This window comes from Bos javanicus, chromosome 1, assembly GCF_032452875.1.
Source record: "Bos javanicus breed banteng chromosome 1, ARS-OSU_banteng_1.0, whole genome shotgun sequence".
NCBI classification, from domain to species: domain Eukaryota; kingdom Metazoa; phylum Chordata; class Mammalia; order Artiodactyla; family Bovidae; genus Bos; species Bos javanicus.
In genome coordinates, this window is record NC_083868.1 from 102,858,106 (window position 1) to 102,930,194 (window position 72,089).

Here is a 72,089-nt window from a genome sequence, read left to right on the forward strand (position 1 = left end):
CAGATTCTTAACCCTCTGAGCCACCAGGGAAGCCCAAATATGCAGATGATACCATTCTAATGGCAGAAAGCAAAGAGAAACTAAAGAGCCTCTTGATGAGCATCAAGGAGAGTGAGAGAGCTGGCTTAAAACTAAATATTAAAAAAATTAAGATGGCATCCAGCACCATTCAGTTCAGTTCAGTCATTCAGTCGTGTCCAACTCTTGGCGACCCATGGACCACAGCACGTCGGGCTTCCTTGTCCATCACCAACTCCTGGAGCCTGCTCAAACTCATGTCCATTGCGTTGGTGATGCCATCCAACCATCTTATCCTCTGTCATCCCCTTCTCCTCCCACCTTCAATCTTTCCCAGCATCAGGGTCTTTTCAAATGAGTTGGTTCTTCACATCAGGTGGACAAAATATTTGAGTTTCAGCTTCAACATCAGTCCTTCCAATGAATATTCAAGACTGATTTTCTTTAGGATTGACAGGTTGGATCTCCTTGAAATCCAAGGGACTCTCAAGAGTCTTCTCCAACACCACAGTTCAAAAGCATCAATTCTTTGGCTCTCAACAACTGCTGGATCATCAAAAAAGCAAGAGAGTTCCAGAAAAATATCTATTTTTGCTTTATTGACTATGCCAAAGCCTTTGACTGTGTGGATCACAATAAACTGTGGAAAATTATGAAAGAGATGGGAATACCAGACCACCTGACCTGCCTCTTGAGAAATCTGTATGCAGGTCAGGAAGCAACAGTTCGAACTGGACATGGAACAACAGACTGGTTCCAAACAGAAAAAGGAGTATGTCAAAGCTGTATATTGTCACCCTGTTAATTTAACTTATATGCAGAGTACATCATGAGAAATGCTAGACTGGAAGAAGTACAAGCTGGAATCAAGATTGCCAGGAGAAATATCAATAACCTCATATATACAGATGATACCACCCTTATGGCAGAAAGTGAAGAGGAACTAAAAAGCCTCTTGATGAAAATGAGAGAGTGAAAAAGTTGACTTAAAGCTCAACATTCAGAAAACTAAGATCATGGCTTCTGGTCCCATCACTTCGTGGGAAATAGATGGGGAAACAGTGGAAACAGTGTCAGACTTTATTTTTCTGGGCTCCAAAATCACTGCAGATGGTGACTGCAGCCATGAAATTAAAAGACGCTTACTCCTTGGAAGGAAAGTTATGACCAACCTAGATAGCATATTCAAAAGCAGAGACATTTCTTTGCCAAGAAAGGTCCATCTAGTCAAGACTATGGTTTTTCATGTGGTCATTTATGGATGTGAGAGTTGGACTGTGAAGAAGGCTGAGTGCCGAAGAATTGATGCTTTTGAACTGTGGTGTTGGAGAAGACTCTTCAGAGTCCCTTGGATTGCAAGGAGATCCACCCAGTCCATTCTGAAGGAGATCAGCCCTGGGATTTCTTTGGAAGGAATGATGCTAAAGCTGAAACTCCAGTACTTTGGCCACCTCATGCGAAGAGTTGACTCATTGGAAAAGACTCTGATGCTGGGAGGGATTGGGGGCAGGATGAGAAGGGGACGACAGTGGATGAGATGGCTGGATGGCATCACTGACTCGATGGACATGAGTCTGAGTGAACTCCGAGAGTTGGTGATGGACAGGGAGGCCTGGCGTGCTGCAATTCATGGGGTCGCAAAGAGTCGGACATGACTGAGCGACTGAACTGAACTGAACTGAACAGCTTTCTTTATAGTCCAACTCTCACAACTATACACAACAACTGGAAGAACCATAGCTTTGACTAGACAGAACTTTGTTGGTAAAGTAATGTTTCTGCTTTTTAATATGCTGTCTTGGTAGGTCATAACTTTTCTTCAGCAAGCCTCTTTTAATTTCATCTTTGCAATCACCATCTGCAGTGATTTTGGAGCCCAAAAACATAAAGTCTGCCACTGTTTCCATTGTTTCTCCATCTATTTGCCTTGAAGTGATGGGACCAGATTCCATGATCTTCATTTTCTGAATGTTGAGTTTTAAGCCAACATTTTAACTCTTTCCTTTCACTTTCATCATGAGGCTCTTTAGTTCTTCACTTTCTGTCATAATGGTGGTGTTATCTGCATATCTGAGGTTATTGATATTTCACCTGGCAATTTTTTATTCCAGCTTGTGCTTCATCCAGCCCAGCACTTCTCATGATGTACTCTACAAAATATGCAGTGTGACAGTATACAGCCTTGACATACTCCTTTCCCTACTTGAACCAGTCTGTTGTTCCATGTCCAGATCTAACTGTTGCTTCTTGACCTGAATACAGATTTCTTAGGAGGCAATTTAGGTGGTCTGGTATTTCCATCTCTTTAAGATTTTTCCACAGTTTGATGTGATCCAGACAGTCAAAGGCTTTGGCATAGTCAATAAAGCAAAAGTAGATGTGTTTCTGGAACTCTCTTTCTTTTTTGATGAACCAGTGGATGTTGCCAATTTGATCTCTGGTTCCTCCAGCCCCCATTACTTCATGGCAAATAGAGGGGGAAAAGTAGTGCAAATAGTGACAAATTTACTCTTCTTGGGCTCTAAAATCACTGTGGATGGGAACTGCAGTCATGAAATCAGAAGACATTTGCTTCTTGGAAAGAAATCTATGGCAATCCTAGACAGTGTGTTGAAAAGCAAAGACATCATTCTGCTGACAAATGTCCCTATAGTCAAGGCTATGGTCATCCCAGTAGCCATGTACTGTTGTGAGAGCAAGACCCTAAAGAAGGCCGAGTGCCAAAGAATTGATGCCTTTGAACTGTGGTGCTGGAGAAGACTCTGAAGAGCCCCTTGGACAGCAAGATTAAATAAGTCACTCTTAAGGGAAACCAACCCTGAGTACTCGTTGGAAGGACAGATGCTAAAGCTGAAACTCCAGTATTTTGGTCATCTGATATGAACAGCTGGCTGATAGGAAAAGTTCCTGATGCTAGGAATGATTGAGGGTGGAAGGAGAAGAGGGTGTCAGAGGATTAGTTTGAGTTTGCAGCTAATGGAGGTATTGAAATATAAATTTTTTAAAATGGAGAAACTTTGGGATATCATATTGTTCTATTAATTCAGAGGATAAAGAGAGTCAAAGATCTGAGAAAAATTTTCAGTTCCTAATTCCAGTTTCTTCCAGAAATCTGGCTGCACTGGCAAGCTTGAGGTCTGAGAAGACATAAGCATCTTTCTATTCAGTTCTTCTTTTGCTTCAATTACTTAATTGATTTACATTGTTTGCAAAATAATAATAATTTAAAATTATTCAACTGAGTAATGAAAATTATGATTTCAGTACAAAATATAGTGGCATAATGTAGTAGTAGGTTAGAGGGAAGAAAAACAGGCTAAGTGCAATTAAAATTAAATAAAGATCTAATAAACTCTGTTTTTGAAATGCCTAGTCACTCTCTTTTTGTAGATTCCCATTGTTAGGTAGTTAGAATAGGAAACAGGAATCCAGAATGCACTCTCTCTCTCTCTCTTTTTTTCTTCTCGTCTTTTAGGTTGGCATGCCCCTACGCCTTGAGGATGTATTTTCCTTTATTTTCTAAATAAAACTGAGGGAGCTATAACACTCTCCAAGAGCTGTGATGCACCTAGTGCTTTAATATCCATAGCTTCAAATTTTTGTTGAGAAGAGACAGAACCAAGGAGATTACACTCCCCTGACACCACCACAAATAAGAGTCTATGACTGTACTCAATTTGAGTATGGCAGGTGTTTGTGTGAGTATGGCATGTGTTTATATTTCTTTAAATTAATTTTAAGGGGCTTCTCTGGTGACTCAGATGGTAAAGAATCTGACTGCAAGCAATTTTTAATAGCAAACAATAATGAAGCATATTTATATCAGAAACAAGACTAGGTTCAATTTCTATCTCTTTTTATTACTTGGAAGTTGTAAAACTTTAGAAAGCTATTTAAATAATCTAGGTATCATGTCTCCTAACTCTAAAATGAAATATTTGTTCAAAAAATGTATGAGTGATTTAGGAGATACAGAGTTATTATTTGCAAATTAGAATAAAGCCAAAGCTAATTACTAATGTAGTTATTTGGGGAAATTATTTCACAGTTGTTAGGCAAGTGTAATCTCTCAGTTCTGTCTCTTCACAACAAAGATTTGAAGAGAAATTAAAGCCCTCGGCAAGTCACAATTCTTGGACAGACCGTTTTATAGCTCTCGGGTCTTGAACAGACCATGTTATAGCTCTTAGATCAGTGTTACAGCTCCGTGTTACAGCTTAGTTTTATTTAGAAAAAAGCAGGAAAATACATCCTCGAGGCATAGGGCATGCCAACCAAAAGACATGAAGAGGAGAGAGAGAGAGAGAGAGAGCGCGCGTGCATGGGAGCGAGAGAGAGACCTGACCCTTTGGCTCTTCTTTTTATATGTTTTTTCCTCCCCCCTGGGCCTGCCCTATATAAATTGGGCTAGCCAGGAGTGCTGTTTGTTTCACCTGAGGTCCTCACTCAGGTCCTCGGACCTTCCTTGTCTTTTAGCCACTGCCATTTTGGATTCTTCTTTTCTATTCTAATGACCTAACAACAATGATAGGGTAACAGACAGAAAGGCCAAGGGTCTCCAAACGGAGGAAATAGGCTGCAAGTGTCAGACATTTTTTATCTTTCTCTTAAACAGCAAGAGTAAACAAACTAGTGTTATATTTTTTTCCCTTCTCTATACAAATTTAAAAAGAGGTTTCTCTTAAAATTCTGTGTTGCCATAATCACAACTGGTTCCACACGAACTTAACTTTTCTCAAACCTTGAGCTAACCAATGCATTTTTCTTATGGAAATGTTTGCATTAAGCTATGTTAATGTACTATGTATTTACCCTAGACTCTGTCTTCAAGTCAGTTCCACCTAAAGGTTCAGAACCAACTTGACAAACCAATATGTTACACTCATACATTGTTCTCTTAATCTGTGTTAATGAAACTATATATTTTTATGGAAATCTGCCTTTCTTCAAGATTCATGTCAATCATTTTATGGCCCAGGATAACTCACCTAGTATCAAGATTATCTCAAAATGCATGTTGTGGGTAAGGGGCCTGGTGCCATTCTCTGAATTTTGAGACATTTCCTTTCTTTAATTAGCAGACTGCTAGTAGCTATATAACATCCAGCTAAAGACTAACAACCAGTCCATTCTAAAGGAGATCAGCCCTGGGTGTTCTTTGGAAGGACTGATGCTAAAGCTGAAACTCCAGTACTTTGGCCACCTCATGTGAAGAGTTGACTCACTGGAAAAGACTCTGATGCTGGGAGAGATTGGGGGCAGGAGGAGAAGGGGACGACAGAGGATGAGATGGCTGGATGGCATCACTGACTCGATGGATGTGAGTCTGTGTAAACTCCAGGAGTTGGTGATGGACAGGGAGGCCTGGTGTGCTGCGATTCATGGGGTCGCAAAGAGTTGGACATGACTGAGTGACTGAACTGAACTGAACTGAACTGAAAGGCTAACAGGGGGGCACTCTTTCTGCCCCCTTCTGAAGTCTATGTTAGAAGTTTTCTCTGTCTCTTTTATACTTTAATAAAACTTTATTACACAAAAGCTCTGAGCCATCAAACCTGTCTCTGGCCTCAGACTGAATTCTTCTCCTCTGGAGGCCAAGAATCCAGGTGTCTTTCATGGTTGAGCAACAACCTTTCATCTTCTGATGCCTATATCAGAAACTTTCTCTATCTCTTTTATACTTTAATAAAACTTTATTACGCAAAAGCTCTGAGCCATCAAGCCTCATCATTGGCCCTGGATTGAATTCTTCCCCTCCAGAGACCAAGAATTCCGGCATCTTTTGTGGTTCAGCAACAACCTTTCAACAATATTTTTTAAAATTAAGTGTTTCCCTGGTGGCTCAGAGGTTAAAGCGTCTGCCTGCAATGCGGGAGACCTGGGTTCAATCCCTGGGTAGGGAAGATTCCCTGGAGAAGGAAATAGCAACCCACTCCAGTATTCTTCTTGCCTGGAGAATCCCATGGATGGAGGAGCCTGGTGGGCTACAGTCCACTGGATTGCAAAGAGTGGGACACGACTGAGCAACTTCACTTTCACTGTTTAAAATTAATTAAATTTTTAAAAGGAATTTTTAGTTTGCAGAAAAAATGAGCAGAAATTACAGACAGTTCCTCTATACTCAATCTCCTGCCTTCACACATTTCCTATTATTTAGTTTTATTTATTATCACCCTGCATTAGTGTGTTACACATTACAATTGATGAACGAATGATACATTATTGTTAATGAAAACTCAAAATGTTTATTAAGATTCATTTCTTGTGTTGTACAGTCTATGGTTTTTAAACTTTCAGATGACAACATTGGCTGAAGGTAAATTCTTAATATACCAGACTTATTTTTAAAAACTAACATCTGTTGAAAGTTTCAATTTCTCTTGTCTTTTACTGTAGTTTGAATTGTTCATAATGAAAAATGTTCATAATGTGTATTGGAAGGCTCTTGACACATTTTTCTGTGTGTTTTTGTAATTCATTATGAGGGAAAAACTTTCCATACCTACACTTATCTTTGTCTTACATAATTTCTATAAATATAATTTTTCTCCATGTTGATTCTTGAACCAATAGAGATATTTTTAATAGTGATGTTTTTAAATCCCAATGAGTAAGAAAATAATATAATGAGCTCTTGGAAATGAAAAATGACAATGGATAGCAAAATCTTGTTGGATTCTCCCAATGTTCCATTTATTTTCAGCCTGGATAATGTAACAGATAATGCAACTCTTCAGAACAAAAACAAAATACAGCAAGAAAATCTTTGGTATTTTGAATTCAGTTATTTTCTGTCACCCTGGGACTTTCTAATGACCCTTGACATTGCAGCTTAAATTCTAAATATCATTATTATTGAATCTTTTGTGAACTATTTAATCTGTTTGAAAGCTGAGACAAATGAGGCCATCAATACTTAAATGATTTCTATTCCACATGGTGATTTCAAAATGAATCTGAGCTTACATTTGAGGATCTGAACAAAGAAACATTTGACATTACAGACTCAGCATATCAACAGGGGAGAATGCATTGTTGCATATGTAGATATACTTGAAATGAGGAACACAAGATAGTGACTCTGGCAAAGAAAGAGGAAACTCAGATTTTAAAGAGTAGTAATTGTTCTGGCTTGTTTTTGTTAACACAGAAGCAGAAAGTACCTTGGCAATTCAGTTTATGGCAATTGAGGACAATACTTTCAAGGTGTGCTTATTTAATGCTGAGCTGATTTAAAACCTTTTTGCCCTGAAAGGTGTGATTACATATCCTTCTCTATGTGTCCCTCAGTATTTGACATTGAAAATAGCTTTTGTTCTTCAGTTAGAAACTACTAACAATATACTTATATTTCACAGTCTTTCAAGAAATCCATATATTGGATGATGCTGTTAGAATCCACATACTTTCAACTTTTTCTATTCCCACCTTTGCTTAATATCTGTGATTTACCTTTAGTAACCTACATTATCACTTTTATTGTTGCCAAGTTATTAATGCTTATGCCCTCTCCTACTACTAAGTCTTCTGCATTTTTCCTCTGGGTTGATTCTAAATGTTGAAAGAGTAATGAATGGCAAAAATCTTATATGTTAATGTGATTTTTTAATTACTGGATCAAATAGATATCTGGGGTTTTATTTTTTTCTCTAAGGATATGTCTAGATTTCTGGGGCACTCATAGGATAATTTTTCTAGAATCAAAATCAGACTAGTTCTCTTTCTCTCTCTCTCTCTTATTTTTAATTTAAAAAATTGTTTACTTCAGATCATGTTATAATTAGCTTGATATTTAAATTGTGAACTTCTTTAAAATATTTGTTTCACCTGAATTTCACATTTTTTGTTAAATATTAGCTTTGTATTCTTTTTTTTTTTTTTCAATGTTTCTATCTTTTAAATCAGGACACTTCTGAGAACACCATCCTCACATTTCAGAAACTTTATGCTCTCCAGGACAAGGCTGCCATTTTCTAGATCTCTTACTTTCCTTTTTTTTTTCTTTTTTTATTTACTCATTATGTGGAGATGATCTATAGTAACTTCTTCAGAAAGTGTATGGAGAAAATATTTTGAGAACTTTTCTGTTTGATAATGTCGATGTTGAAGCTGGTTTTAGAAAAGGCAGAGGAACCAGAGATCCAATTGCCAACATCTGCTGGATCATTGAAAAAGCAAGAGAGTTCCAGAAAAACATCTATTTCTGCTTTATTGACTATGCCAAAGCATTTGACTGTGTGGATCACAATAAACTGTGGGAAATTCTGAAAGAAATGGGAATACCAGACCACCTGACCTGCCTCTTGAGAAACCTGTATGCAGGCCAGGAAGCAGCAGTTAGAACTAGACATGGAACAACAGACTGGTTCCAAATAGGAAAAGGCTGTATATTGTCACCCTGTTTATTTAACTTATATGCAGAGTACATCATGAGAAATGCTGGGTTGGAGGAAGCACAAGCTGGAATCAAGATTGCTGGAAGAGCTATCGATAACCTCAGACATGTACATGACACCACTTTTATGGCAGAAAGTGAAGAAGAACTAAAGAGCTTCTTGATGAAAGTGAAAGAGGAGAGTGAAAAAGTTGGCTTAAAGCTAGACATTCAGAAAACTAAGATCATGGCATCTGGTCCCATCACTTTATGGGAAATAGATGGGGAAACAGTGGAAACAGTGTCAGACTTTATGTTTTTGGGCTCCAAAATCACTGCAGATGGTGACTGCAGCCATGAAATTAAAAGACTTTTACTCCTTGGAAGAAAAGTTATGACCAACCTAGATAACATATTGAGAAGCAGAGACATTACTTTGCCAACAAAGGTCCGTCTAGTCAAGGCTATGGTTTTTCCAGTGGTCATGTATGGATTCGAGAGTTGGACTGTGAAGAAAGCTGAGTGCTGAAGAATTGATGCCTTTGAACTGTGGTGTTGGAGAAGACTCTTGAGAGTCCCTTGGACTGCAAGGAGATCCAACCAGTCCATTCTAATGGAGATCAGTCCTGGGTGTTCTTTGGAAGGAATGATGCTAAAGCTGAAACTCCAGTACTTTGGCTACCTCATGTGAAGAGTTGACTCATTGGAAAAGACTCTGATGCTGGTAGGGATTGGGGGCAGGAGAAGAAGGGGACAACAGAGGATGAGATGGCTGGATGGCATCATCAACTCGATGGACGTGAGTTTGAGTGAACTCTGGGAGATGGTGATGGACAGGGAGGCCTGGCGTGCTGTGATTCATGGGGTCACAAAGAGTCGGACATATTTGAGTGACTGAACTGAACTGAACTGAACTGAATGGTTTTGCTCTTTTATATAATTATATTGTATATAGTGTTTATATAAGATATTTAATATATTATATTTTTGTAAGACTTTACCTGGATATACAGTTCTAAGTTGTAACTATTTCTCACAGACTTAAAGACAGTACTTTCTTGCCTAACTTTTAATTTCCAAGAGGCCTCTAGAGTTTTCTGTTCATTTTTCACAGCATAAAATTGTCATTTTAAGAATATCATATTTTCTCAATATGTTGAGTATATCTATTAAAAAATTTTTAAGTTCTTTGCTAAACTGTGTATCTTTTTCTTACACTCTATCTTTTTATGATCATTTGATTTTAGCTTTGCTTTTTCCTAACATACTGGTCTGGTCATGTTTTTTATCCTGATTTTTTCTTTCATAGTTATGAAATATGAAGAAAATTGTTAGTAGCTGTTTTATGGTATATTGTACATAAGACTTTTATACTACATTTTGTTGAAGTGGAAAAATCTTCCCTTCTTCCCTCCTAGGTTCTTTGGGTGCCCAAATAATCAAACTGACATTGACATTGAGAGGAGTAAAACTAATTTAACTTTGTTAGGTAGTTAGAATAGGGAAAAGGAGTCCAGAATGGCGGTGGCTAAAAGACAAGGAAGGGAAAAGCCTGCAAAAATAGAACAAAGGAAGGTCCCTGGAGGACCTCAGGTAGAACAAACAACACTCCTGGCTGGCCCAATTTACATAGGGCAGGCCCAGGGGAAGGAAAAAAACATATGAAAAGAGGAGCCAAAGGTCCAGAGGTCTTTGTCCCACCCCCCCCGCCCCCCTCCCCCCCGCCGTGCGTGCTCTCTGTCTCTCAGTTTCTCTCTCTCCTGTGCAGGCACATTCTCTTTCTCTCTCTCTCTTCTCTTCACGTCTTTGAGTCAGCGTGCCCCCAGGCCTCAAGGATGTAGTTCCCCTTATTTTCTAAATAAAACTGATCTGCCCAAGAATTATAACACGGACTATCTGAGAGCTGTGACACGCCAAGGGCTTTAATGCCCATCACTTCAAATTTTTGTTGAGACAAGACAGATCTGAGGAGATTACACTCCACTGACAACTTCATATGTACAGGTGCATATAAAAGTATAAAACTATGAGACTGAAAGTCAGTCAGGCAAATGAGACTTATCCTCTACCCTGAACAGAATAAAAGGGATGGAGTCTAGGGCTTCAAAGGAAAGGATAGTAATTTACAGGAAGAGCAGATGTTTGATAATTAGATATTTGCCCTGCCATGAAGATGAGTCTTTCAGATAGAAGGCTATCTTTAGTAATAACTTTTCTCTGATATGGGCCTCCAATCCAAATTCTTTTAGGCAGTTAAGAGATGTGGGGCAGACAGAAAGGTTCTTCTGTTGCTGGGTCTTGATTGCCTTCATTTCAAATTAATCCACCTGTGACAGTTTGGGGTGGCATATACTGCTCACCTTCAATAGTTTGGAGCAATTGTTACTGTGAGAAGAATATATTTTGTCAGGACAAATTTTACACTAAGTAAAGCTGGCAAATTATGAATTGCCTAAGATTCTTTTGACACTTGAATACGAGTTTTTTGTTTTGTTTTGTTTTTTCTTTGGCAGAGCCAACTTCTACACTGAAAGATTTACCTTTACCCAGAATTTGGTTGGGGGCAGGGAGTGGCTGAGGGGTGAGGGAGGGATTTTGCTTAGGGGTTAAAATACAGGAGGCACTGTATTTTGCTTAGGGGTTAGAAATAGGCTGCCTGTATTTTCAGTTGACTCCCTCTGTGCTTGTTACACATTCACTAAACCTATATGAAATTCTGTACTATGCAGACATCAGTAAACAGCTCTCTTACTCTTTGCTTTTGAAAAATTAGTTGCAATATATTAACGTCTGCAGAAGCCTTCATTGCCTTAATTACTTTTTCATTTATGAGATTCACTTTTTGCTCATTTACTTTTATATTTCTTTTTACAATAATTTGTGAGCTTTATTTTTATTTATTTATTTTTGGATGTGCCAGTTTTTCATTCCTGTGTGTGAGCTTTCTCTAGTTGCAGAGAGTAGGGCCTACCCTCTAGTTGCAATGTGTGAGATTCTCATTATGATGGGTTCTCTTATTGTGGAACACAGTTTCAAGGGTTCACAGGCTTCGGTAGTTGCTGCACATGGGCTCAGTAGTTGTGAGTTTGTGGGTGCCAGAGTGCAGGCTCAGTAGTTGTGGTGCACAGGTTTAGTTGTCCCACAGCATGTGTAATCTTCCCAGACCAGGGATCAAACTGGTGTCCCTTGCATTGCAAAGTGGATTCTTAACCACTGGACCACCAGGGAAGCCCTACTTTTGTATTTCAAACAGATTTTCAGTGAGGCATGGGGTAGAGCTTTGGAGTGTGCACTGCTTTGGAGTCACTTATTGATTAAAAAATAATACTACTTAATGGAAAATTTTACTATGAGATTTCACATATTTTGATTCATTCAACATACCATATAAAGTTTGTTTATAGAAAATTCTATTATTTGTTCTATATTCATGTTTTCTGTTTTTACTATATTTAACTATGCTTCCAGAAATTCTTATTTTAATATATCTATAGCTAAAATTTCCCTACTGATTATGAGACTCTTAAGCATAGCAATCAGGTTTTATGTTTGTTTTTATTTTTACTTAGTCATACACAATATCTCAGATACTGCATTAAATACTGACTTAATGAATAAATTGAATTACAGTAGCAAGAGCTTATTGCTAGTTCTAAAACTATTATTAGGTGGTTCCCTAATGAACATTTCCTATTTTGCTCTACATGTAGGGGAGGAAAAAATAGTTTCCCTCCATGTTTTTGGTTGAGAAATCCCTGTAATAAAAGACAGATTAATATAGGAAAAGAAACAATTGTGGCTTATATTGAGGTAAGGAAAGGGATAGATAAGGGACTAGGGACTCAAAGGGGGGAAAGCAGTTCATAGGATAAGAAGAAATGTTTGCAAACATGCAAGTAATTCTCTCAGTTGAAAAAGTCACCTAAAACGAAAATCAAAACTAGCATATGACCCAGCCATTCTACTTCTGGGTATATATTTAAAAAGTTAAAAAAAAATAATACTTCAAAAAGATATATGTACCTCAATGTTTATAGCAGCATTATTTACAATGGCCAATTTATGGAAAAACCTGAGTATCCAACAACAAATGAATGGAATATTACTCAGCGGTTAAAAGAACCAAATTTTGTTATTTGCAGCAAGCAACATGGATGAAATTGGAGGGCATTATGCTAAATGAAATGTCAGAGAAAGACAAATATACTGTATATCAGTTATATGTGAAATTTAAAAAAATACATCAACCAGTGAATATAATAAAAAAGAAGGAGACTCACAAATATAGAGATGAAGCTAGTAATTACCACTAGGGAGAGAGGCAAACATAGGAGTGGAGAGTGAGAGGTACAACTATTGGCTTTAAAATAGGATCGAGGATAGATTGTTGAACACAAGGGATATAGCCAATATTTCATAGGAACTATACAGGAAAGTAACCCTTATAATAGTATAAAAATAAAGATGTTATTGAAAAAACTAAAAATCAAACAAACTTATCTCTGGTAACAGCTGTTTTCTTGGTAACACAGCATATTATCTACTCTGTTTTTAAGCTTCTTCTGTGTTTGCAATTTCTCAAAATAATCACCTCAAAATAATGCTCATGCCAGAGACGTATTTTGGAGTGGAATTCTGTTAACCTTTATAAGAATGCAAATAAGTAATATATAATTAAATATATAAACATCAATAATAGATTATAACTAGATATTCTATATCGAATTGTCTAGACCAACCTAGATAACATATTCAAAAGCAGAGACATTACTTTGCCAACAAAGGTTCGTCTAGTCAAGGCTATGGTTTTTCCATTGGTCATTTATGAATGTGAGAGTTGGACTGTGAAGAAGGCTGAGTGCCGAAGAATTGATGCTTTTGAACTGTGGTGTTGGAGAAGACTCTTGAGAGTCCCTTGGACTGCAAGGAGATCCAACCAGTCCATTCTGAAGGAGATCAGCCCTGGGATTTCTTTGGAAGGAATGATGCTAAAGCTGAAACTCCAATACTTTGGCCACCTCATACAAAGAGTTGACTCATTGGAAAAGACGCTGATGCTGAGAGGGATTGGGGGCAGGAGGAGAAGGCGATAACAGAGGATGAGATGGCTGGATGGCATCACCAACTCAATGGATATGAGTTTGAGTAAACTCTGGGAGTTGGTGATGGACAGGGAGGCCTGGCATGCTGCAATTCATGGGGTTGCAAAGAGTCAAACACGACTGAGTGACTGAACTGAACAGAACTGAATTGATGCATAGTATGGGGGAGAAAGAAAACATTTCTCTACCATTCCTAGATTCTTTTGGTAGTCTAAGAATTAAATTGTCATTAAACAGGTTAACAGGAGAAAAAGCACATTTTATTATGTACCTACAGGTTCTCCATTAAAATACGATGCCCAAGGAGAAGTTAGGTAATTGAGGTCTGTAACTATCTTGAGTATTGGCAACTAAGAGAAAGAGATTTTAGGCAGTTATTGGGAGGAATTAAAAGCTGTTTCTGAAAGTTTTGTTTCTTACAAACAAAAAAATAATCTTCAAGCCCAAGAGGCATACTTTGGTATGACAAGTTTGTTCCACTAAAACATCTATATCCATGTCTACCCTTATTTGTGGGTTCCCATGTGGTGCCGTGGAGAAGGCAATGGCGATCCCCTCCAGTGTTCTTGCCTGGAGAATCCCAGAGATGGGGGAGCCTGGTGGGCTGCCCTCTTTGGGGTCGCACAGAGTTGGACACAACTGAAGTGACTTAGCAGCAGCAGCAGCAGCAGGTGGTGCCGTGTTAAAGAATCCACCTGCCAGTGCAGGAGACAAAGGAGACATGGGTTTGAACCCCGGGTCAGAAAAATCCCCTGGAGAAGGAAGTGGCAACCCACTCCAGTATTCTTGCCAGTAAAATGCCATGGATAGACAAGCCTGGAGGGCTACACTCCATAGGGCTGCAAAGAGACACAACTGAGCAGCTGAGCACACCGACTACTATTTGTAGTTGCTTTTTCTCAGCTGTTATTTCTACATCTGATTCTGCTTCTTTCTTATATGCAAGGGAGTATGTATAGTGTTTGTTGTGTTGAATCAGAAGTCAGGAGATCCATGGACTATTTTTATTTCAACAGCAATCATGTCTGATGATTTATAATCTTCTAGTCCTTTTCTATCCACAACATATGGTTAAGAAACAAGATTTTATTCTAAAGATTTACTGAGACTATAGGTTTTAACTAACCTTTTATAAGAGTGTAAGAAGTAAAATGATTTTAGAAGCCTGATATAAATAAAATTTAATCTCATGCTTGTTACATTCTGGACATCCTGAAATATTATGAATATTAATTTTCTCTTTTAGGTTCACTGTTAAAACACATATTATATATATATATATATTTAAAATATGGTATCTTTTATAAATCTTAATATTTGTATGCTTAATCATTATAACCATGGTGTTTGAATATTCATCTTTCCTTGTTGTTGTCAAATCAACCATGTTTAGAGTAATTTGAAATACAGATGTGACTGAGACAGTTTTTCTTGCCACAAAACTTGAAAAAAAAATTTTGTTTGAGCCAATGCTTAAAGAAATCCCATAGATCTTTAGATATTCTAGAAGAGATTCGTAAAAGATTTATAATTCAGATAGGATGAGAAATGATGCTCTGAAAACAACCTTTGTGTTATATTTTAGGTCTTCTGCATTGCATTCATCTGCAACCTAGAATAATAAAATTTTCAGAAAGCAAACTGAGAATTTGTAATAACTTTTCTAATGTAAAATGGTGACTGAAAATTTAAGAGAATCAGAAAGGACAAGTTATCATTTAAGCTTAAAAATAATACATTGCTGCCTTATATCACTGGAATTAGTTATAGGGTGAATATAGCTACAAGGAATTATAAATTCTTTATAAATATTTTAACGAACATAATGCTTGTTTAAATAATAGCAAAAATACTCTGTAATACTTAAATGTTTCGATGTCTTTTTACAAGATCATACAGCTTGATAAGTGCCCACTGCCAAGATGAGTGCCCATTGCCATGCTATGATGACACATATAAATTAATTTATTGAAGAGCTAACCTCTGACTTAGTACAAAGGAGGACAAAATGACCAATTTTGAGTCCATTAAGAATGTGTATTCAAGGTCAAAGAAAGCTTTGGATACTAAAGTATAAACCAAAGTTGGAGACTCAGGCTTTTAAGAGTCATTAAGAATTTAACAGTGATTAGCCAAAAAAGCCTCTGGCAATTTTGTTTGCTACAAAGAACTTTGCTTCAGTGGCTCCACATAAAAACATTTTAGGAGTGCTGATTGATTTATTTAGGGTGACTTTGGTTTATTTAGGAAAAATGGTAACATAATATCTGTGTCTGGGTTATTGTTTGAATTTATCTGATGATTGTAAGGCCAGTGCAGAGAAAAAGAGAGTGACTCAGGCAGTCAGGCAAGAAAAGGAAATTTATTAGAGGGAAAATGTTAGAGGGTGACTAGCCCTTGAGAAGAACCAGCATCCTCCCTTTCTGACGGGGTCTTTCTTATACCCCTGGCTAACTTTTAGCCTGTAGTTGAGTCCTGTGGTCATGTAGCTGGAGTTCTGGAATTTGGTGGTCTTGTAGCATTGAGAAGGTAAGCACCAGTGGGAAAACAGAACGTCATTTGAGCAATTTGGTCAGTGTCAAGGGTCACTGTGATTTTATTCTTTGTTTGCAAGGTCAACACAAAGAAAGAGCCATCTTAACTGAGACCCCATGTGGGCCCTATCAATGATATTATGGCTTTAAGCAATCAAAAGTGTACAACTAAACACAAAGGACATAATCTAGGTAGAAACTATCTCTATTATGCAGGCATACTTTAGAGATATTGCAGGTTAAGTTCCAGACCACAGCAATAAAGCAAATATCACAATAAAGTGAGTTACATAATGTTTTTGGTTTCTCAGTGCATATAAAAGTCATCTTTACACTGTACCATAATCCTTCAAGTGTGCAATAGCATTATGTCTATGAAACAATGTATAGATCTTAATTTAAAAATACTTGATTGCTAAAAATGAGAATCATGGTCTGAACCTTCAGTGAGTTGTAATCTTTCTGCTGGCAGAGTCTTGCCTCAATGTTGATGGCTGCTGACTGATCAGGGTGATGATTGTTGAAGGCTGCGGTGGTTCTGGCAATTTCCTAAAATAAGACAGCAATGACATTTGCCACATCAATTGACTTTTTCACAAACAAATTCTCAGCAGCATTCTGAGAATAGCTTTGATAGCTTTTTATCCACAATACAGCTTCTTTCAAAATTGAAGTTCATTCTCTCAAAATCTGCCTCTGTTTTATCAACTAAATTTATGTAATAGTCTAATTTTTTTTAATCACTTCAACAGTCTTCACAGCATCTTCACTAGAAGAAGATTGCATTTCAAGAAACCACTGTCTTTGCTTATCCATAAGAAGCACTCCTCCTCTGTTAAAGTTTTATTGTGAGATTGTAGTAATTCAGTTACATCTTCAGATTCCACTTATAATTCTAGTTTTTGGCTATTTCTAACACAACTGCAGTTACTTCCCACACTAAGATCATGAACCCCTCAAAGTCATCCATTAGAGTTAGAATCAACTTTTTCCAGCACCTGTTAAATGTTGATATTTTGGCCTCTTTCCATAAACCATAATGTTCTTAATAGTATCTGGAATTGTGAATCCTTTTCAGAAGGTTTTCAACTTACTTTGCCCAAATCCATCAGAGGAGTCACTATCTATGGCAGCTATACCATTATATAATATATAACTTAAATAATAAAACTTGAAAGTTGAAATTACTTCTTAATCTATGGGATACAGAATGAATGTTGTATTAGCATCAGGAAAACAATATTAATCCCATTTGCACATCTCTGTCAGAGCTCTTGGGTGACCAGGTGTATTGTCAATGAGTGGTCATATTTTGAAGGTAATCTTTTTTTCTGAGCAGTAGATCTTAAAAATAAAAGTGAACATAAAAGTCATTCAGTCGTGTCCAACTCTTTGCCACCACATGAACTATATAGTCCATGGAATTCTCCAGGCCAGAATACTGGAGTGGTGGCATTTCCCTTCTCCAAGGGGTCTTCCCAACCCAGGATCAAACCCAGGTTTCCCTCACTGCAGTCGGATTCTTTACCAACCGAGCCATAAGGAAAGCCCAAGAATACTGGAGTGGATAGCCTATCCCTTCTCCAGCAATCTTTCTGACCCAGGAATCGTACTGGGGTCTCCTGCATTGCAGGTGGATTCTTTACCAACTGAGCTATCAAGGAAGCCTGGTCTTACCAAGAAGCCTAAAATATTCAGCAAACCATGTTGTAAACAGATATGCTTTGTCAGTCAGGCTTTGTTATTCTATTTGTAGAGCACAGGTAGAGTAGAAAAAGCATAATTCTTAAGCAGAATTTTCATATCAGTAAGTGAGCACTGGCTTCAACTTATTAAAGTCACCAATTGTGAATCAGCCTATCATTTGAAGCTTGGAAGCCAGGCACTGACTTCTCTCTAACTAAAGTCCTGGCTGGCATCTCCTTCTAAAAAAAGGCTATTTCATCTAGGTTGAAAATCTCTTGTTTGGTGTAGCCACCTTCATTAATATCTTAATGGATGTCTTCTGGATAATTTGTTGCAGCTTCCATATCAGCTTTTGCTACTTGACCTATGACTTTTATATTATGGAGTTGGCTTCTTTCCTTCAAACTCAGGAACAAGCCTCTACTAGTTTCAAATTTTTCTTCTCCGGATTCCTAACCTGTCTCTGCTTTCAAATAATTGAAGATTATTAGAGCCTTGGTCTGGATTAGATTTTGATTTAAGGGAGTATTGTGGCTGGTTTGATCTAACAAGACCACTAAAACTTTCTCTGCATAAGCAATAGGTTGTTTTGCTTTTACACCTTTGTGTGTTCCTTGCAGAAGCACTTTTAAACTCCTTCAAGAACTTGTCCTTTTTATGCACAGCTTGGCTAACTGGCACAAGAAGCCTAGCTTTCAGCCAACCTCAGCTTTCAACATGCCTTCCTCACTAAAAGGATAATTTCTAGGTTTTGATTTGAAGTGAGAGAAGGGCAACTCTTCCTTTCACTTGAACAATTAGAGGACATTATAGGATTATTGATTAGCTTAATTTCAATATTGTTATCTTTCAGTAGATAGGGAGCTCCTAGGAGAGAAAGAACAGCCTGTAGGTGGAGTAGTCAGAACACACACAATAGTTATTAAGTTCACTGTTTATATGAGCATGGTTTGCTGCACCCAAAACAATTATAATAGCAACAACAAGGATCCTTGATTACAGATCACCAAATCAAATATAATAACAATGAAAAAGTTTGAAACACTGCAATAATAACCAAAATGTGACAGAAAGAGAAAGTGAACAATTGCTGTTGGAAAAATAGTGCTGATGGACTTACTCAACACAGGGTTGCCACAGACCTTTAGATTGTAAAAAACACATCTGCTTAGCACAATAAAATAAAGCATAAGAAAATGAGGTATTCCTGTATTGCTTTATCACATCTCACCACTACATTATAAGTTTGATGTTAAAATGAATTAAAAGTACATATTTAAAATCTATATTTGAGGTAAAGTTAGCTTGTGAAGTATATAATCAAGTATGAATAAGAATTAGGATAATCATGCCCTTGATAATCCTACCCTTGGTATGATAATCTAACACCATGCTAAAGTGACACTAGTGAAATTAATTCAGACCAAACCAGATGGCCCTATTTAAATACTTGGAAATCTCTTCCACAATAGAAGATGTCAACAGAAACACAACTTACATTTTTCCAAAGTTGGTTGTATTCTGGGAAAAGTTTACTAACTATTATTTAGGACAGCAGTAGAAACTTTGTGAATTCTGCAGAATAACCATTGAATTATCCTCTGGGGATGATGACTTAAATATAAATAATATTTGTATACAATAAAAATCTGGGTGCGTCAGATTATGCATATAAATCACTATACTTAAATAATATCTATCAACCAACTTCAGATTAAAATTTTACTTTTACAAAATCATCTACATAGTTACTGTTCTTTGGAATTTTAAATTTCCACTGATTAAGCAGATGTACTGTAATTATATATTATATAAGTATATAATATAAATATATAACAAGCATGTGATACAATAATAACATATGTCACTTTATGATATATATAATATGTATTATAAGTTTATATTTTTAATTAAAATATGTTAATTGAATTCTTATTAAAGGAAAGCATTACTACATATTTAACTATAAAGACAATATCTATCAATGGTTGTTCTTTTTATTCTTTTCTTTTCATTAAACCCCACTATTTAAAAAATCTTATCTATAAATATCTTAATTTTGCTTTAAATTAGAATATTTTAATAATAGAATATACTAGTTTTTATTAAAAAGTATTAACACAAAATAATATGAGACACACAAGTCATAACCATGAACTTGCAAATAGATTGATTATAAGAATAAACATTTCAGGAGAGTTGCATATTGTTAATGAATAGATTATTTAATCCTTTCGAGCAGGACTTCACAGCCCCCAAGCCACTGACCAGTACCAGTCCATGAACTGTTAGGAACCAGGCCAAACAGCAGGATGGAAGAATTGTCTTCTACAAAACCTGGTGCCAAAAAGATTGAGGATTGCTGCCTTAGAGAAAATGACTGTCACCACAAACTTTCCTTTCTTTTATCTCTAATACTTGATGTTAACTTTGAGGATATGAGGCTTTAACAATCAATCAGGTCTAAATTGTAGCTAAAATGGCACTTTACTGATGCAAGTTTATTATGTACTCTATATCATATTCATACTAAAGGAAGACAGACTATGAAGCATTATCCAAAACAGAAGCTCTTTTCTCATTACTGATATTTATTCTTCTCAGAACTTAATGTGGATGTGTCCTGTGATCTTTGGTATCTTTCTTTTTAACATTAAAAAAGTTGCATAAGAAATTACTTGACTCCTTGGAGTGGAGTGAGGTCCACTTTTTTTTTTTTTCTTCAGGAGATGGCTACCTAAATGCTTTATATATGGCATAAATTTAACAAAAAACTTAAGATGTTTAGAATAAATACATATATTTAGGTATCTGATACACAATGCACCTCAAACTGAGCTAATTACACACTCCCAATTCCTACTATGTTGAGTTTTATCTCAAATTCTCTGGAATATCCAGTTAACAGAATTTTCTAATTTTGTCCAACAGATATAACCTCTCTGTGGACCTGTCAAAGGAAATCAAACATGGATTTGATTTTACAGAGGTAAAAGTAGTTACAATGGTAAAAATAGACTTACCACAGGAACTATTGCAATAAAAAAAAAAAAAAAAAAACCAGTATAGAACTGGGCTCAATTCTAAAAACAAGATGAAGTGTCAGTGTATAGCCAAAGAACAGTTTGGCTAAAATGATGTAACAGAATTTTTGCTGAAAGCAGGCCAGAGTGATTAGATATCACTTGGGAGAAGATAGAAGATGAGAAATTTAATTAAATATTGATCAAATATCCAGGTAGGAAATTTTGATTAAAAGGATTTATCAAGATTCTGCCTAAAATCAGGCAACGCAAAAACAAACACAAAGGTCTGAAGGTTGAGACCTAGTTGGAAAGAGGATTCAGAAAAGCCTCACTAGAAGTTGGTCAAAGAGAGAATTTTCATCAGAGCCAAAGCAGCTTATTAATTTGGTCTCAATTTTATTGTATGCTATGCTCCCCATCATGGTGAGAGGTTACTGTAGGTCAGTGGTTTTCAATAAGGGACAATTTCGTGCCCCAGTGAACATTTGGTAATATCTGGATTATTTTTGGATGTTGCAACTGAGAGAGTGCTACTGGCACCCAGTGGGTAGAAGCCAAGGATGCTGTTAAATGTCTCCTTCATTGCAGGCAGATTCTTTACCACTGAGCCACCAGCAAAGCCCTCAATGTGTAGAACAGCTCCTCACAATAAAGAATTCTCTATTTCAAAACATCTGAAAAACTTCACAGTAAATCAAGAATTGTGTCCTATTTTCATGTTCTTAAAACTTCTGTGTATGTTTTTTATGAACATCTTGCAAGTTTTAAACATCAGTGCTTGAGGAAACTGGACTTCCCTGATGGCTCAATGGTTGAGAATCCACCTGCCAATGCAGGAGACGCAGGAGATGCAGGTGGAATCCCTGGTCAGGAAGATCCCTTGGAGGAGGAAATGGCAACCCACTCCAATATTCTTGCCCGGAAAATCCAAAGAAGGCTAGTGGGTTACAGTCTATGGGGTTGCAAAGAATCTGATAGTTGAGCACACAGGCACATTTGAGGAAACTACAAGCTCAACAATCTTCTAAAGATAGCTCATGGCTTCTACATACTATAATGCATTTTACACAGTAAGATTAGTCATTTACTCACTTTACATACTTGGTTCTTTTATTATAAAATTATATGTTATTATTTCACATACTATATGCTATAATGGAAAGACTGAAAATATTGCGGCTTTAACATTTATTTTTCTCTCTTTAACAGTCCAGAGGTAAGAAATCAGTAAATAGGATGGCCCACGTTGTTAGTACGGCATTTCTTAAATCTAAGGAAGCTGCTCTAGATCTTTTCACTCCTAGTCAGTTTTACTCCCAAGGGAGAAAACTTTGATGAAACATGGGCTGACAATCTATTAGAAAAATTCAGAGCCAATTGATCACATTAAAGCTGAGAAATGTTTGTCTCTTGCTGGAAGGCAATACGGAGAGCTAAAACTCATACAGAAGTGATTAAAAAAAAAAAAAAAAGGTAGAATGGATACACAGTGTAACAAGCAATTGCCAAATGAATTAAGCTAAACTTTGAAAAATATAGAAAAAATATAAAATGACTCTTCTTTATTTTCACAGCACTGATTGGTAGTCTTTGTTTCCTATTTTAAAAAAATTCACTAGTAGTCTATCCACATATTGTTTACTATTTTATCACAGGCAATCCTTTACATAAGTGAAAGTGTTAGTCACTCAGTCCTGTCTGACTCTTTGCAACCCCATAAACTGTAACCTGCCAGGCTCCTCCATCCTTGGGATTTTCCAGGCAAGAATACTGGAGTGGGTTGCCATTTCCTTCTCCAGGGCATCTTCACAACCCAGGGATCAAACCCAGGTCTCCCACATTGCAGGCAAACTCCTTACCATCTGAGCCACCAGGGAAGTCCTATGTTAAGTGAATGCTCTTCCAAAAAAAAAATAATAATAATTAAAGGCTCTAGTGACTACAAAGTATTTCACTGTAATGTTATGTTATCATTTTCTGAACTGTTAGTTTTTTTTATAGATATATCAGTTGTTTCTTACAATTCACTGCACCCAAATTAATAATGAACATCCTCTTACACAGATATGTGTGTACCTCTATGATTACTTCCTAGACTACAATTCTTAGAAGTGGAATCTATGGGTCAACTATTATGAGTGTTTTATAAAAATCTTAAGGCACATTGCCAAATGCCTTTCAGAATAGTTTTACCAATTTACATTCCAGTAACAACATGAGAGGCTCCACACTTGACTAAATCTTTGCCAACAATTGTATTACTGCTAACATAAAAAATTGCAGATTTGACAAGAGAAAATATGTTGCCTTCTTTTCTTTTGAAATTACCCTTTAAAGCATTATGGCTAATATTTTAATGAATTTATTGATCTTAACTTTTATGCTTTTAAGTAATTATTCTTGTCTTTCCAGATAATATCTTTCTTTCTATATGTGTAAAAATATTACATTTGTATAAAAAGATTACAGTTTTCTTTAACTTGTCAATCAGTAAAACTGAAGACTGAGAATTCATCTCTAAATGAATTGTCATTTATATTTCTTTAATATTTTCCTTTTTGCCCCTAATTCCCAAACCTTTCCTGTAAAGGAAGGGACTTAAGTTGACAGTAGTTGCTCCAATTTTATTACTCTCTCATTCTGGTTTCTCACAACAGCCTACATCCTCACTTCCCACAAATAATTACCTAAACTGACCTACAATAGGGAAACTCTCCGGAGAAGCCTATAGAGTTAAGAGACAGAGAAACTAAATGAATTCAGTTCAAGAATGGATAATGATTGAGTGATGGGACCAAAACTGTGGAACCAAATTAAAGCAAGATCAAAGCAGCATGAATTTGAGAACAAATCACTAGAAAACCTTGTGGATATGATCAGATTTTGCATTCATGAAATGTTAGGTGGATGGGTTTGAATGTAATAAACTGACTTCAAAATTTTCAGAATAGAAAGAAAAACTGATAAGTTGTAACTACCAGAAGGTCTATGCTATACTTTAAATTATGATTATGTATGCTTGTTGTTCGGAGAAGGCAATGGCACCCCACTCCAGTAAGTACTCTTGCCTGGAAAATCCCATGGATGGAGGAGCCTGGTAGGCTGCAGTCCATAGGGTCGCTAAGAGTCGGACACGACTGAATGACTTCACTTTCACTTTTCACTTTCATGCATTGGAGAAGGAGGTGGCAACCCACTCCAGTATTCTGGCTTGGAGAATTCCGGGGAAGGTGGAGCCTGGTGTGTTGCCCTCTTTGGGGTCGCACAGAGTCAGACACGACTAAAGTGACTTAGCAGCAGCAGCAGATGCTTATTGTTTGTGCTAAATTTTTCTCATTGCTGGTATATAAGATGAACTGATTCTATTTTGAAGTTGATGTATAATAATACATTCTATATGCAACCTACATGTGGCAACAGAGTCACATGCTCATAATAAGAACAATTCCACAGCTGACAATGAATGCTATATACCACTCAATAGTTATTTCATTCATGCCCATTCATAATTTTTGACTTTTTAAGAAGTAAAGTTTGCTGGAACTCTTGATAATCTACTGACAAAGTGACATTTATGGAAATATTAATTCATGCAAATTCTGATTTAGTGCAAGAACATTCAGAATTTAAATATTCATGTTTAGGTGCATTACTTGCTAAAAGTTAGGAAAATAGTCTTTTAAAGGAAGTTAGCATCTCTTGCAGTAAAATGTCATTTTTATTTAGTGTATTATGAAAATAATAGTACTCATTAAAATATATCCATACTTCAGGTCACTTTCTCTCTTGAGAGAGAGAAACTGACTTTCCAATACCCTTTTATTTGCATTGGTACTTCTGCAGAAGATCAATATGTTTATGTTGCTTGTTGTCTGGATTCTCTATTCTCTTACTTTGATTTATCTGTCCCTTGTGAATGTCTCAACCTGTGTAGCATACCAGTAAATTCTGAGATCACATCATGCAGTGACTCCAATTTTGTTAATTCTTTTCCAAAGAAGTTTTGGAAGCTATTCTAAGTCCTTCATATTCCCATATAAAATTTTAAATTAGCTTGTGAAATGCTACCCCAAAATAAACCTGACAATTTTGACTGGGGTTGAGTTACTTTTACAGATTACTTTGAAGTGAACTGACATCTTAAGATACTGAGTCTGTCACATTTTATAGGAGAAGTAACACAGTTCAACTCAGTTCAGTTCAGTCCAGTCGCTCAGTCATGTCCAGCTCTTTGCAACCCGATGGACTGCAGCATGCTGGGCTTCCCTGTCCATCACCAACTCTGGAGACTGCTAAAATTCATGTCCATGTCAGTGTTGCCATCCAACTATCTTTTATTAAATGTATTTCTAAGTGTTTTACAGGTTTTGGTATTATAATTCTTTTTAAATGTCTGTTTTTGCTTTTATTTGGAAATATAGTTGATGTAAATTTAATTTTTATAATTCCAAATTTACAGAAAAGTTGCAATGATTATATAAATAATTCTTTATGCAGATTTATCAATTCTTTACATTTCCATTCATGTTTTATTATTTTTTTTCTAAATTATTTGAGGACAAACTGGAGATAACTTTGCCACTTTACCTTGAAATAATTTAACATGTACTCCCTTGGAACAAAGACATTCTTTTATATGACCACAGAGCAATTATCAACATTAGAAATTATATCATAGATACAATGTTATTATTAAATTCAGTTCATTCTCATATTTTGTCAATTGTACTATTAACGGTCCTAATGGCTGTTTTCTTTGTTTAGGATCCTGCATTGTATTTGGCTGCTACTTATTTTTAGTTTCATTTAACTTGGAATATTATCTCTCTCTCTTGTCCTTGACATTTTAACAATACAGACTGGTTTTTTAAAAAAATGTCTTTCAGGGTTTTTTTTTTTTCTGAAAATTCCTTATGATTGAACTCAGGTTATGCATTTTTGGCAGAAATACTACATAAATAATTTTATGTTCTTCTCAGAGTATCATATGAAGAAACACATGATGGCTTGTGTTGTCCCTGTATTGGTACATATAGAATTAGACCACTCTCTAAGATGTTGTCTGTCAAGTCTCTTCATTGTTAATATTATTTTTCCTGGCAAATGATATATTTTCTTGATATGCACTTTAAGACTATATAAATAGGAGAAATTTTTAGAGCATGTAAATATCTTATTCTTCATCAAATAGTCACTAACTAGTCTTTGGATCCACTAATAATTTCTTAATTCCATTATTTTTTCTACTATTATCAGTTGACATTCTACCTTAAGAAATAGTCCTTTCTTTTTTCCCTATTTGTGTATTATGTATATCCAATGGGCTCATTGATTTTTTTAATCTAGTGGATTATAATTTATTATAATCAGTCTTTATTTTGATGTTCAAATGTCCCTTATATAAGTAGCAGGAATCCTTCAAGCTGATTCTCATAATGTTTTGATATGACTCTTCATTCTTTAAGAACTCCTTTGTTTCTTTCTTACACTAAAATTCTTCAAGCTCATATCATACATTCCCTGACCTAGCTCTGGAATCAACCTTTTCTCTAAAAGTCCTGTTTTTTCTTAGTGAAAATAAAAAATTGGGTTCTCTTGTGTGCTCATTGTTAACAGCGTATGTTTACTTGCTAGTTCTGTGCTGTCAAATAAAATATCCATTATCAATATGTAGTTTTTTTAACATAAATATTAATTTTAATTACATAAAATTAAAAGTAAGTTTATCAGTCATACTAATTACATTTCAAGTATTTAAAACCCAATGTGGCTAGTTACATAATGGACAGCACAGACATAAAATATTTCCATCATAGGAAATTCTATTGGATAATGCTATTCTAAACCCACTCAGTGGAAAAAGCTTGAAGGTAAGTACACAACTGTATATAATACACACAATATACATAGCATTATATATGTATAACCATAATTTCAGAATTTCTACTAATATTCTAATTTGTCCCTTTCAAAGTTTAAATTCCCATCTTTAATAGTGAAAATCCTATCTCCTTGTGATCCTTGGCTTCTGGTCCCATCACTTCATGGCAAATAGATGGGAAAACAGTGGAAACAGTGACAGACTTTATTTTTGTGGGCTCCAAAATCACTGCAGATGGTGGCTGCAGCCATGGAATTACAAGACGCTTGCTCCTTGGGAGAAAAGTTATGACCAACCTAGACAGCATATTAAAAAGCAGAGACATTACTTTGCCAACAAAGGTCTGTCTACTCAAAGCTATGATTTTCCGGTAGTCATGCATGGATGTGAGAGTCGGACTATAAAGAAAGCTGAGCACCAAAGAATTGATGCTTTTGAACTGTGGTGTTGGAGAAGACTCTTGAGAGTCCCTTGGACTGCAAGGAGATCCAACCAGTCCATCCTAAAGGAGATCAGTCCTGGGTGTTCATTGGAATGACTGATGTTGAAGCTGAATTTGGTCACCTCATGTGAAGAGCTGACTCATTGGAAAAGACTCTGATGTTGGGAAAGATTGAAGTGGGAAGAAGAAGGGGACAACGGAAGATGAGATGGTTGGATGGCATCACTGACTCAATGGACATGAGTTTGAGTAAACTCTGGCAGTTGTTGATGGACAGGGAGGCCTGACGAGCTGCAGTCCATGGGGTTGCAAAGACTCAGACACAGCTGAGCGATGGAACTGAACTGAACTGAACTGTGATCCTTGATTCCTTATATTAAAATTTGCACATTTGAGTAATAAAAATTCCTTTTCTAGACATTATAGGTTTTCTTTGGCAGAAACAGCTCAGATTTGAGTTTCTGGGTATGTCTACAGGTAATGTGCTTGGGTAGGGAGGCTTTATGGACTTATGGACTACTTATGGGCAAGGCATCTGTAGTAGTTCTGAGATGAGGGAGTGTGCTAGAGGCTGGAAAAAAATTGGACAGGACTGCTGACTTGATTCCCTACCCAAGTGGGACTATAGGATGAGCTCCATGATTGTCTAACTTTTCTGGACAAGCTTACTAGATGGTTGAGTCTAGGTTCTCTACTCATTTGAAAATGTGGCCATGATTAAGATTCCCTGCTCTGGCAGGGCAGCAGATCCATGCCCAAACTCTGTACAGTTCTTTGTTTGGAGGCTGAAAGTAGGCTTGATGGTATACTGAACTTCCTGGTCAGGTGAGGCCACCAGGTTTGCTCTGCTCTATGGGCTGTGCAATCTGTTCAAGTGACACTTGGCACCATTGAATAGGTTACCCAGCTTCTCATGTGCTACATGGTTAGGTTCCCTGGTTAGACAGACTCAAGGCTGTATTCAGAGATGAGTAGAGATACAAGTTAAATTCCTTACTTGGGCATAGCTAAAGAAGCACTTCCAAAACTAGTAAAGCTCTTTGTTTGTTGTCTTAACTCAAGTTGATCCACATTCAAATTTTCCTGATCAAACAGCGTCACTGACTTTGCTATGTAAACTATCAGTTCAGTCTGCCCTCTCTCAGCTTGTCCCCTGCTGGGCCAGTGCAGCTTCCAAGAGTTGATAACAGCCCTTGTGGTCAGATGGGGTGGGAAGACTTTCCAGAGTGGGTAGAGCTATGACTCACCTTCCTTGCCTGAATTGAAAGGGGAGGGTCCACTCTAGGCTACTCTCAATTTTCCAACTAGCCTCTCTGGTTGGGATAGGTTGGGAGCTACCCTGAACCTAGGCTATGAATTAATCCCCTTGATTGTGTCTAACACAGGGAGCCTCCACTGGTATTGGTTTTGCTCTGGGAATGAATAACCTGCCTGCTCACTTCTCAAGAACCACTGAGTTGAACCAGAAGTGGTCACCAGCCCTTCTGGTCAGATGAGACCATAAGTCACTCTCCATAGTGGATGGAGCTATAACTCAACACATCTCCTGACATAGGCCAACCAGCCTCCAGGACCAGAAAAAATTTGTCTGAGGATCTAAATTAGGTAGATCTGGACCTGCCACATTTCCTGATGAGAGTGCAACCTTGACTTGGTTCTGAAGATGAGCAAAGCTGCTGGTCCTACTTGAGCACTACAGGTAGGAACTATGTGCTCCTTGTTGCAAGCCTTCTCACTTTCTTCACCACAGTAGGATTTCAACTGACTGGAACCCACAGATTCACCTGCAATTGCTGTGATTCAAGATCAGAGTAGAGGCTCCCACAAAGTAACTCACAATGATGAAAGAGTTGTTTCATCTGGGTACTTTTTTCCCACTGGAACCAGAGGCTCTGTGTTGTTTTGCACTCTCAGGGGGAGGGGCGATGTGGTCAAGTGTAGTAACTTCTCTTACCCTTCAAACACAGTCTGTTTAGGTCTTTATGATGCAGAGGTGCTTCAGTTTTACCCCTATTTTCAAAGATTCCCTCATTGGTTGAATACATATTCATTGTTGTGACGGGGCACAGTGTCAAGAATAACTTATGTCACCATTTGGTGATGTCACTCTACACTAATTTTTTGCTGTATTCCAGAAATAGTGTGGGCTTTCCTAGTAGTTCAGACAGGAAAGCATCTGCCTGCAATGTGGGAGAACTGGCTTCAATTCCTGGGTCAGGAAGGTCCCCTGGAGAAGAAAATGGCAACCCATTCCAGTATTCTTGCCTAGAGAATTCCATGGACAAAGGAGCCTGATGGACTACAGTCCATGGGGTACTAAAGAGTCAGACAGGACTGAGCAACTAACACACACACAGACATAGTATAGAAAAGAATAGTGGTGTCTGAAGTAAAATTCTGTTTGTTCTTTCTACATAGTGTAAATGCTCTCATTTTGGGGTAGTTGGCAAAAGCAAGGGCCCAACTGAGTTGGTTATAGTGAATACTCCTCTGGTTAAACTAACTCTCAGATATTTCCTTGAACCTTGACAGTGTTTATCCCTAGGTTGGGAAGATCCCCTGGAGAAGGAAATAGTAACCCACTCCAGTATTCTTGCCTGGAGAATCCCATGGATGGAGAAGCCTGGTAGGCTACAGTCCACAGGTCCCAAAGAGTCTGACACGACTGAGCAACCTCACTTTCACTTTGACAGTGTTTAGATTGGAAAGCAGGCAGTATTTCTCCATGCTTTTGCTTCATATTTAGCTTTATTTGGGAAAAATTTTTTCCTTCTCCCTTTTTAGGTTATTTAAATGGTCTAATTAAATTGACAAACATATTAATAGGAGAAAAAATTGAGTTATATATGTATAGTATATAATTTAATTTTATATATTTATATAAAGCGAACAAAGTGAAAGTGTTAGTCTCTTAGTTGTGTTGGACTCTTTGCAACCCCATGGACTGTAGCCCCCGGGCTCCTCTGTCCCTGGAATTCTCTAGGTAAGAACACAGGAGTGGGTAGCCATTCTCTTCTCCAGGTGATCTTCCTGACCCAGGGATTGAACCCTGGTCCCCTTCATTGCAGGCAGACTCTTTACTGTCTGACCTATCATGGAAGCCCATGTATATATGCTGCTGCTGCTGCTAAATAGCTTCAGTCGTGTCCGACTCTGTGCGACCCCATAGATGGCAGCCCACCAGGCTCCCCGTCCCTGGGATTCTCCAGGCATGAGATCCCCTTAAAATATTAAACTGAAGGGCAAGACAGGCAGCTGAGTTTTATATTCCATCCTGAGTTTAGGAGAGAGATAGGGGCCTGGGACTAGAAAGGGGAGGAGAGTAGTTCAAAGGACAATAAGAAGAGCAACTGTTGTTGTTCAGTCTCTAAGTTGTGTCCAGCTCTTTGCAACCCCATGGACTGCAGCAAACCAGGTTTCCCTATCCTTCACTATTTCTTGGAATTTGCTCAAATTCATGTCCATTGAATCAGTGATGCCATCCAATCATCTCATCCTCTGTTGCTTGGTTCTCCTTGCCCTCAATCTTTCCCAGAGCAAGTGTTTGGTATTTAGGTGTTTGTCCTTCAAATTAAATAGGTCATTTAGATGAAAATTATATTTGGTGATAGCTCTCTTTCTGAGCCAGGCCCCAGTCTAAATTTTTAAGAGAGAGGTAAATGTTTTTCTTTGAATCTGCTGTTTGCCTTCAACTTTATTTTTTGCCTTCAATTTTAAATAACACATAAGCTGAAGTGGCAAAGTTTAGCATCATGTAGTCTGATCCCTTTTGGCTGCTTCTCTGGAAGAGTCCAGGAATCCAAGCACAGTAATCAGCTGATAATGTGAAGATTGAATATATTATTCTATTTTTAACTCTTCCTTGAATTCTAATTATTTTGTAAGTTTCTGAGTTGTAAAGGATAAAAATATTTTGAATTTTAATGGCAGTTTCTTGTTCTCAAGGCACTATGAGATTTCAATTTTCCCTAACTGTCCAGTTATTAGACTCGTTTGATTTCTCTTTATCCAAATTCCCTTTCCAATTGTAGACACATTCCTCAACCTATTTACATCCTAAATATGTTTTTCCTCAGATGTTGCTACCCTAACTCTCCACTTAGGGAACTCTAACACTTTTCTGTAATCCGTTTCATCAAGGCTCCCTTACATTCACCAGTCTTCAGTGAAACTGTAGAAAATATGGTTGGATGGTGGTTTGTTTGTTTATTCCACAGAGGCAAACATCTACCACATTCTTTTGCATGCTAAACATCATTTGGAGTTTACAGTTACCTTTATAATTAAAACTGACAGCTCATTGTTAAACATTACACTAATGTTTAGCATAACCACAAAAATCTTACTTTTCTATTTTCTTCATCAAGTCATAAGACCTCTAAGTACAAGGATTGTTATGTGCATACATTGAAAACTCCACAAAATTGAAACAAAGGTAATCCAGTTTGCATAATGCTTATTTTCTTTGCAGAATTGAATCAATTAAAAAAAAAAAACTAAATTTATTTCATTAGCATCTAGAACAGTGTAAGTATTCTCATGAGTAACTACATTTTCTAAGACTGTAACTTAATCCTAGTAATTTTATTTAGTCTCAGTTCAAAAGCACTCCAACAAAATACCTTCAAAAGGTTTGATTTTTTTTTTTAATGCTTGCTTTTTGTGGACACAGATGAAAAATGTATTAGAAGTAAACAATCATGTTTTGAACACCTGATTCAGGAATACTGTCATAAATTCATAGAATTAAAAGACCAGTTTAGGTAATGAAGTTTACTATCCTATCTGAAGTCAGGAAGGTTCAAGTATTGAAATCAATTTCACCCACAAGACATAGAGATACTCTCTTGACTAATTCATTGTTCTAAATTATTCATTAATTCAATTTTAAACTGATAATTTTTACTCAAGAGATCATTTTAAATACAGAACTGGAAACAACTTCATCTACATCTTATTTTTTTTAGCTTTACAACTTAAAAATTAGTATTTGTCATGGTACTTTCAAAAAACAACAAACTATAATTTACAGTAAAAGTATACAATATAACTAGCTAGTGATTGAGAGTCCCTTGGACTGAAAGGATATCCAACCAGTTCATTCCGAAGGAGATCAGCCCTGGGATTTCTTTGGAAGGAATGATGCTGAAGCTGAAACTCCAGTACTTTGGCCACCTCATGAGAAGAGTTGACTCATTGGAAAAGACTCTGATGCTGGGAGGGATTGGGGGTAAGAGGAGAAGGGGACGATAGAGGATGAGATGACTGGATGGCATCACTGACTCGATGGACCTGAGTCTGAGTGAACTCCGGGAGTTGGTGATGGACAGGGAGGCCTGGCGTGCTGCGATTCATGGGGTCGCAGAGTCGGACACGACTGAGCGACTGATCTGATCTGATCTGATAGTGCATTAAGTGTCATTAAGCTTTCAGGACATTTCCTAAACTCAATTAAATTGGATTTAGTTAATGAACACTTACCTCTCTCTCATAAAGTTTTATTCATAAGTTCTCAGTATTATTTAATATGATATTTAACATACTCTTTGAGTTGATGAGTTATTCATGTAACAGTATTCCAAGTATTCACATTTTAGCAAATATAACAATATGAATATGTCTAATAAGAAAACTGGTCATTTTTGCACTGCTCTGCCATCTTCCCCCTCCCTTAAGACTTATATAACAAATATGAAGTTTTAACCATCTGGTACATACAGTTCCATGTATGTACACAGACTCATCTATTTATCCTAGCTCAAATATAACATTTAAGTTTTTTGTGTGTAGTTGGCTACATGACTTATTATTGGTTAAACATACTCTCACAAATTTGAAACTTGTTACTTTTATTTAAATATACACATTGAACATGTCTAAATAATGTCTACATGGATCTACTCATTTCTTTTATATTTCTAATTGGTATGCATATATATTACACATTGTTCATACTCAGTGCTCAGTCATGTTTGAACTTTGCAACCCCATGGACTAGTTCCTGCTGGATCCCTCTGTCCATGGAATTTCCCAGGCAACAATACTAGAGTGGGTTGCATTTCCTCCTCCAGGGGATCTTCCCAACGCAGGGATCGAATCTGTATCCTCTGTGTTTCTTGTATTGGCAGGTGGATTCTTTACCACTGAACTACCTGGGAAGTCCCATATTACACATACATGATATAGGTTAACATGTTCACTTAATTGTAAACACCTATAGAAAACATTCCATAGAAAATTACGTGTATGCACACAAATATACAAAATTTTTCTTGGTGCTCAAAAATTCTCCTGGTGTTTCCATTATGTATTTTACATTATAGTCTTAAGATGGTAGCTGAAGCTCCAGGCATAATATTGAAATTCTAAAACAAAGAACGGGAAGGCAAGGTACCAGCATATTGGTTCCTTTAATCAGGATGGGGAATAAAGGAATAAATGCTGCATATTTCTAATTTCCACCATTTAGAACTGTATCAGATGGTGGTCTACACATGTAAAGAAGGTAGACAAAGAGAACTCTTCCATCCTCCAGTCTTTATTGTAAAGAAAGCAAGGGACAAGGATGAGCATATTTGTTTGGTTAACCAAAGAAACTCATACTTGGAAAATGTGAATAGCTCTTGCTTATTAGTATTTTCTAGCATCTGTCTCAATTTTTATTTATGGTGGTGGTGTCAGTGACTTTCCTGAGTGTTTCTTTTAGGCCACCATGTGCTAAGAACAACTTACATGTCATCTAAACTATACTTGATCTTAATAACAAGATATTGGTATCCCCACTTTGGAGATGAAGTATACAAGGTCCAGACTTGTTAAATTCCTCACCTAATAGAGAGAAAATGAAAATAACTGTGATTTAATTACCAATCATCCTTAAAATTTTCAAAGACTAGTGTATAGAGATGGTGACTGCAGCCATGAAATTAAAAGATGCTTGCTCCTTGGAAGAAAAGCTATGATGAAACTAAAGAGCATATTAAAAAGCAGAGACATCACTTTCACAGCAAAAGTCCGTCTAGTCAAAGCTATGGTTTTCCATATATGAATGTGAGAGTTTCAATGTATGCAAATGAAAGTTGGACCATAAAGAATGGTGAAAGCCAAAGAATTGGTAGTTTAAAACTGTGGTGCTGGAGAAGACTCTTGAGAGTCCCTTGGACCACAAGGAGATCAAACCAGTCAATCCTAAAGAAAATCAATCCTGAATATTCATTGGAAGAACTGATGCTGAAGCTCCAATACTTTGGCCACCTGATACAAAGAGCCAACTCAGGGGAAAAGACCCTGATGCTGGGAAAGACTGAAGGCAGGAGAAGGAGGAAACAGTGGATGAGATGGTTGAATGGCATTATAGACTCAAAGGACATGAGTTTGCGCAAACTCTTGGAGATAGTGAAGGACAGGGAAGCCTGGCATGCTATGGTCTATGAGGTCACAAAGAGTGGGACACAACTGAGTGACTGAACAAGAGTATAGTGTACTGCTTTTATAGTAGTAATTCAATAACGTTTTTTTAAAAAAGAGACATAATATTTATAACCCAGACATGTTAAATACATCACCCAATTCATGGAAACTTTAAGTGAACATCTTTTGTGATTCATTTACCAGTTGATTTGACTGAAAAGACTAGGTATATGGAATACATAAAGTCAAACATATTACAGTATCTTTGACTTAATGCCATTGACAATACAATTAATCATTGACTTATTACAATTTCATCATTTATATCATCTTCATCAGCAGAATTGTCAGATATTGATATGTATTTGTTGTAATAATTTTAACAGAATGTGTGAATGCTGATGAAAATAGTTGTTAAGTCATTGTTCTTCAATATTAAAGGAAAAGCTAAGTCCAGTGTTGGATTTATTTTAATTTCTAAACATAAGTTTACTTTAGTGATAATAGATATTACCATCAATGGCAACAATTTATACCTCAGATATGACATCAAAAACAGAATGTCAATTAGAGTTTAGTTAAATAAAGGTTTTCAAATGCTTCCATCACTTCTATTTGTAATATTAATCACAGAGATAAGATTAAAGTATTGAAGCCTTAGTCATTCAGTCATGTCTGCCTCTTTGTTACCTCACGGTCTGTAGCCTGCCAAGCGCCTCGTCCATGAGATTTTCCAGGCAAGAGTACTGTAGTGGGTAGCCGTTACCTTCTCCAGAGGATCTTCCCAACCCAGTGATCCAACCCAGGTCTCCTGCATTGTAGACAGATTCTTTACCATCTGAGCCACCAGGGAAGCCTATAATAACATTAAGAGTACTCAATATTATTAGTAGTAGTGATAACATTACTAATAATATTGAGTTTCTTTGTTTGCTTTGATAATGATTCTAGTTTAAAATATATACAACAGGGAATTCCAATTTTAAATTTTAGCTCTTCCAAAATACATCATCTCTTCTTGTTATTGGAAGGATGCTGAATTTGAGAGCCCTCTTTATATCCATTTGCATTGATTATCGTCTCCAGAGACTCTCTAATGTGCAGCATAAGTGAATTTAGTTTACTCACACTGTGTAATCAAAACCCTATGGTGATATGAGCTCTTGTTGTTATACTCTTGTGGCAGTATACATGAACATTTCTCAAGGAAAATGTTTGTACCATCTCATATTCTTCTTTGAGATGATTCTCAGATCTATTTTTGTTGGAGTTCCTGCATTCTCATAAAAGGCATTTTGCTTGTGCAGTATAGGAACAATAAATGGTAAAAAAGTGTTAAAATTAATTTTCTTAAAGAAATTAATTTTCAAAGGTAATTCTTCAAGATTAAAAATTATTTTAAGAAAGCAATGATCAAAAACAAGAAAGAAAGAAAGCAATGATCATTTGCTTTCACACTGATGGTGTATTAAACCTTAATAGGTAGAGAAACAGAAAACAAACAACCCAAGTGTCCACACTTTTCAAATATGCATCTATAGCATGATTGGCAAACTTTCTTTGTTTGTGGCAAGATAGCAGATATTTTTGTCCATGTTGGCCCTATGGTCTCTGCCTTAATTAGTCAACTATGCCTTTGTGGTACAAAAGCAGCCACTGACAGTGGGTGAAATTGAGTTGTAATAAAACTTACTTAAAAAAAAAAAAAAAAAAACAAAGCACACACTGTGAACTGGCTTTGGTCCAGGGCCATAATTTGCCAGTCTCTGATGTAGATGGTCTGCTTCACTTTCCATCCATAGGAAAGTACTGGTTACACAGCAACTTGGACCAGAACACTGGGTAATCAATGTTTATTGATTCATTTAAGGCACATAGGCTCTCTCTTAAATGACTCAACTCATCTCTGTGCCTATTTTTCTTTACTATTGTTTTTCAAATCACCTTTTCAGAGGGAAATTTTCATTGAAAGAGAATGAAGTACAATGGCAGCTGGAATGACTTTCTTCCTCCAGACTGTTACATATCAATCTGGGTGTGGAAGCAAGCATATCCTTTTCCACACTGTTTCACACTGTTCTGAACAAGTTTGAAAGGGTCTTTGAAAAGTGAAAGTGTTAGTCAGTTAGTTGTGTCCAACTCTTTGCAACCCTATAGACTCTAGCCTGCCAGGCACCTCTGTCTATGGAATTTTTCAGGCAAGAATACTGGAGTAGGTTGCTATTTCCTTCTCTAGAAATCTTCCTGACCCAGGCATCGTACACATGTCTCCTGCTTGGCAGGTGAATTCTTTACCATTGAGCCATTTGGGAAGTCCATTTAAAATATTTACTTAAAACTAGTACCCTTTTTTTTTTTCTTCAACTAATTTCATCCTTTGACACAGTTTCAGAAAAATATTCTCCATTGTATTTTTAGATTTCAACTGTATCAATAAATAACATGTATGAATACCTATAATTTAAAATCAAGGACTACAAACAGTAAAGAATTTTTGACATTCATCTTTTCCATATTCTTATATTTGTTTAAAGAAAAGAACAAAACTCAATGAATTATTTCCATGAAGGCAGCAAAGAGTTAAAAATTATAGCCAAACATGTTGCCTATAAGCCAGTAATATTGCCAGATTTGCCAATTTAGTGATAATTTTTGCTATTTTAAAAATACAATTCCTCTCACATAAATATTTAAAACATCATGCATTAATACAGGAAAGAAAATGTATCTTAAAATACTGTTCAGTTTCAATTTATATTAGCAAAGGGTATTGTGTTTCTTATCCAATATTCAGGCAATTTGCTAAATTTTATCTGATTGTTCTCAAGACTAATATGGTTTTGACTTGTTGGTGATAATAGAGGTTAACTATGTATGACCCCTTGCTTCTAAGCCTTAATTTCTCATTTCAAAATCACTTCCTCTGAGGTTTCCATTTTAAAGGAGTGAAGAAATTTATTATCACAGAACAGACATTTTCAATGTCCTTAATCCTCCATATGACACATAACTTTGTTGATCTTGTAGGATTTTTTCAGAGAAATTACTTTAAAAAAAAAATGAGGAGTCAGACACAGTTAAAATTTCAGTGTCAGAAGTCCTCCTCAAGGCTTGAAGGATGCATGCAATTATGCTAATGGAACATCAAGTTCCTGTTCCTAAGAAAAAGTTTGAGAGATATCTCAAGCTGGAATAAAATGACCTCTCCAGAATAAAAACTGAGGAGTATTTTTATCATATTTCCCAAAGTAATTAGTAAGGTTGGCAAATCTTATGAATCTGATTTAAACCAAATGATACAGTGAATTCTACTCCAATAAATCTTCATATATTCTTTAACAGAATGGAATATATTGCTTGTATGCTCCAGTGTGTAATATAAAGGAGAGCACCATATGGTGCCTTGCTAGAAATAGTCTCCAGTGAGCTCCAATAATAGTCAACAGAGTGGGCAGAGTTTATTTATTGTAGTAGCAAGCATTTAGGGATTTTCCCATCTAGCCGGAAGGTAGCATTCAGAGGATTTGAAATCTGTCTAAGTGCCTCATTTTATTGCCTTCTTTATAAAACATTGTCAGTTTATTATGGTAACAGTGGTCAAGGTTTTTTGTTTTGTTTTCAAATAAGAATTAAGAATAAAGTCACTATGTAAATCACTGATTGATGGTGGAAAATGTATAAAATAAAAACATCTTTTCATTCTCATTTCACCAGACTGTCTTACCAGCTTACAAACAAATAATTAGAGAAAGGAGTTGGGGAGGTTTAGAAAGATTATCTATGATTCAGTTTCAAGTTAATAATTCAATCCTATGATTATCTATGAATCCATTTCAAATTGATTCTATCAATAGATATTCTATTTACATATAATTTCTATCAACTATGTTGTCCATATTCTATATGCAAGAAAAACTGAAAGTTACCAGGGTAGGCAATGGGTGTGGAGGAGTTTTATATATATATATATATATATATATATATATATATATATATATATATATATATATATATAATACACACACACACACACATATATGCGTGCTCAGTCATGTCCGACTCTTTCCACGGACTGTAGGCTCCACCAGGCTCTTCTGTTCATGGAATTGTCCAGGCAAGAATACTAGAGTGGGTTGCCATTTACTCCTCCAGGGGATCTTCCCAACCCAGGTACTGAACTTGTGTCTCCTGTATCTCCTGCATTAGCAGGTGAATTCTATCCCATTGAGTCACCTGGGAAGCCCAATATATATACACCTCCATGCAAATGCTTCAGCCACTCCCCTTGTAATCTTTCCATGTTTTCTTCTATAAATAACTGCTGCAAATAAATTCAGTTTATCCAGTAATATCCAACTTTATAAATATTCAGTAAAGGTCTTTGAGGGTTTGATTTGTTAATGAATTACATTATTACAATCACTGATGCACTAAACATTATTAAACATATTATCACTCACTCTTTCACCAATTGGTTTAAGGTGGAATGTAGAAGAGATGGGGAAAGGAGGCATTGAAATGTAAATGTGAAGAAAGTGAAAGAAAGTGAAGTCGCTCAGTCTTGTCCGACCCTCAGCGACCCCATGGACTGCAGCCTTCCAGGCTCCTCCGTCCATGGGATTTTCCAGGCAAGAGTATTGGAGTGGGGTGTGAAGAGACAAGACATAATTTCTTTATACCTAAAAATGTGTACTCACTTCAAATTGCCCCTATTATTTTAGATATCATTTATAAGGAAGACAATGAAAACATGGGATAAAGTATGTGAGAAATTGGGAAGCTGTGTTTTGCTTTAAGCAGGTAATATTATTGATTTATGTAAAGTGGTTGTAAGTTGCCTAAATAAGGAAGTTTGCAAAATGTACCTGACCTGTTAACATCTTCTCTAATCAACTGATCTCTATCATTCCAAAAATAGTTGTGAGTTGTTTAAAGAGATAACAGAATAAGAAGTCCTTAACAAAAGCAAGAATTCACATTGTGGGGCTGAAATATACCTAAAAGTTAATTGTTTTTAGACATTTCTCAATAAGCTATTTCTTTAACATTTTTATTATAGAAATCATTATAGTAACAAACTTAACAATATTAGTTTTAACTGTAAAATGAAAATATTGTGTTACAGATATTTTAAAATAATTAAACAAAACAGTACATCAGCACATGTTAAGCACTCAACAAATACTACAGTTATTTTTTGTTACACAGTTCAAAGTGCTGTTAGGGTTCCAATTAGTTAACAAAAGTTTAAGAATTATGAAAAAGGAGGATCAGGGAGGAATCTTCAGGGAGAAGTTGTCCTAGGAAAAGTATACTAATAAAGGTGACTATGACAATTTTAATAGGTGTGTATGCTAGAATAATATTTTTAAAACTCCTCACAATATGCAAATTAAATTGGCATTTCAGAATCTCATTTTAAACATATGTAAGTCACTTGTATAATAAAAATTTGATAACTATGGAACTTAATACTCAAATATTATAGCTATGCAAAATTGAGTATATTCTTTGTATTCTCTGTAACATATGAGGAAAAATAATTGTGTCAGTTACTATTCAAGTCAAGGTACATTTCTTCCCCATTATTCAGGGGTCTGTTTTGAGAGCAATCCATTTCCCCCATGATATGTTTGACTGCTGAAATTACCAGACACAAGGAAAAAGTAGAGTAGGTAGTGGCAGGTTTAATGCTATGTAACCAAATGTTCTTTCTTTTAATTAATTTTTAATCTTGGGAGAGGTGACTTGAAAAGAGGTACCAGTTCTAACCCAATAATTGTTTTGGGACCACCTGTTACTTTTCTAATAGCAGTAACAATAATAGTTTTAATAGAACAGTTACCATCTACTACTGCTTGCAGCACTAATCTCTTCTGCATACAATGTTTCATTTAATCCTCACAGTATGTTGAGATAGATGTGATCATCACTACTTTACTAATGAAGATCCTCAGGCTTATAAAAATTAATCTCACCCAGTGTCCCATAGCGGGTAACTGGTAGAGTTAGAACTAAAATTCACGTTGTCTGTCAATAAAGCCTGTGTTCTTTCCATGGTGTTATGCTACAATGGCTGCAAAATACTATGAATTGTGCAGAATAGGAAATGATGCCACTTCTTTTCATCTCTAATAGTAAGAAGAAAACCAAAGACGTTTATTAAAACAAGCACAAGCTAGTGTAGGAAGTTCTTTACTATTCTCTTTTATTTTATTTCACTAGAAGCTTTCAGATTTGTGTTAAGAAATAAAAGGATCAATATTTTTCATTCTCATAGCTCGTGTTCATGTGATTAAAACGTAAACAATTTGTTAGAGCCTAAAATATAAGCATCAAACTTGTAACACATTATAAAAAGACTAATGTTAAGAGAGAACACAATCCAAATCTAACTAAAATTTTAAAGTAAAACAAGGAAATAAGCAAACAAAAAAATTAAATTTAGCTATGGATCCATAGTATGCTTTGCTCGTCCAATAAATAATTCTGATTGGTTGTAAAATAAAAGCAAACTAGTTTGCTTTTATGCTCTTGAAAATGAAGCAAGGACTGAAATTACAGAAAGAAAACATTTTAACTTAAAAAATGGAAATTAAATTTTATAATGTCATTAATTAATGATAATAGCTATTATATAATCAATTTTTATCTGCTATCAGTTTCTTATAAAATATTTTTAATATCCATGACGCTAATTATTTTAAATAAAAAATATTGAACACATTTACAAACTTTTGTTGGTGGTGCTTATAATACTATGCACTTCCCTGGTGGCTCAGATGGTAAAGAATCTGCCTGCAGTGTGGGAGACCTGCGTTCGATCCCTGCATTGGGAAGATCCTCTGGAGAAGGGAATGGCTGCCCACTGCAGTATTCTGGCCAGGAGAATTCCATGGACTGTATAGTCCATGGGGTTGCAAAGAGTTGGATATATAACCCAAGTTACTTGCATTTTATTTTATTTATGAATTCTATTTTTGGGGTAATAAACCTCAACAGAAATGTAATATAATTTCTTTGAACCAAAATGTCAGAGTTTGATTATACATATCACAGATTATGTACATGTTTGTGTACATTCAATTCAGTTCAGTTGTTCAGTCGTGTCCGACTCTTTGTGACCCCATGAATCGCAGCACGCCAGGCTTCCCTGTCCATCACCAACTCCTGGAGTTCACACAGACTCACATCCATTGAGTCAGTGATGCCATTCAGCCATAGAATTCTCATATAATTTTATGCAAAAAGGAAAAGTTAGGATAATATAAATTAAGATATATTTTATACTTAGAGTTGGACATTCCATTTCAGACACTATAGGTATAAATTTTACTATGATCAGGGTCCTAATATTAACCTAACCTGTGGCTCCCCTTGGAACTCTTAATGCCTGGTAAGTCAGGATGAAGGCAATTCATATGAAGTATTAGTCTCTTTTTAAATTATATACTTTTTAAAAAATAACTAAATATTGTTAATTGGGAATAAAAGAGTAATTATTTCATAATCTTCTCAATAAACATTTCTATATGTTTGTATGACTAAAAACATGATGACAAATCTGTGCATTAATTTTTTAATTTATCAACATTTAGGAAATAATTAGTAAATGTATGCTATAAAAGATGACAAATTTATATTACCTATATAGCCACTCACTTCCAATGGTGGGGGGGGTGGGCAATTCTGAGCATAAAATGATGCTTTACCATTTGGAGGTGAATTATAATTCCTCTGGAGAGAGAGTGGAAGTGTCAATAAAAATAGGTGCAACCAAATTCCTGAAAGTGAATACCTGTGGGAAACGACATATGTGATATTGTGACTTATAATAAGAAATATGTATTTGGCCTTCATCCTCATTTCTGTCACAGAGCTCCTGAAGCTCTTTGAATTTCCTAAGAGATGACAACAGTAAAGATGTCTCTTGTTATGTTAATGAGGAGACTTTTGTACCCCACCTAGGAATAGGGGGTTGCTGACAGGAGAAAGCCTCTTGATGAAGGTGAAAGAGGAGAGTTAAAAAGTTGGCTTAAAACTCAACACTGAGAAAGCGAAGATCATGGCATCTGGTCCCATCACTTCATGGGAAATAGATGGGGAAACAGTGGAAACAATGTCAGACTTTATTTTTTTGGGCTCCAAAATCACTGCAGATGGTGACTGCAGCCATGAAATTAAAAGATGCTTACTCTTTGGAAGCAAAGTTATGACCAACCTAGATAGCATATTGAAAAGCAGAGACATTACTTTGCCAACAAAGTTCCGTCTAGTCAAGGCTATGGTTTTTCCAGTGGTCATGTATGGATGTGAGAGTTGGACTGTGAAGAAGGCTGAGTGCCGAAGAATTGATGCTTTTGTACTGTGGTGTTGGAGAAGACTCTTGAGAGTCCCTTGGACTGCAAGGAGATCCAACCAGTCCATTCTGAAGGAGATCAGCCCTGGGATTTCTTTGGAAGGAATGATGCTAAAGCTGAAGCTCCAGTACTTTGGCCACCTCATTCGAAGAGTTGACTCATTGGAAAAGACTCTGATGCTGGGAGGGATTGGGGGCAGGTGGAGAAGGGGACGACAGAGGATGAGATGGCTGGATGGCATCATTGACTCGATGGACGTGAGTCTGAGTGAACTCCGGGAGTTGGTGATGGACAGGGAGGCCTGGCGTGCTGCGATTCATGGGGTCGCAAAGAGTCAGACACAACTGAGCGACTGAACTGAACTGAACTGACAGGAGAATCAACCTCGTGATTAGGAAAATTTAGTCCCATTCTCCTCACCTCAAGGTACAGGAGAGGAGCTGAAATGTGGATTAATGGCTAATAGCCAATGATTTAATCAATCCTGTTTATGTAATGGGAGCTTTCCAGGTGGCTCATTGGTAAAGAATTTGCCTGCCAAGGCAGGAAATGCAAGAGATGCAGGTTCGATTCCTGGATCAAGAAAATCCCTGGAGCAGATAATGGCAACCCACTCCAGTATTCTTGCTAGGAGAATGTTATGAACAGAGGAGCCTGGCAGGCTACAGTCCACAGTTTTGCAGAATTAGACATGACTTAGCGACTGAGCACACACACCCATAGGTAATCAAAACATCAATGATAATGTGTCTCTGAAAAAATACACAAAGAGGAAAACCCTCTAAGATAAAAGCTTCTGAATGTTTCAATTATATACTTTTGTCATTTTACAATGGACCAGATGTATGGGGTTAAGATTAATAATCATCAGTATTTTTTTCCATCAAGCATATGGAAGAGAGTTTAATTACTGCCCTTCCCTGGATCTGAATGCTGATAATTTATCAGACTAAAGATACATTTCAAGAATTTAGGACAATGGAGCAGGATGTTTACTGAAAACAAGACCAAGGTCTCAGAGTTCTAAACTGACTGCCCAGTAATTTCTACTTCACTACCATATTTTTTTCAATATTCTTTTCAATAGCTACGAGTTTCTTGAAGTATTTTGGAAATTTATAAACTTGAAGAGTAATGTAAGTGATGAAGACTTCTAGAGCTAAGTGATTTTTCCTAATCTATTTTCCAAATATATTACACAAAATGGCAAAATTAGAAAATTTTAAAGAATGATGTTTTGTTGTTGCTGTTGTTTAGTCATTAAATCATGTCAGACTTTACAACCCCATGGACTGTAGCCTGCCCAGTTCCTCCTTTGCCCATGGGATTTCCCAGGCAAGAACTCTGGAGTTTTTGGGTTGCCATTTCCTTCTCCAGGGGACCTCCCAAAGAATAATGTGCAGCATTGTAGATTTATCCATACCCTGTAGATAGTTGTTCATATTTTGAGAATTCCCTGGTAGTCCAGGGGGCTTCTGAGGTAGCACTAGTGGTAGGGAGCCTGCCTGCCAATGTAGGAGACTTAAGAGATGGTAGTTCAATCCCTAGATGAGGAAGATCCTCTGGAGGAGGGCATGGCAATCCACTCTAGTATTCTTGCCTGGAGAATCCCATGAACAGAGCAGCCAGGTGGGCTACAGTCCATAGAATTGCAAAGAGTCAAACACAAGTGAATGAACTCAGCATGCACAGTACATAGCACAGCGTTCCAGTGAATAAACCTGGCCAAGTTTTGGTTTCCCAAAGAAAACTGTGAGCATATATTTTAATGAAACCTTTGAGTATCAGTTTTCTAAATTTGTAAGTAACAGATTACAGGGAAATTTATTAAAGAAATATTTACCAAAAATATACCAATGGGAACACAGTTCTAAGAATTGGTATAGTTGGCTTCATCATTACCATTCATTATAAAACAAAAATAGCTCAATTCTATGGTATGTAGTTCTAAAAGGTCTTGTAGGTCTTCATAGAACCATTCAACTTCAGCTTCTTCAGCGTTACTGATTGGGGCATAGACTTGGATTACAGTGATATTGAATGGTTTGCCTTGGAAACGAACAGAGATCATTCTGTCGTTTTTGAGATTGCATCCAAATACTGCATTTCAAACTCTTTTGTTGACCCCATTTCTTCTGAGGGACTCCTGCCTGCAGTAATAGATATAATGGTCATCTGAGTTACTTTATGAGTTAATTCACCCATTCCAGTCCATTTCAGTTCGCTGATTCCTAGAATGTCGACGTTCACTCTTGCCATCTCTTGTTTGACCACTTCCAATTTGCCTTGATTCATGGACCTGACATTCCAGGTTCCTATGCAATATTGCTCTTTACAGCATCGGACCTTGCTTCTGCCACCAGTCACATCCACAACTGGATATTGTTTTTGCTTTGGCTCCATCCCTTCATTCTTTCTGGAGTTATTTCTCCACTGATCTCCAGTAGCATATTGGGCCCCTACTGACCTGGGGAGTTCCTCTTTCAGTATCCTATCATTTTGCCTTTTCATACTGTTCATGGGGTTCTCAAGGCAAGAATATTAAAGTGGTTTGCCATTCCCTTCTCCAGTGGACCACATTCTGTCAGACCGCTCCACCATGACCCACCCGTCTTAGGTTGCCCCATGGGCATGGCTTAGTTTCATTGAGTTAGACAAGGCTGTGGTCCTAGTGTGATTAGATTGACTAGTTTTCTGTGAGTATGGTTTCAGTGTGTTTCTCCTCTGGTGCCCTCTTGCAACACCTACCATCTTACTTGGGTTTCTCTTACCTTGGGCGTGGGGTATCCCTTCACGGCTGCTCCAGCGAAGCGCAGCTACTGCTTCTTACCTTGGGCAAGGGGTATCTCCTTGACTGAACGACTGAAGTGAACTGAACTGATGGTATGTAGTGGCCTGATGTGTTTATCAACAATTAGAATTCAATATTTTTGGTAAATATTTTCTGTATTTATAATAAGTTTGTTGTACTATGAGTAAATGTTTATTACTGCACCTACTAAAAGTCAAAGAAAATAGCACTTAAAATAGAACTAGAGATTTATCTGTTAGAGGACTCAACATTTCTGACTAGAAACATGTAATTGACAAATTAATTACAGATTGATGCAATCTGAGAAATAGCAGAGAAAGTAATAACAAATGAAGTCCAAACATTAAATCAAATGTTTAAAGTTCTATAACCAAATACCTTCTGGACTTCACTTACTAGTTTTTGGATATTTGCCAAACATTTATGCTTTGTTTAGTAAGGAAAAACTGATAAAATACTGTGCTTTTATCTAAATATAATATATTAATTTATTTTGTCAATCCATTTTCATCATTTTTGTATCTAGTTTGTAATATTTTTATTTTTCTCTATACAGAATTTGTTGGCAATACAATTAATTCATGGTCAAGTTCATAATCCAGTCAATTTACGAATGTGTGAGGGCTTCATACTCAATGAGGTATTATGTTTGTACAAAAGTAATTGCTGTTTTTGCATTGTTGGAATTTGCCATTTGTTATTGGCATACATTCCAAATAAATGTCATTATGTTATAGATCATTTTAATGCACATTTCTTGCTTTATGTCTTTTGCTAGTGACTATTGCTGCTGCTGCTAAGTCGCGTCAGTCGTGTCCGACTCTGTGCGACCCCATAGACGGCAGCCCACCAGGCTCCCCTGTTCCTGGGATTCTCCACGCAAGAACACTGGAGTGGGTTACCATTTCCTTCTCCAATGCATGAAAGTGAAAAGTGAAAGTGAAGTTGCTCAGTTGTGTCCGACCCTCAGCAACCCCATGGACTGCAGCGTTCCAGGCTCCTCCATCCATGGGATTTTCCAGGCAAGAGTACTGCAGTAGGGTGCCATTGCCTTCTCCAAGTGACTTATTACTTGTTATTACTTTTATATTTGTTTTATTCTATGGAAATGATGTTAAACAAAAAGAAAATTTGAGCAATTTTCTTGAGTTCAAAATAGGTTGTGAAGCAGCAGAGACAACTTGCAACATCAGCAATGTATTTGGCCCAGGAGCTCCTAGAGAACATACACTGCAGTGGTGGTTCAAGAAGTTTTGCAAAGGAGACAAGAGCCTTGAAGATGATGATTGCGGTGGCCAGCCACTGGAAATTGACAATGACCAGTTGAGAGCCATCATCAAAGCTGATCCTCTTACAATTACAAGAGAAGTTGCAGAAGTACTAAATGTCAACCATTCTACAGTCATTTGGCATTTAAAGCAAATTGGAAAGGTGAAAAAGCTTAATAAGTAGGTGCCTCATGAGCTGGCTGCAAATCAAAAAAATTGTTTTGAAGTGTCATCTTCTCTTATTCTACACAAGAACAACTATTTCTCAGATTGTGACATTCAATGAAAAGTGGATTTTATATGACAACCGATGATAACTAGATCATTGGTGGACTGAGAAGAAACTTCAAGCACTTTCCCAAAGTGAAACTTGCACCAAAAAAAGTCATGGTCATTGCTTTGTGGTCTGCTGCTGGTCTGATCCACTACAGCTTTCATAATCGTGTTGAAACCATTACATATGAGAAGTATGGTCAACAAACTGATGAGATGCACTGAAAACTGCAACATCTGCAACCAGCATTGGTCAACAGAATGGGGCAAATTCTTTCCCATGACAATACGTGACCACATGTAAAACAAATAATATTTCAAAAGTTGAATGAATTGGGCTATGAAGTTTGGCCTCATCCACCCTGTTCACCTGACCTCTCACCAACTAACTACCACTTCAACCATCTCGATAACTTTTTGCAGGGAAAATGCTTCCACAATCAGCAGGATGCAAAAAAATGCTCTCCAGTTGTGAAGAATAGATTTTTATGCTCCAGGAATAAGCAAACTTATTTCTCATTGGCAAAAATGTTCTGTTTGTAATGGATCCTATTTTGATTAATAAAGATGTGCTTGAGCCTAAATATAATGACTTAAAATTCATGGTCCAAAACTGTAATTACATTTGTACCAACCAAATATACTTATCTAAAATACCACAAAATATTTACTCTAACCATGAGTCATATGGGCTTCCCATGTGGCTCAGCTGGTAAAGAATCTGCCTGCAAAGCAGGAGACCAGGGTTCAGTTAACTTATATGCAGAATACCTTATGAGAAATGCTGGACTGGATAAAGCACAAGCTGGAATCAAGATTGCAGGGAGAAATATCAATAACCTTAGATATGAAGATGACACCACCCTTATGGCAAAAAGCGAAGAAGAACTAAAAAGCCTCTTGATGAAAGTGAAAGAGGAGAATGAAAAGTTTGGCTTAAAGCTCAACATTCAGAAAACTAAGATCATGGCATCTTGTCCCATTGCTTCATGGCAAATAAATGGGGGAAACTAGAAATAGTGACAGACTTAATTTTGGGGGGCTCCAAAATCACTGCAGGTGGTGACTGCAGCCATGAACGTAAAAGACGCTTGCTCCTTGGAAGAAAAGTTATGATCAACCTAAACAGCTTATTTAAGCAGAGACATTACTTTGTCAACAAAGGTCTGTCTAGTCAAAGCTATGGTTTTTCCAGAGTCATGTATGAATGTGAGAGTTGGACCATAAAGAAAGCTGAGTACTGAAGAATTGATGTTTTTGAACTGCGGTGTTGGAAAAGACTCTTAAGAGTCCCTTGTTCAACAAGGAGATCCAACTAATCCATCCTAAAGGAAATCAGTCCTAAATATTCATTGAAAGGACTGATGTTGAAGTGGAAACTCCAATATTTTGGCCACCTGCTGTGAAGAACTGACTCATTTGAAAAGACCCTGATTCTAGGAAAGATTGAAAGGAGGAGGATAAGGGGACAATAGAGGCTGAGATGGTTGGATGGCATCACCTATTCAATGGCCATGAGTTTGAGTAGACTCTGATTGTTGGTGGTGGACAGGGAAGCCTGGCGTGTTGCAGTTCATGGGGTCACAAAGTGTCAGACACGACTGAGCAACTGAACTGAACTGGGTTCAATCCTTGGATTGGGAAGATCCCCTGGATAAGGGAAAGGCTACATACACCAGTATTCTGGCCTGGAGAATTCCATGAACTGTATAGTCCATGGGGTCACAAAGAGTCAGACACGACTGAGCGACTTTCACTTCACTTCACTTCATGAGTCATATGTATGTTTAGGGTAGGTTCAATGGTAAAACAGCTATTATTCTTCCAGAACAACCTTATATATTAATCATGTATGGCTGCAATTTTGAAATATATTCAACATAAGTTACATGTGCCTCACATATGTATTTGCTTCTCAGATGGCAAATTTGTTTTGGTGTGATACCATTTTTGAAGCTCAAAAGGTCATTAAATAATGAAAATAGTAAATACAAAACTATCTTTAAGTGATCATTTCTAGGAACAAATCATTGAAAATATAAGAAGATTCACATTTCATGCAGAAACTCATAAACCTGAGAATCACCTCATCTTTCCACATGAAAATTATTAATTATAAGTGAGGGAAATCTTAGTAATTCATCCACTTAATTGAATTCAGGTATTCCTTAACTAAATAATATATATTCATTTAATGTTTTATAGCATTTATATTATGCAAAAAGGACTACAATATGTAAATTTTCCATGCTTTCATGGATTTTAAATATCTGAAACATTTTCCTGAAAGCAGTAATGAAAACTACTTTTGGGGACTGTTATCATCATTTTCAAAGTCAAGAACAACTTTCAAGGGGATGTCAGAGCAGCATGAATTCACAGAAAAATTCAAGTATGAAAATGTTCTTATCATTATGGGACAAAAGAGTGAAATCCTAGTCCCAGGAAGAACACAGTTACACATTAAATTTTCCTTTAAACATCTTCCTATCTGAGGAGGTTAAATGTCTCTGATAGTATTCTATCCAGGAATAAACTTAAAGTTTCTAAAAAAGCCAAATATGAATAAGAAAAGATTATCTACTCTTATCTGCAGTTTATATCAGCTCTGTTCAGTTTAATTCAGTCACTAAATGCTGTCCCACTCTTTTCAGCCCCATGAATTGCAGCATGCCAGGCCTCCCTGTCTATCACCAAATACCAGAGTTCACTCAAACTCACGTCCATCGAGTCGGTGATGCCATCCAGCCATCTCATCCTCTGTCATCCCCTACTTCTCCTGCCCCCAATCCCTCCCAGCATCAGAGTCTTTTCCAATGAATCAACTCTTCGCATGAGGTGGCCAAAGTACTGGAGTTTCAGCTTCAGCATCACTTCTTCCAATGAACACCCAGGACTGATCTCCTTCAGGATGGACTGGTTGGATCTCCTTGCAATCCAAGGGACTCTCAAAAGTCTTCTCCAACACCACAGTTCAAAAGCATCAATTCTTTGGCACTCAGCTTTCTTCACAGTCCAACTCTCACGTCCATACATGACCACTGAAAAAAAACCATAGCCTTGACTAGACGGACCTTTGTTGGCAAAGTGATGTCTCTGCTTTTGAATATGCTATCTAGGTTGGTCATAACTTTGTTTCCAAGGAGTAAGAATCTTTTAATTTCATGGCTGTATTTACTATCTGCAGTGATTTTGGGGCACAGAAGAAGAAAGTTTGATACTGTTGCCACTGTTTCCTCATCTATTTCCCATGAAGTGATGGGACCAGATACCATGATATTAGTTTTCTGAATGTTGATGTTTAAGCCAACCTTTTAACTCTTTTTCACTTTCATCAAGAGGCTTTTTAGTTCCTCTTCACTTTCGGCCATAAAGGTGTTGTCATCTGCATATCTGAGGTTATTGATATTTCTCCTGGCAATCTTGATTCCAGCTTGTGCTTCTTCCAGCCCAGTATTTCTCATGATGTACTCTTCGTACAAGTTAAATAAGCAGGGTGACAATATACAGCTTTGAAGTACTCCTTTTCCTATTTGGAACCAGTCTGTTGTTCCATGTCCAGTTCTAACTGTTGCTTCTGACCTGCATATAGGTTTCTCAAGAGGCAGGTCAGGTGGTCTGGTATTCCCATGTCTTGAAGAATTTTCCACAGTTTATTGTGATCCACACAGTCAAAGGCTTTGGCTTAGTCAATAAAGCAGAAATAGATGTTTTTCTGGAACTCTCTTGCTTTTTCAATCATCCAGTGGATGTTAGCAATTTGATCTCTGATTCCTCTGCCTTTCCTATAACCAGCTTGAACATCTGGATGTTCACCATTCACATATTGCTGAAGCCTGGCTTGGAGAATTTTGAGCATTACTTTACGAGCGTGTGAGATGAGTGCAATTGTGTGGTAGGTTGAGCATTCTTTGGCATTGCCTTTCTTTGGGATTGGAATGAAAACGGACCTTTTCAAGTCCTGACCACTGCTGAGTTTTCCAAATTTGCTGGCATATTGAGTGCAGCACTTTCACAGCATCATCTTTCAGGATTTGGAATAGCTCAACTGGAATTCCATCACCTCCACTAGCTTTGTTCATAGTGATGCTTTCTAAGGGCCACTTGACTTCAAATTCCAGGATGTCTGGCTCTAGGTGAGTGATCACACTATCATGATTATCTGGGTCGTGAAGCTCTTTTTTGTACAGTTCTGTGTCTTCTTGCCACCTCTTAATATCTTCTGCTTCTGTTAGGTCCATATCATTTCTGTCCTTTATTGAGCCCATTTTTGCATGAAATGTTCCCTTTGTATCTCTAATTTTCTTGAAGAGATCTCTAGTCTTTCCTATTCTGTTGTTTTCCTCTATTTGTTTGCTTGATGACAGAGGAAGGCTTTCTTTTCTCTCCTTGCTATTGTTTCAAACTCTGCATTCAGATGCTTATATCTTTACTTTTCTCCTTGGATTTTGGCTTCTCTTCATTTCACAGCCATTTGTAAGGCCTCCTCAGACAGCCATTTTGCTTTTTTGCATTTCTTTTCCATGGGGATGGTCTTGATCCGTGTCTCCTGTACAATGACACGAACCTCCGTCCATAGTTCATCTGGCACTCTATCAGATCTAGTCCCTTAAAACTATTTCTTACTTCCACTGTATAATCACAAAGGAATTTATTTAAGTCATACCTGAATGGTCTAGTGGTTTTCCCTACTTTCTTCAATTTAAGTCTGATTTTGGCAATAAGGAGTTCATGATCTGAGCCACAGGCAGCTCTCCGCCTTCTTTTTGCTGACTGTGTAGAGCTTCTCCGTCTTTGGCTGCAAAGAATATAATCAGTCTGATTTCGGTGTTGACCATCTGGTGATGTCCATGTGTAGTCTTCTGTTGTGTTGTTGGAAGAGGGTGTTTGCTATGACCAGTGCGCTCTCTTGGCAAAACTCTATTAGCCTTTGCCCTGCTTCATTCTATACTCCAAGGCCAAATTTGCCTGTTACTCCAGGTGTTTCTTGATTTCCTACTTTTGCATTCCAGTCCCCTATAATGAAAAGGACACATCTTTTTGGTTTTAGTTTTAAAAGGTCTTGTAGGTCTTTCTAGAACTGTTAAACGTCATCTTCTTCAGTGTTACTGGTTGGGGCATAGACTTGGATTACCGTGATTTTGAATGGTTTGCCTTGGAAACGAACAGAGATCATTCTGTCATTTTTGAGATGGCACCCTAGTACTGCATTTCAGACTCTTCTGTTGACCACGATGGCTACCCCATTTCTTCTGAGGGATTCTTGCCCACAGTAGTAGATATAATGGTCATCTGAGTTAAATTCACCCATTCCAGTCCATTTTAGTTCACTGATTCCTAGAATGCCGACTTTCATTCTTGCCATCTCCTGTTTGACCACTTCCAGTTTGCCTTGATTCATGGACCTGACATTCCAGGTTCCTATGCAATGTTGCTCTTTACAGCATCGGACCTTGCTTCTGCCACCAGTCACATCCACAACTGGATATTGTTTTTGCTTTGGCTCCATCCCTTCATTCTTTCTGGAGTTATTTCTCCACTGATCTCCAGTAGCATATTGGGCACCTACTGACCTGGGGAGTTCCTCTTTCAGTATCCTATCATTTTGCCTTTTCATACTGTTCATGGGGTTCTCAAGACAAGAATATTAAAGTGGTTTGCTATTCCCTTCTCCAGTGGACCACATTCTGTCAGACTTCTCCACCATGACCCGCCCATTCAGGGTGGCCCCACATGGCATGGCTTAATTTCACTGAGTTAGACAAGGCTGTGGTCCTTGTGATCAGATTGGTTAGTTTTCTGTTATTATGGTTTCATTGTGTCTGCCCTCTGATGCCCTCTCACAACACCTACCATCTTACTTGAGTTTCTCTTACCTTGGATGTAGGGTATCTCTTCACAGCTCCTCCAGCAAAGCACAGCAGCTGCTCCTTACCTTGGACGAAGGGTATCTCCTCACAGCTGCCCCTCCTGACCTTGAACATGGAATAGCTCCTCTCAGCCCTCCTGTGCCCATGCAGAAACTCCCTGTATGTGATGGCTCTATCTTACTTCAATTTTTTTTTTTTAATGCTGTTCTTGGCTTTCACATTATTTTGATGAAGTTCCATGTATCTTTCAGAGCCATCACAAAATATATTTCATTTATATGTTGAAGAAATTAATACTTATTCAATGTTTTGTAAATCTCAAGATGGAGATAGTCTGTTAGATCAATAGAATAGAAGCTTATATATATTGAATTTTACTTTATCAATGTTTTTGAATAAAAACATTTATAAAGCTTCTGTTATACAATCTACATATTATACTTGCACTTATTATTCCTGATCAGATTCAACTGTTTAATATATAAAGAATATAGATATAATATATGATTTATATTGGATATTTTTAAGCAGATTCAATTGTCAGTTAGTTTTTCAGAAGTTCACTATGCCCTTGAATACTATTTAACTGAAAACTGAGACACAAAATTTCTAGGAAAAAAAATGGTTGAAAGAAAGATTGGAGGGTATAGCTATCAAAGAGAATTTTTGTATAAAAAAGAGATTTGGAAGCTTAACAGTAATAACTACTGAACTCTTAATATATGCTAGACATTTTTCAGCGAGGTCTACATATATTTCTCAGTTTTACAGTTTGCAAAATATTTCATTCAATCACCTGGAAAAGGAAGTCTAAGAGTTAATACTATCTCCTTTTTTCAGATGAACAAAACTAAAAAGTTGTGCATCTTGCCTAAGATCCCATCGCAACAACTGTGAAAAGCAGAATACTGTAAATCAACTATACTTCAATCTCATGAAAATAAATGGAGAAACAGAAAGAAAAGAATAAAAAGTAATTTTAAAATGTTAGTGATTTAGAACAATCCAGAGTCAAGACCCTAGTATAAAATCCAGAACAAATGACATATGAGTGTAAGAAAAATATTAGGGTGAATTCCCTTATTTACCAGAAGCTGTATCCTAACATAAAGGCAGAAGAGGATTCTTGATCTTGATCACATGGTAAATGATAGGAGGATAAGAGTTATAACTGTTAGGATGAATCGGTTTACTCTGTGGTAAAGCAGATCTAGTGGGGTTACAGGCAGAAGCAAAGATACTCGCTAGAGGCAAGAGATGATGGTGATTTGGGTAAGATAAAGAGATATGATTGTTCAAATTCTGCACATATTTTCAGTTAGAACCCATAGAATTGGTGAGCAAATTAGATGTGAAAAAGGAGTTGTGGAACTTTCTCTCTAAAGATACCATGTTTTGAGGCTGTACAACAAATTATAGATATGGAAAATTGGTGATGCTTGGTTCCTAATAATTTGCCCATCTTCATCAGATCCGGGGATTCCCAGGTGGTGCAGTTGGTATAGAATCCATCTGCCAAGGCAGGAAACATAGGAGATGTGGGTTCAATCCCTGGGTTGAGAATATCCCATGGAGGAGGAAATGGCAATCCGCTCTGGTATTCTTCCATGGAAAATCCCGTGGACAGAGGAGTCTGATGGTCTACAGTCCATGGGGCCACAAAAGAGTCAGACATGACTGAGCACACAAACACACACACACACACACACACACCCCTACCTTTTTAATAGATTGTTTTGTTCCTTAGGCTTAAATTACTGTAGCTCTTAGAGGTAATATCTTTTTTAATTTATATGTTCATGGATGATCTAACTACAGCATTTTTAAAAAAGATAGTGAAATCCACTGAAGAAAAAAAAAAAACTATATTACAACTTTTGAGACTTGAAGAAATTAAAAAATAAATGCCTGATTTAAAAATATAAAAATATTTCTTAGTAAATGTTTTATCATGAACAAAAGAATTTTAAATATCCTTATACAGGTTTTAACTCAGAGAAATATGTTAGAGTATCCATTATTTAATTTTATAGTCTCTTGCATCCAACAAGATTGCACCAGGCTATTTTATCTATACATGTAATTCTGGCAAGTCCACTAATTTCTAAAGTACAGTCCAAGAGAAATACTTCAACTCTAGACTATGGTATTCAACCATATGGCCTTCCCTAGTGGCTCAGGGGTAAAGAATCTGCCTGCAATGCAAGAGATGAGGGTTTGATCCTTGGGTTGGGAAGATCCACTGGAAAAATACATGACAACACATTCCTATATTCTTGCTTGGAGAATACTATGGACAGAGGAGCCTGGAAGGCTATGATCTATAGGGTCGCAAAGAGTCAGACATGACTGAAGAGACTTAGTATGTATGCATGCATTGATCTATACTGTGAAAAGTAAAGAGGAATAACAAGAAGAGATAAGAAAGCCTTCTTCAGCAATCAATGCAAAGAAATAGAGGAAAACAACAGAATGGGAAAGACTAGAGATCTCTTCAAGAAAATTAGAGATACCAAGGGAACATTTCATGCAAAGATGGGCTCGATAAAGGACAGAAATGGTATGGACCTAACAGAAGCAGAAGATATTAAGAAGAGATGGCAAGAATACACAGAAGAACTGTACAAAAAAGATCTTCATGCCCAAGATAATCACGATGCTGTGATCACTCACCTAGAGCCAGACATCCTGGAATGTGAAGTCAAGTGGGCCTTAGAAAGCATCACTACAAACAAAGCTAGTGGAGGTGATGGAATTGAGCTATTTCAAATCCTGAAAGATGATGCTGTGAAAGTGCTGCACTCAATATGCCAGCAAATTTGGAAAACTCAGCAGTGGTCACAGGACTCGAAAAGGTCCGTTTTCATTCCAATCCCAAAGAAAGGCAATGCCAAAGAATGTTCAAACTACCACACAATTGCACTCATCTCACACGCTCTCAAAGTAATGCTCAAAATTCTCCAAGCCAGACTTCAGCAATGCGTGAACTGTGAACTTCCAGTTGTTCAAGCTGGTTATAGAAAAGGCAGAGGAAACAGAGATCAAATTGCCAACATTCACTGGATCATCGAAAAAGCAAGAGAGTTCCAGAAAAGCATCTATTTCTGCTTTATTGACTATGCCAAAGCCTTTGACTGTGTGGATCACGATAAACTGTGGAAGATTCTATAAGAGACGGGAATACCAGACCACCTGACCTGCCTCTTGAGAAACCTATATGCAGGTCAGAAGCAACAGTTAGAACTGGACATGGAAAAACAGACTGGTTCCAAATAGGAAAAGAAGTACATCAAGGTTGTATATTGTCACCCTGCTTATTTAACTTGTACACAGAGTACATCATGAGAAATGCTGGCCTGGAAGAAGCACAAGCTGGAATCAAGGTGGCTGGAAGAAATATCAATGACCTCAGATATGCAGATGACACCAGAAAGTGAAGAGGAACTCAAAAGCCTCTTGATGAAAGAGGATAGTGAAAAAGTTGGCTTAAAGCTCAACATTTAGAAAACGAAGATCATGGCTTCTGGTCCTATCACTTCATGGGAAACAGATGGGGAAACAGTGGAAACAGTGTCAGACATTATTTTGGGGGGCTCCAAAATCACTGCAGATGGTGACTGCAGCCATGAAATTAAAAGATGCTTACTCCTTAGAAGAAAAGTTATGACCAACCTAGATAGCATATTGAAAAGCAGAGACATTACTTTGCCAACAAAGGTCCATCTGGTCAAGGCTATGGTTTTTCCAGTGGTCATGTATGGATGTGAGAGTTGGATTGTGAAGAAAGCTGAGCACCGAAGAACTGATGCTTTTGAACTGTGGTGTTGGAGAAGACTCTTGAGAGTCCCTTGGACTGCAAGGAGATCCAACCAGTCCATTCTGAAAGAGATCATCCCTGGGATTTCTTTGGAAGGAATGATACTCAATCGGAAACTCCAGTACTTTGGCCTCCTCATGGGAAGCGTTGACTCATTGGAAAAAACTCTGATGCTGGGAGGGATTGGGGGCAAGAGGAGAAGGGGACGACAGAGGATGAGATGGCTGGATGGAATCACTGACTTGATGGACGTGAGTCTGAGGGAAATCTGGGTGTTGGTGATGGACAGGGAGGCCTGCTGCTACTGCCAAGTCACTTCAGTCGTGTCCAGCTCTGTGCGACCCCATAGATGGCAGCCCACCAGGCTCCCCCATCCCTGGGATTCTCCAGGCAAGAACACTGGAGTGGGTTGCCATTTCCTTCTCCAACGCATGAAAGTGAAAAGTGAAAGTGAAGTTGCTCAGTCGTGTCGGACTCTTAGTGACCCCATGGACTGCAGCTTACCAGGCTCCTCTGCCCATGGGATTTTCCAGGCAAGAGTACTGGAGTGGGGTGCCATTGACTTCTCCAACAGGGAGGCCTAGTGTGCTGCAATTCATGGGGTCACAAAGAGTCAGACACGACTGAGCGACTGAATTGAACTGAAAGAACCTCTTGATGAGGGTGAAAGAAGGGAGCGGAAATGCTGGCTTGAAACTTAGCATTCAAAATGTTAAGATCATGGCATCCAGTCCCATCACTTCAAGGCAAATAGGAGGGAAAGTGTCAAGAAAGGAGTGTCAATTTTTTTCCCCTTGTGTTCCAAAATCACTGCATGGTGATTGCAGTCTTAAAATTAAAAGAGGCCTGCTCCTTGGAAGCAAAGCCATGACAGACTTAGCATATCAAAGCCAAAGACATCACTTTGCCAACAAAGATCTGAATATGCCAAATCTATGGTTTTTCCATTGTTCATGTACAGATGTAAGGATTGGACCATAAAGAAGGCTAAGCACTGAAGAATTGATGCTTTCATATTGTGGTGCTGGAGAGGGCTGATACTGAAGCTGAAGCTCCAATATTTTGGCCACCTGATGGAAAGAGGTGACTCATTGTAAAAGACCCTGATACTGGGAAAGATTGAAGACAAAAGGAGAAGGGGGTAACAGAACATGAGATGGTTGGATGGCATCACCAACTCAAAGAATAAGAATTTGAGCAAACTCCAGGAGATAATGGAGGACAGAGAAACCTTGCATGTTACAGTCCATGGACTTGCAAAGAATAGGACATGATTTCATAAATGAAAAACAATAAAAACAACAAACTGAACTAAAGGAAACATGGAAAGAGGTTATCCAAATTTTATTTTGAAAATAAGATATGGTGTCATATCATATGATAAAGATATCTAATTCTGTGAATCTAAAAACATTTTCTTTGTTGTCTATAGTATCCATGTCAGCTGTATATAAATTACAAATAAATGCTAAAAATATTTTATGAATACAGTTTCCTCAGTTCAGTTCAGTTCAGTCACTCAGTCGTGTCTGACTCTTTGTGATCCCATGAATCGCAGCACGCCAGGCCTCCCTGTCCATCACCAACTCCTGGAGTTCACCCAAACTCATGTGCATCGAGTCGGTGATGCCATCCAGCCACCTCATCCTCTGTCATCCCCTTCTCCTCCAGCCCACAATCCCTCCTAGTATCAGAGTCTTTTCCAGTGGTCAATTCTTCACATGAGGTGGACAAAATATTGAAGTTTCAGCTTTAGTATCAGTCCTTCCAATGAACACCCAGGACTGATCTCCTCTAGGATGGACTGGTTGGACCTCCTTGCAGTCCAAGGGACTCTCAAGAGTCTTCTCCAACATTACAATTCAAAAGCATCAATTCTTCAGTGCTCAGCTTTCTTCACAGTCCAACTCTCACATCCATACATGACACCCTTACAAATATACATATTCCAGAACAATGTATGCACCAAAAATCTTGGTGTGTTAAAATTAACAACTTGCACAACATTCCAAGGACAAGGCTAAAGTTTGTTTAAACCTAAATATTTAGTTAAGTATAGTGCATCAACATAAATAGTTTTAGACCATTAAAATATCTAATTTCTTGGTAGAATCAGATTTTATACCTGGGAGATAATTTAATTTTTTGTATTTTCAGTCAGTTGTTAATACCTTATCTTTGAGAATAAATAGTATTAAACCATTCTTGAAAGTGTGTTAGTATTAGTCACTCAGTCATGTCTAAGTCTTTGCAACTCCATGGACTATAGTCTACCAGGATCCTCTGTCCATGGAATTCTCCAGGCAAGAACACTGGAGTGGGTAGCCATTCCCTTCTCCAGGGAATCTTCCTGACCCAGGGATAGAACCCATGTCTCCTGCACTGCAGGCAGATTCTTTACCATCTGAGACACAAGTAAAGCCCATACCTCTATTATCAATTTGTATCAGATCAATTCATAATGAATATTTATACATATTGATATTAACTAAGTGTACTTTGACAATGATAAATCTTGCTCTAATTATACTTAGTTTGCTGTACAATTAATGCAGAGTTTTAAAAAGCATATATATCTGAAGTGTATTAGGAGATAAAATAATGTCAGTAAGTCCATTTTAGATTTTTCTTTCAAAATACCTGAGGGTAGTTTTTCGTTTAAACTGTTTGTAAACCAGCTGTCTACTCTGATTCACTGTTAAACTATCAGTGGAACAAATATGATTTTCAGAATAAAGGAGAGAAACAAGTTCTGAGTAAAAATTTGGGGAACATCCTCTTAAATCAAAGTTAATCTTAGCCTCTATAAGGCTTGATGATACATTTAATTACACTGCAGGCTTATATGGTTCTTAATTTCATGAACTCATGAAATAACATCTGGTTTGCTGTACTACAATCATATTTTTATTTCTCCTTTCTTCTGCAGTGGAGTTAAATTAATGGTGGAAGTCTTTACTTTTATACTGAGGGACTCTTTTACCTTGTCATTTGATACACCATATGGTACCAAGGTGGAAATGATGCAACATTTAAAAAATGAATTGTGACGACCATATTGATTTAATACCAGGCATCTTAAATTAGGTTAGTCAGCACTGAAGCTTTTTTAGAGCTCACTTTTTGTAAACTTGATTCTTTATTGACATCATTATTTATTGTTTTCCTTCAGTTATCTAATCATCTCTTTATCCACCAATGTGTTAAAGTAGTATGTGATTTAGTGATAGCTTCAACTTGACTTTCTTCATATATGTGAATAGCATAGACATTTATTTACTTGTTTGTGAAAGTTTTAAAACAAAACAAAAAAAAAAAACTTTAAACTTAAACTCTTAACAATCTTTCTTATTTTTGCTACTTGGTATTTCATCAACTCATGAACTTAGTTAATATTTTGTTCCATATCAAGTAGTTTTGTAGGTTTGATCCAACTTATTGTATTCATTTTTAAAAAAAGATGAAGTATTTTGATTTTTAACTTCATTTAAAACACATTAAACTCATAACCTAATGTGTAAAACAAGGTTTTAGTTATTAATAATTATAATAATTAATTATAATATTATTTGCACATTATGCTAGCTTCACCTTTTTTAAATATCAGTAATAATTCATGAGAAATGCTGGACTGTATGAAGCACAAGCTGGAATCAAGATTGCCGGGAGAAATATCAATAACCTCAGATATGAAGATGACACCACCTTTATGACAGAAAATGAAGAGGAACTGAAGACTGTCTTGATGAAAGTGAAAGAGGAGAGTGAAAAAGTTGGGTTAAAGCTCAACATTCAGAAAACTAAGATCATGGCTTCTGGTCCCATGACTTCATGGGAAATAGACGGCGAAAGAGTGGAAATAGTGTCAGGCTTTCTTTTTTTGGGCTCCAAAATCACTGCAGTTGGTGACTGCAGCCATGAAATTAAAAGATCCTTACTCCTTGGAAGGAAAGTTATGACCAACCTAGATAGCATATTCAAAAGCAGAGACATTACTTTGCCAACAAAGGTCCATCTAGTCAAGGCTATCATTTTTCCAGTGGTCATGTATGGATGTGAGAGTTGGACTGTGAAGAAGGCTGAGTGCTGAAGAATTGATGCTTTTGAACTGTGATGTTGGAGAAGACTCTTGAGAGTCCCTTGGACTGCAAGGAGGTCCAACCAGTCCATCCTAGAGGAGATCAGTCCTGGGTGTTCATTGGAAGGACTGATGCTAAAGCTGAAACTCCAGTACTTTGGCCACCTCATGGGAAGAGTTGATTCATTGGAAAAGACTCTGATGCTGGGAGGGATTGGGGGCAGGAGGAGAAGGCGATAACAGAGGATGAGATGGCTGGATGGCATCACCGACTCAATGGACATGAGTTCGGGTGAACTCTGGGAGTTGGTGATGGACAGGGAGGCCTGGCGTGCTGCAATTCATGGGGTTGCAAAGAGTCGGACACGACTGAGCGACTGAACTGAACTGAACTGAATACTTCTGTACCAATTTATTTTCCCACCAACAGTGCACAAGGGAATTCCTTTTGTCCACATCCTCGTGTGCACTTATGTTTTATCTTCATTACAAGTGTAAGATGATATCTCACTATGGTTTTGATTTGCATTTTCATGATGATTGGTGAAGCTGGCCATTTTTTATATGCCTGTTGGTCATTTGTGTGTCTCTTTGTTATTTTTGTTGTTGTTTATTCACTAAGTTACTTTCAACTCTTTGCAACCCATGGACTGTAGCCCACCAGGTTCCTCAGTCTATGGGATTTTTCAGGCAAGAATACTGGAATGGCCTGCCATTTTCTTCTCCAAAGAATCTTCCTGGCCCAGGGATTGAACAAACCCATGTCTCCTGCTTGGCAGGTGGATTCTTTATCAGTGAGCCAACCAGAAAGCCCAAGTGTCTTTTTAGGAAATGTCTGTTCAGATACTTTGCTCATTTTAAAATCAGGTTGTTTCAACCATATAGAAAGCCATATGAAGGCTCTTCACAGATTTAGAAATAAAACCATTTTTATGATCTAGCTATCCCTTGTCTGGTATATATACAAAGGAAATGAAATAAAGGTCTTGAAGAGATATCTACATTCCCATTATATTACATCATTATTCACAGTCAATATATAGAATCAAACTAAATATTCACTGAGGGATGAATGGATAAAGAGAATCTGGTATATTTATATATACACAGTGGAATATTATTCAGCCTTAAAAATGAAGGAAATACTGTCAATTGTGAGCACATGTACAATCATAAAGAACATTGTGTGTGTTAGTCACTCAGTCACATATGACTCTTTGTGACCCCATGGACTGTAGCCCACCAGGCTCCTCTATCTATGGAATTCTCCAGGCAAGAATACTAGAATGGGTTGCCATTCCCTTCTCCAGGGGATCTTCCCTACCCAGGGATCGGACACTGGTCTCCTGCATTGCAGGCAGTTTCTTTACCATCTGAGCTAGACAAAGTAAAATTAGCCAAAGATAGAAAGACAAATACTGCATGATCTTGGGTACATGTGGAATCTAAAATAGTTAAATCACAGAAGCAGAAAGTTGAATGGTGGTTATCAGGGACTTGGGAGTGGAGAAAATGAGAAGATTTTAATTAAGGGTTACAAAGTTTATTCTAGAAGGTGCATAAATTCTGGAGCTCTAATGTACAATAGTGTGACTATAGTTCACAATTCTGTACTGTATACTTGAAATTTGCCAAGAGAGTAAATCTTTAGTGTTCTTACCACACACACACATACATACAAACACAAAGAAAAGAAGAATAGAAATAGTAACTATATGAGGTGATGAGTATATCAAGTGGCTTGAACATGGTGATTATTTTACAGTGTATGTATACAAATATTAAATTATCAGATTGTACATCTTAAATATGTACAATTTAATATTTGCACACACTTCAATAAAGGTAGAAAATAAAATAAACTATTAAGATGCAAATCCAGTTTCCAAAGTCTAAACATCTCATTTAAAATTATGGAATGAGTTACATTAGTATGGCTACATCAGTATAAATCGTATTCAGATTCATCATGGTTTGAAATAATTACCTGTGTTTTATCTATCTTGTAACTTTACTCAAAAAACATTTCTAATTTACTCAAACATATTAATATCTATTATTTTCTATTATCTCTTCAATTTCAATTTTTGTCTTTATCATTTTTTACTTGTGATTTTCTTAGTTACTCTTTGTACTAGTAGATATTAAAATTTTTCAACTGACACAAATTGAGATGGCTAATTTTTTCATGTCAGCTAAACTATGCTGCTTTTTTTTGAGCTGGGCAGAGCAATTAACAGTTAACTCAGTGGATTTTGAGTAAAGCAGACTATCTTTCATAGGTCTCATCCTATCAATTGAAGGGCTTAATAGAAAAAAATGAAAAACAAACAAAATTGATCTCTCTAGAGGAAGAGGAAATTTTGCCTGACAACTCCCTTGGGCAAAAATCCCTTGGATTCAAGCTATAATATCAACTCTTTGTATCTTCAGTCTGCTGGTATACCCTTCAGATTTTCAATGTGCTAGCCTCCACAATCTCATGAACCATTTTTCTAAAACAGATACCTCCCTGCACCAATTTATACACATCTATAGCCTATGGCTTCTGTTTCTCTTTATGGTTATACTTTTTCTCCTGGTCACTATTTAAATGCATGTCATAGAAGCTGAAATGTAGCATTTACATTATATATATATATATATATATATATATATTTTTTTTTTTTTTGGCAGGAGGGAGTTCCCCTGGTTGCTCAGATGGTAAAGAATCCACCTGCAATGTGAGAGACATGGCTCAATCCCTAGGTTGGGAAGATCCCCTGGAGCAGGGCATGGCAACCCACTCCAATATTCTTGCATTGAGAATCCCCATGGATAGAGGAACCTGGCAGACATGATTGAGTGATCAAGGACAGCACATATATGTTTTTAAAGAAACTCTGCAATGTACATTTGTGTTTCCCTATTTACTTATTTTTTTTAATTAGAGGTATTGTGTTTAAGTTTTCATGTGAAAGAAATCTTTGTTTTTAAATATATTGAGCTGAAAAAATACATGTAAATTATATATATGGTGTATTTAATGCTTAACTAGAAGGCAGAGAACTCTGTCCTGCCACTGAGAACATCACTGGTGCCTCAAGAAACTGTATACAAAGACCACATACTTTTTATTGCAAAATTAGAGTGACAGAAAGCAGATCAATAGCTAGCAGGACCAGTGTTTAGAAAATGAAACTGACTGAATATAGAATTAGGAAACTCTTTAGAATGATGAAAATATCATGATAATGGCAGTGGTTGTACCTCATTCATCAAAATTAATTTAATTATACACTTAAATTTTGTGAATTTTATTCAATTATTTCCTCCATCTTGATTTAACAGTAAAAGAGAAGAATTGCTTTAAGAATGTTTTAATACTCTAACAGTGCCTTCCTCTCATTTTTCCTTCATTCAAGAAACCAACTGAGTGCTAAGACTATGAATGATTTTGGTAGGCCCCAGGGTATATAATTGAATGAAATAAGGTACATCCTAATAAAGGCTTAAAAATTCTCTTCTTTATTATCAAACTTCAATGGCCATAGGAAAAGAGGTTCTGGTTCCAGGAACCATTTTTTTTCTTTAGCAAAGTATTTTACTTTCACTTCTGTACATGACATATTAATCAAAGAAGAGTAAAGTTGTCGAGGAAAAGGCTTTGTGGATAAAAACAGAAAAGAAAACACAGAAACAAGGACAAAAGAGGAAAAAGAAAGAGCATTTGTGTTTTTGTATGTGTGTGACTGTGTGTGTGTGTGTGTGTGTGTGTGACATATTTTGAGAGAAAAAGATAGCAAAAAAAAAAAAATTGAGAGAGAGACATATATAGAGAGAGACTGAAGACCTTAGGAAAGAGCTTGAGATGATTGAGCAAAAAACAAACACAAAAAGGTGTTAATGGAGTGCTGGCTTTATACTGAGGTTAGAGTGTAGGGTGATGTGTGTCTCTGTGGTATGAAGAGTATGATGTATAACTGAGCTTCAGTTAGACTATTTTGGTAAGTACTAGAAACTTTAGTTTGGTAAGGAAAGACAAAAATATTACTAGACTGAACAGGTATCTATTTTTCTCTTCTTATTGCAATATCATTGGTTTCTTTCCCTTTTTATCTTGACCTGCAGGTTTCCTTTCATCATGACTCACAGTGGCAAAACTGCAGTATTTTTCTCACCAGGGTCCAGCATGTTAGTCATTAAATCCAAATGTGGTCAATTTATGGGAAATTCCTCCTGAGACTCATTTCTAGGAAGATACATCTCCTCACTTTCTAAATCATGTATTGAGATTCTCTTCACAGTGCTGCATTACCTAACTAGATGTATGTATATGTGCATGCTAGGTCACTTCAGGCATCTCCAACTCTTGGCAACCCTACGGACTGTAGCCTGCCAGGCTCCTATGTCCATGGGATTCTCTAGCCAAGAATACTAGAGTGAGTTGCCAGGCCATCCTCCAGGGTATCTTCCCAACCCAGGGATTGAACCAGAGTCTCTTAGGTCTCCTACATTGGCAGGCAGGTTCTTTACCACTAGCACCACCTAGGAAGCCCACTTAACTAGGTATGCATTGTTAAAAATCCAACTAAGTTGTCATAAGGCAGAAAGTCTGATGACTTACTTTCCATTCAAACAATCTGTGTGCCCTGTTCTGGTTTCCTCTCTGAGAAGGAAAATATTCCCTAGAACCCAATAGAGGAACTCAGAATTAACTCAGAATTAACATGTGAAAGTCAGTGGAGAGACTCAGAGTGAACATGGGAAACAACCCGGAACTCTTAGATGAACAAGAGACTTAGTTCAAATGTTCTATATCCTTCCTGCCCTTTTTTATTGCTTCTGTACCCTCAGGAGCTGGGGTAGGGGGGCAGGTTTCTTTAGTTCTCAGGGTCCTCCCCAATGCATAGAACAACGCTGAATAATTCCCTTAGTAGTATCAGCTTCAATTCTGATACACAATAAGATTATTTGGGGTTCACTGCAAATTTGCTGACTCTTAAAACCCTTTGCTGGTAAGACTGGGGTATCTTTGTTTAAAAACCTTAGGTCATTGGGAATTTATGTCCTTGGCAAAGACTTGTCAGTTTATTTTATTATTTTTTTAAATTTTATTTTATTTTTAAACTTTACATAATTGTATTAGTTTTGCCAAATATCAAAATGAATCCGCCACAGGTATACATGTGTTCCCCATCCTGAACCCTCCTCCCTCCTCCCTCCCCATACCATCCCTCTGGGTCGTCCCAGTGCACTAGCCCCAAGCATCCAGTATCGTGCATCGAACCTGGACTGGCATCTTGTTTCATACATGATATTTTACATGTTTCAATGCCATTCTCCCAAATCTTCCCACCCTCTCCCTCTCCCATAGAGTCCATAAGACTGTTCTATACATCAGTGTCTCTTTTGCTGTCTTGTACACAGGGTTATTGTTACCATCTTTCTAAATTCCATATATATGCGTTAGTATACTGTATTGGTGTTTTTCCTTATGGCTTACTTCACTCTGTATAATAGGCTCCAGTTTCATCCACCTCATTAGAACTGATTCAAATGTTTTCTTTTTAATGGCTGAGTAATACTCCATTGTGTATATGTACCACACCTTTCTTATCCATTCAGCTGCTGATGGGCATCTAGGTTGCTTCCATGTCCTGGCTATTATAAACAGTGCTGTGATGAACATTGGGGTACACGTGTCTCTTTCACTTCTGGTTTCCTCAGTGTGTATGCCCAGCAGTGGGGTTGCTGGATCATAAGGCAGTTCTATTTCCAGTTTTTTAAGGAATCTCCACACTGTTCTCCATAGTGGCTGTACTAGTTTGCATTCCCACCAACAGTGTAAGAGGGTTCCCTTTTCTCCACACCCTCTCCAGCATTTATTATTTGTAGACTTTTGGATCGCAGCCATTCTGACTGGTGTGAAATGGTACCTCATAGTGGTTTTGATTTGCATTTCTCTGATAATGAGTGATGCTGAGCATCTTTTCATGTGTTTGTTAGCCCTCTGTATGTCTTCTTTGGAGAAATGTCTGTTTAGTTCTTTGGCCCATTTTTTGATTGGGTCATTTATTTTTCTGGAGTTGAGCTGTAGGAGTTGCTTGTATATTTTTGAGATTAGTTGTTTGTCAGTTGCTTCATTTGCTATTATTTTCTCCCATTCTGAAGGCTGTCTTTTCAACTTGCTAATAGTTTCCTTTGATATGCAGAAGCTTTTAAGGTTAATTAGGTCCCATTTGTTTATTTGTGCCTTTACTTGTCAGTTTAGAATTTTTTTCCTGCTTACTTTGAACTTGAAATGTACTCATTTATTGTCTTAAGACTGCTGGATTCTGCTGTTTGCCACCACACAGTTGCAATAAAGATAAATCTGTACCAATGTGCTTCCCCTCTAAGGTAAGGCATTAAAAGTCCATTCTCTTGGCAACATTCTTAAGGAGTGACACTAACTGATAAAAATTTAGGCACTGTAGAAGTATAGTGAGGCAGATTATTTAGACTGGATGATTTTTTTAAGGTTCCTAAAATTAGAGTAGCTTCCCTGGTAGCTCAGCTGGTAAAGAATCCACCTGCAATGCAGGAGATCCCAGTTTGATTCCTGGGTTGTGAAGATCCCTTGAGAAGGATAGGCTACCAACTCCAGTATTCCAGAGCTTCCCTGGTGGCTCAAATAGTAAAGAATCCACCTGCAATGTGAGAGACCTGGGTTTGATTCCTGGGTTTGGAAGATATCCTGGAGAAGGAAACAAATATATATATATATATATATATAGTCTATTTTGTCTAATACATACATATTTCTAAATTTATTAAGCTATGCAAGCCATGCTCTTTCTATCAGAAACTTTATAACATGTATATATTCAACTCATCAATACTTTTGCAAGTGAATATCATGCAAAAATTATTTTGCAACATGGTTTTGCTTGTGAAGATGCACTTTCATCTACCTTTATTTTGATTGACATTTGAAATTGAAAGCTAATGCTGGAAATTATTTATATATCATTGTAACTATTTTTTTAATATATATATATATATATAATAAACTTACATATAAATATAGCATGTGGACAGCTATCATTCTGCCTTGCATAGGTTCTAAATATCATCCATGTTGAATGAATTAAATAGCTACTGTCAGTAGCATTCAGAGGAAACTCTTGTGTTAAAAAAAAATAGTTACAAGCAAAACCATGTTGCAAAATAATTTTTGCATGATATTCACTTGCTAAAGTATTGATGAGTTGAATATATACATGTTATAAAGTTTCTGATAGAAAGAGCATGGCTTGCATAGCTTAATAAATTTAAAAATATGTATGTATTAGACAAAATTAGATAACATGAGTTTAAAACTGAGAAACTGAGTGAAATAAAAATCTAAAGCCATATTGAAATTTATAATACATTTACATCAAGTATTTATAAAAACATATTTGTAGTCAAAATTCATTACAATGATTCTCTAGATTATGAGTAGAAAGGATTTCACACATTTTTCTTTCTTATGTCACACATTTATACCCTCAAGTCCAAAGGAAACTAAGGAGTAAATATTTTTTCAAGCTTAAATTGCTAATTCCAAAGAGAAAAAAAATTTAAAAGAAGATAAGTCTTATATATGCACATTTTAACCATATGCTTTTATTCTTGTGTAAGAGTTGAGATTTTATTTGGGGGAGACAAAGTATACACAAAATTATGATAAATTTGATGAATATTGTGATAATTTCCTATCAACAATACAAATAACATGTTTTGGAATTTCCAGAAATGAATCCAGAAAGGAGTCTTGGAGGAAGAAATTCACATCTGAACATCAGACTAGGAATAACTTATATATTGGTAAGAATTTGACACTTGGAGATGGAGGGAAATAGTGCAGAGATACATCAGTGAAATATGTTACTACTTCAGAAATATACGAATTGGCGTTGGTTTGGGGTAAATAAAAGTGAAAAGAGAAATATGGGTGACAAGGAGAAATGTTTAATTTTATTAGGCGATTGGCTCATGATACCAAACCAATCATGGAGCATTTAAAATTGTATTATGTCTGGAAAAAGAGAATATAATATGATATCTCTTTAATCAAAAGGGATTAAAGTGCTGTACTCAATTTGCCAGCATGTCTGGCAAAGTCAGCAGTGGCCACAGGACTGGAAAAGGTCAGCTTGCATTCCAATTAAAGGCAATGCCAAAGAATGTTCAAACTACTGTAAAATTGCTCTCATTTCACATGCTGGCAAGGTAATGTTCAAAATTCTTCAAGCTAGGCTTCAACTGTATGTGAACTGAGAATTTCCAGATAAACAAGATAGATTTAGAAAAGGTAGAGGAACCAGAGATCAAATTGCCAACATCCATTGGATCATAGAGAAAGCATGGGAATTCCAAAGAAAAAAATCTACTTTTGCTTCATTGACTACACTAAATCTTTGTGGATTACAACAAACTGGAAAATTCTTGAAGAGATGGGAATACCAGACCATCTGACCTGCTGCCTGAGAAACTGGTATGCAGGTTAAGAAGCAACAGTTAGAACTGGACATGGAACGACAGACAATGAAAAACTGGGAAAGGAGTACAACTAAGCTGTATATTGTCACCCTGCTTATTTCACTTCTATGCAGGGTACATCATGAAGAATCACAATTTTACCATGTAGTCATTAAATCAAACATTTGGAAAACCCTATGAGTTCCCTGGGGCTAACACTTACTTCTGTTACTTACTATATGTGTATATGCCCCGGTTTAACTGGAACAATTCTGATGTACATACACAAAGTCAGATAAATAATTACTAGCTTCTTTTACTTCTCAAATAGTACTGGTTTGTATGACTTGCTCATCATAGGATTTGTTTAACTTCTTAAAGTTTCAGTTTACTTAGCTTAAATTAGGATAATTATCATAACTATAACATGACATTGTTGTGAACAGTAAATAATATAGTGCATTTACAGCACTTAATTCATTACGTTGCACAAAGCAAACCATCAATAACTTCTCAGTTCAGTTCGGTTGCTCAGTCATGTCCAACTCTTTGTGACCCCATGGGCTGCAGCACTCCAGGCTTCCTTGTCCATCACCAGCTCTCAGAGTTTACTCAAACTCATGTCCATCGAGTCAGTGATTCCATCCAACCATATCATCCTCTGTCATCCCCTTCTCCTCCTGCCTTCAATCTTTCCCAGCATCAGTGTCTTTTCAAATGAGTCAGTTCTTCACATCTGGTGGCCAAAGTGCTGGAGTTTTAGCTTTAGAATCAGTCCTTCCAATGAATACTCAGGACTGATTTCCTTTAGGATTGAATCTCCTTGCAGTCCAAAGGACTCTCGAGAGTCTTCTCCCAAATCACAGCTCAAAAGCATCAATTCTTCGGAACTCAGATATCTTTATACTCCAACTCACACATCCATACATGACTACTGTACAAACCATAGCTTTGACTTGAAAGACCTTTGTTGGTAAAGTAATGGCTCTGCTTCTTAATATGCTGTCTAGGTTGGTCATACCTTTCCTGCAAGGAGCAAGCATCTTCGAATTTCATGGCTGCAGTCAACATCAGCAATGATTTCAGTTCAGTTCAGTCGCTCAGTCGTGTCTGACTCTTTGCAACCCCATGAACCGCAGCACGCCAGGCCTCCATGTCCATCACCAACTCCCAGAGTACACCCAACCCATGTCCATTGAGTCGGTGATGCCATCCAACCATCTTATCCTCTGTCCTCCCCTTCTTCTCCTGCCCTCAATCTTTCCCAGCATCAGGGTCTTTTCCAATGAGTCAACTCTTCCCATGAGGTGGCCAAAGTATTGGAGTTTCAGCTTTAGCATCAGTCCTTCCAATGATCACCCAGGACTGATCTCCTTTAGGATGGACTGGCTGGATCTCCTTGCAGTCCAAGGGACTCTCAAGAGTCTTCTCCAACACCACCGTTCAAAAGCATCAATTCTTCAGCACTCAGCTTTCTTTATAGTCCAACTCTCGCATCAATACATAAGCCCCCCAAAATAAAGTTTCTATTGTTTCTCCATCCATTTGACAAAAAGTGATGGGACCAGATGCCATGATCTTAGTTTTCTGAATGTTGAGTTTTAAGCCAACTTTGTCACTCTCCTCTTTCACTTTCATCAAGAGGCTCTTTAGTTCTTTTCTTTCTGCCATAAGGGTGGTATCATCTGCATATCTGAGGTTATTGATATTTCTCCCTGAAGTCTTGATTCCAGCTTGTGCTTTATCCAGACAAGCATTTCTCATGATCTACTCTGCATATAAATTAAATAAGCAGGGTGGCAATATGCACCTTTGATGTACTCAGAACCAGTCTGTGGTTCCATGTCGAGACTAACTGTTGCTTCTTGACCTGCACGCAGATTTCTCAGGTGGCAGGTCAGGTGTTTTGGTATTCCATCTCTTTAAGAATTTTCCACAGTTTGTTGTGATCCACATAGTCAAAGGCTTTGGCGTATTCAGTAAAATAGAAGTAGATGTTTTTCTGGAACTCTCTTAATTTTTTGATGATCCACTGGTATTGGCAATTTGATCTCTGATTCCCCTGCCTTTTCTAAATCCAGCTTGAACATCTGGAGGTTCCAGGGTTCACGTAATGTTGAAGCCTGACTTGGAGAATTTTTAAACATTACTTTGCTAGTGTGCAAGATGAGTGTAATCATGCAGCAGTTTGAACATGCTTAGGCATTGCCTTTCTTTGGGATTGGAATGAAAACTAACCTTTTCCAGTCCTGTGGCCACTGCTGCATTTTCTAGATTTGTTGGCATATTGAGTGAGGCACTTTCACAACATCATCTTTTAGGATTTGAAATAGCTCAACTGGAATTCCATCACCTCCGCTAGTTTTGTTAATAGCGATGTTTCTTAAGGCCCACTTGACTTCACATTCCAGGATGTCTGGCTCTAGGTGAGTGATCACACCATTGTGTTTATCTGGGTCATGAAGATATTTGTTGTATAGTTTTTCTGTGTATTGTTGCCACCTCTTCCTAATATCTTCTGCTTCTGTCAGGTCTATACCATCTCTGCTTTATTGTGCTCATCGTTGCATGAAATTTTCCCTTGGTATCTCTTATTTTCTTGAAGAGATCTCTAGTCTTTCCCATTCTATTGTTTTCCTCTATTTCTTTGC